The sequence below is a fragment of the Lactuca saligna genome, chromosome 4 (assembly GCF_052625555.1).
Source record: "Lactuca saligna cultivar CGN05327 chromosome 4, ASM5262555v1, whole genome shotgun sequence".
NCBI classification, from domain to species: Eukaryota; Viridiplantae; Streptophyta; class Magnoliopsida; order Asterales; family Asteraceae; genus Lactuca; species Lactuca saligna.
In genome coordinates, this window is record NC_136420.1 from 21,044,126 (window position 1) to 21,116,214 (window position 72,089).

The window sequence follows — 72,089 nt, forward strand, 5'->3', positions numbered from 1 at the left end:
AAACTGCTGCTGTGTTTGGAGGGAAAAGTTTAGCGACTCAAATATCTGAGAGATTTGTAAGTGAAAGTTATTGATTTTGTATTTTTGTTATTATAAATATTTTTTATATTTGAAATAAATGTTTGTGAATTTGATGCAGATTGCATTATCGGGTGGAGTTCTTTTCATTGTGTTTGGACTCCAATCATTGTTTTCAAGGGTGGAATCATGATTCCATTCCAGCTTCTAGGTAGAAAATAGTTATTTGTGGTTTTATTGTATATTTGTATATAATATTCTCCAATCCCAATATTGCTTTTTTGTTGTTTGCAGAAAAAATAGGAATGAAGCACAGTTGAATGAAGAAAAAAAATACTGGCTTTTTAACATTTTGATAAAGTTAAAGAATTTTAAAAAAATAGAAAAGGAGTTATTGTCCTTTTGTAGTTGAAAACTTGATGCATTTTGCCAACACAACACTTGTGGTGTTTTATCTATATCTTGTTTTTGCATACATTAAATACTTAGAAAGTGTTTGGTATGATGGAATCAAGAAAGAAATGGAATGGAATCTTTCATTCCATAGAATGAACGATTCCTAGAACCTAAAAGAATGTGATTCCTTAAAACTTTGTTCATTTTTAAGTTTTCTTTTTTCTTTATTCCATGGTGGAATAGAATGGAAATTTGAAATGACATTTTTTTTTTCATTAAGTATATAATTTTATCAAAATCACAAAAATTATTGTTTTTGTTATAGCTTATTTGAGGTTTAATAAGCTTATGTTATATTCAATTGTTATTTTTGTAGATAGAAGTTCGTTAATTAGAACTATATACATATTGTATTATAAAATATTAAAATGAAAATTCGTTTTATTTATACACGACATTTAAATGTGAATACAAAAGTAATAACTTATTTCATTATTTTGTTTGTTCCATCTCGTTGATTTGTCATTCAGTTTTATTGACCAAAACAACCTTGATCTAATTGCAACATATTAACAGGATTAAATATATTTTTGTTTCCATTTAATAATGTATCTAATCTTATAAATTAAACAATACAAATCAAAACCCTAACGATGATTTCAGTGGGAAAACAAGAGACAGAAAATTACACCCCTACATAGATGCCACCTAGAAAGAGTCGAATCCTAAAAATACATATCTCGAATGGGAAAAAGTTGAATATCTTTATAGATGAAACAAATATAATCCATATATATGTATTCAACCAGATAGAAATGTTACTGCTTTTAACTTAAATTTCGATTACAATATGATATTACCATTACACAAATACATCACGTTAACAAACTTTAATTACTACTAAATTGATTTACTGATAAAACTTGTAAGAGGCTGAATCGGCGATTATATTCCTGAATCCACCAATGGTTGACGCTAGCATTATGAACACTCCCACGAATATTCCCACCTGAAAATCCACCTCATAATAATATAATCCCAACGTCTTTTCATATATATATATATATTTATTATTTCATATTTATGTCAATTTTTTAAGATTGTAAATTCTTACCCAATTAACTATCCATTGGGTGGTGAACTTCTTGGGTTTCTTCAGTATCAGCCATATTATACTTGGAAGCTGCAAAAATTATAGTATAAAATAATTACTATAATTTTAATTTCATTACAATCGTGTATAATTAAAAATTAAATTAGGGAAAATGACTTACCATAATAATAATCTTAGTTGCTTTGTTCACAATTCAGTAACTTCTTTATTTTTATACATATTTAAATATTTAAATTGTTATATGTGTTCACGTATTGTCATTGTCACCGGTTATAGTAGGTGATAATAATAATATATGAACAAATTAACAAGTTAAATGGTTAAATATATACAAACAAAAGTTCTCTAAATGTGAACAAAACGAAAAGTTAGTTATTCTGATAAGTCATTTTCCTCACTTTTAATAATGGTTTTATTTTTCATTATTGTTTGTATTATTTTTTTCAAATGTTATTTTTAAAATATCTACAATTTCTTAAATTTTAATTAAATATTGATTAATTTTAAACTTTACTTTTTAATTAATAAATTTGTTTTTATTTTTGATATAAGATCCTACATACTTATTCATATTAAATTTATTAAATTTTATTAAGTATGTTTTTGTTTTGTGAAATACTTTATAAAGCCTCTTATAAAAAATTTCTTTTATTTTTAAGCATATACAATATTTTAAAAATAAATAGTATCTAATAATAAAATTAAATATGAATAAGTATGTAGGATCTTATAAAAAAAACAAAAAAAAATCTGTATAAATGTAAATGTTTAAAAATTATTTCAACTTTTTATTACTTTTTAATTAGAAGTTTATAAACTTTTAATTTTTTAATACAACGTTTTAAATTAGTATTTAACGAAAGTATTTTAAAATGTTATAAAAAAATATTAAATTATCATACAAAATCTGTGAAACATTTTAAAAATGTTGTAACAGAAAATTTAGAAATAAATGTATGAAAGTTATAAAAATTTATATGAAAATGTTTTAAAAAAACAAGTTAAAAAAACTTGTAAGAAAATTTTAATCATTATATAAATATTTGGTTTAAAAACACTTGTACTAAAATTATATACTAAAATTATATAAAAATATAAAAAAAGTTTTAAAAAGTATATGTAAACAAAATTTAAAACATTGTATTAGAAATTATAGGAACAAAATATTATAAAAATGGTGTAATAAATTTATAAAAATAATGTTCACATTTAGACAACTTTAGAAAATGATTTGCAATGGTAATTGCATTTTCTAATAAAATGAATATAAATCTTACGAAATAAGAAGTCGGAGCAAAACCAAATCCACCGAAAAATCCAAGAAGATCGCCGAAGAAAGGAAACGTCACCGCCATGAACAACGTGAAAGCTTCAAAATTTCCATTAATTTTATCAAATATTTCATCAAATATTTTTAATTATTTATATTACAAAATACGAAAAAAAAAAAAAATGCTTACCAACATAACAAGTACGAACAAAAAGTCTCAGTGCCACTCCAGAACGAACATTGAATTTCTTTGTTAATACTTTTTCTATTAAAGCAAATAATGGCATTGCAAATACCTGAAAATAATTTTTAATCATTAAAAAATAGATAAATAAATAAAATAATAAGTGTAAATTTCACTGTTTTAACGAACCTGATAACTGCCGAGAACATGGACGACAACCATCAAATTAGCAGCGGCGATGAGCCACGACGGTTTTTGCAGCGCAACCAGAACGTTATCGGTAACATCTTGACCAAACGCCCAATACCCAATAATCGCCACCGGAAAATAACAAACGGCGTTCACAAAATACGCTCCAATCGCGCCTTTCCACATCGCCACCCTCGACGGTTTCCCCGGCGTCGAAGGTATCGTCGCCTGGATTTCAAGCGCCACCGCATGCCCTGCATACGCAAACGAAATCTGACCCAACGCGTTAAAAACTCGAAATATCGAATCAGCGCCGCTTGTTTTCTTGTAATCGTAGCTCACGTCTGGTTGTCTTCCTTTACTCAGGCAACCCGCCCAAGCTATCGTCGAATAACTGTCACAATGAACAGATTAGGAGTCGAAATTCGTCAGATCTGATGGACAATTGTATCGGTGGAGTTGATTAGTAATTACCATAGTGACATAACGGCGGCGGCGAGTGAAACGCCGTACACAGAGTTGAAATTAGGGAGCTGAGAGAGGAGAAAATGTGTGGAGCCGAAGATGACGATCCAGTATGAATGTCTAAGCTGGGTGCAGTCGTCGCAGATCATTTCCATGAACTTTTGGAGGCAAGTTCCGCCGGTGACCATGTACACAATGTTCACTCCGACTTGTACTATCAGCTGTTGTGGTAGTACTATCCATGGCCCTAGCTTCGGGCCGAAAGCATGTCTGGCTAGATCGATGTATCGATCGAAACGAACTCCGGTGGTGGATTCATGGAGTTGGATCAAAAGCCAAAATGTGTGTAACGTCATGCACCATGAAATCACCATTACTGCCATACCTGGACCCCTGTTGATTGTTCAATATTCTGCAAATCAATATCTGTAAAAATTTGAAAAAAGTATGAATTCAAGAAGATGAATTAAGATGTGTTTTCACACCATCCTAGGTAAGCCATAGCGTAAGGTAAACTTAGAACTCCGGCACCGACCATGGCGGTGACTGTATGAAACGTCGAGTACCACCATTTCGCTTCACGTCGTGGCCCTTGTTCTTCTTCTTCCCACTCTCCCTCCAATGGAGCTTCCTGTAATTTGATTTCATTTTGAAGAATGAAGATACAAGGAATTCGATCAAAGTACAATGGGGCTGGTTAACTAACCTTGGGAAGCGGAGGAGAAGAGGCGGAAACCATCGGAGCAACGGCGGATGGCGGGGAATTCTGGGTGACGAGTGGAGGTAGGCAGGATTTATGGTTATGTCTTAATCTTTGAATTTCATCATGGTTTTGTAGTTGTGGTGGAGCTCTCACTCTAGAAAAAGGTTTATTGTTTATTAAGTGGAATAAAGGAAGTCATTCTCTTGCAAAAAGCAATGATGGTAAATTACGTATATTACTTTTGTAATAACTTATACTTATTAATGGAGTATTAGATAGATCATAAATGTTAATCTATCCATTTTGATGATTTGATATAATAAATCTAGATACAATGCATCTTTGCCATGATATTGTATCAGTTTGGGTTAGATTTTTTTTTTCTTTTTGTTAAAATCAAACCCTAGAAAGATGGTTTTTTGGTTTTAAAACTCAAATGGATTTACGTTTGAAATGTGCTGTTAATAAGACACTCTATCATCACTTTTATAAAAAGTCAACTTATAATCAATTTCTTTGGAAAACAATGCAATTTCAATCAATAAAAATATTTCAAAAATTAATTAGGATTGTCTAAATGGTAAAATGAGATGTCTTTTTAGCCAACCCCGTTTGAATGGGTTGGTTTTTTGATTTTTTCAGTTTGGGTTTATAGGTTTTCAGTTTGAACACGTGGATTTTTGGGTTCTAATTTTTTTTGGTTTTTGGGTTTAACCCCACTAAAAATATGTTGTTATTAATGATACCATATTCAATTTAAATATACTAAAATAATTTTAATTTTGTTTATCCCTATAGGATGATATTTTGTTTACTTATAGACTTTCATAAGGAAAAACCAAATCAACATATTTTTCATGTACTTTTATATGTTAATGTATTTCAAATCGGTGTAACACATTTCTATAAGTGATTATATACACTCACGTTCCAACTCTTTCCACAAAGACTCTTTTGTAGAGTAAACCGATGACTCTACATATATGTGTAGCCTCATCAAGCATTTGTCTCCGATGAGAATGTTAGTGTCTCTCATATCAGTGCTATATGATCATATAAATGTCTATATATATATATATATATATATATATATATATATATATATATATATATATATATATATATATATATATATATATATATATATATATATATATATTTTGAAGTCTTTTCTCCCTACATAAGAGTTTTTTTTGGAGAATAAATCAAGGACTACACCTCATGAATGAAACTTGAATAGTTGATAACAAATTTTGTTTGAATATTTACACTTTTCAATTTTGAACTTCAATAATATGCAAATGTTCTATAGAAAATTATAATATTTCATTAAATTATTGAATGGCATGATAGTCATAAAATTATTTGCAACAAATAAAGTATTCAAGTGGACTAGTGGAGTCATGTCCAGATATATGGGGAGATTAAACCACTTTTCATTAAGTAGTTTAAAAGAATTAAATTTGGAAGTATACTTAAAAAAAGCAGGAGAAATATTAACGTGATTATAACGCTGGCGTATATGGTATACCTCTAAAACGATACAAAAACTATGTTTCTGTTTTTTTTTTTTTTTTTGAAATAATGATATTATATTAATATATTGCTCTCAATTAAGGCTGTGTTTGGCGCGCCACAGTTAACTGATAAGCTAACTTATTTTTCGAGCTTTTTTATGTTGTCGTGTTTAGTAAGCCAAAAAGTAACTTGTAAACTAGCTTTTTGAAAAGCTACTTAGACTAGTTTTTTAGGAGCTTTTTTTAAAATTTTCCAAATACATCCCTTAATTAATTATAGAAACACATATTTTTACATGTCCTTTTATGTAATTTTATAGATTTCAGCTAGTTTTACCAAACGTTATTTTTTATCAGCTAACTTTTTATTTAACAGCTAACTTTTTAGCCATCAGCTAGCTTTTCAGCTAACAGTTAGCTTTTCAGCAAGTCCGCCAAACATAGCTTAAGTTTGGTGCTCTAACATGTAATTTTTGTTGGTCCTATGGTTGCTGAACGGTTGCGGCGATTAGACCGGACAATTCGTGTATGTATACCGTGTATATTTATTAGACAGGAATTTACACAACACAAATTTGAAAAAAACAAACATGACACGAATTTTAAAACGTGTTTTGGATATCAAACACAAACATGACATGCAATTAATCTGTGTGACATGTGGCATAACACGAATAGACACATTTTTAACTATGTTACATGAAAACACGGACAAACACAAGTTTACACATATCTAATTTGTGACAATATGTGTTTATACATATTTATGCATATTTATATGTGTCGCATGTCAACACAAATTAAATTCATGTCTATACATATTTAAGCATGTAAATACATGTTTGACACACGTAAGTCACGATACACGAATTTTAAAATTTGTGTCAACACGAATAAACATAAAATATGAATTTCTAAAACATGTAAATGGAAAACTCGTGTAGTGTATCAAATTGGGAGGTTTAGTATCAATGAGACATGTAAGGTTTCTCCCTATTTTTGCGAAGAATTTTTTGCAGATAATTAATATTTGTAAGAATGTTCAATTATACTCTTCATTTTTGAAGTTGAACATGTTTGTGATCCTATGAAGGATCTGAATGACTATCGAAGGGAATCCAAATATATTATCAACCGATGCAAAGCACACATGACAAAAATATCAAACACTTACTCCTATAAAAAAGTGTAAAGTCCAACAGGAAAAACATATAACAAACTAAAATGCAGGAAATGACACAAACATTTAACACATTTAATATTGATTATAAATTAAATATCCTTTTATTTTTTATTCCTATATATCATTCTATCTAATTAAATGGTAACATATATAATATTTAATGTTTGTTTAATAAAATTTTAGGATACTAATATAACACATGTCATCATTTAAATGTGTATGATGATTGATAGGAATAAAAGATACGAAAATATTTAATTTCTCTTAACATTATTACAACATTGTAGAAAAAAGTCTTCAAAGAAATCGAGAGAGGGACTAACCTACAATGATGAAGACCTCTTACTAAAAAAATCCATTTATAAAAAAGGCTACTTGGTGACCATTAGACCGGACAGTATGAGTGAGGGAAAGTGTGAGAGAAGTTTTCTCTCTCACTAACATCATCCCCTTGATTGAGGGAAGGGAGCTTAACATCATCCCTGTGAGGAGCCCATTCCATCACTCTCTCTCCTATTTCTATTGATAAATTTTTTTTTTAATATTTATTAAATTATATACCTACTAAAATTTATTGAAAAATATATCAAAACTTATGGTTTTTAATTCCTTACAAAATAAGTATAATATTTATAAATATATATATTTTTTAAAAATAAAAAAATAATGAGAAAAACTTTTCACCTATTCTTTTGGTTTTAAGTGAGGGAAATAATGATGCAAGCTACAAAAAATAAGAGAAACTCTCCATCCATACCGTTCGGTCTTACGGTCAAAAAATTAAAAAGAGTTGTTTATTCACAATACCATATCATTACTATTTGAAGTGGCTAGTGTCTACTTGTAGATATCCAATAATCTTCCAATGATTGCCGAAATTCTCGAATAGTACAGGAAACATATTGCTTATCACCAAAAATAAGAAAATGGTTGTACGACTTCGTTTCCCTGTATATTGATGCCTTGCTTATGTACTTTTTCTTTTATTTTTTGTTCGAAAATATTCAGGTGTTTATGGCAATATCTCAAGAGATCGAAGTTATAATACTTGACATGTAGGATATATATTGTTCTTTATCATTTGGTTGATTGAAGTCGTAGATGATATTTGTGTTTGAAGATGAGAATGTTTTGTGTACTTTCTTAATTCTTATGGTGATTCATACAACATATTAATGATTTCATTAACTTATATAATAAAATGTTTATTTGACATTCATTATGCAATTAGGTTTCAACCGATTAACTTTTATAATAAAATGTGTACTTTATACTAAAACAGAATATAATTGCATAATTCGCTTAATAAATTGCTTTCTTCCAAAAGATACATTTATCTTTTTTAATAAAACTTCCTACCAATTATAGACATAATGAGTAATGCCACAATATCATCTCCGATATTTGGGTTAATTAACTTTATGTTTCAATCCTATTTGGCCACTAGTCATTCTTTTTTCCTAAAGGCCTAAATATTAAAATGACTTATATAAAAATGAATTTGGTCACAAACCCATAAACCATAAATCATACCGTAACCAAACAAAAATCGAAGACCATTACCAAACCAATATCGCAAATCTGAGACCATAACCAAAATCACAAAAGATTACCAATTTTAGAGACCATAACCTAACCAAAATCGGAAATCAAAGAACACAACCAAAATCAGAGACCTTAAATTAACCAAAACCGCAAATCATAGACCATAATAAAAAGTTAAAAAACATAAACATAAATCGAAGCAAGATCGACTAAATCCAACCAATATTGGTGGTAGCATATATGTGATATTCACTCTTATGTAATTCATAGGGTGTTTGTCCCTTCATCTTGTTCAATTTTAACAATCAATTTCCGAATTTCTTGGTACCCATTGATTTTCGTATCTATGTAGCGTAAAACATAAAGGCGTTCTTCTTTTTTATTTGAAAGCGAGATTCAAATATGCCTTCTTATATACTTAATCGAACATTTTCTCACATGTATCCAAAATCTTACAAGTTAAACTAATACCCTATTTTTCTCGTTGAATCGAACCTTTTCCACTGTTTGGTGATAGTAGGTAGCATAGTAGATGAGGAATGATGGTAGCAGATGACATCACATGTTGGTTGTGGAGGTAAACGATGGAGAGAGTGATCGATGAATGACGCCAAGAGTTGGTATTGTATGAAGTAGTCACCGGGGAGCGGTGCGATGATGTTGGTGATTATAGTATCACCTCACATTTTGTGTAATCAAAACCACATGTGTGCTAAGAGGCTTATCATTTGTACTCTATATTAAATGTTTGGTGAATGCAAAGTGCATGCATATATAAGATCGAATTATTAGCTGGTACGACAGAAAGGCGGAGGTTAAGGGGGTCGCACACCATTAATTTTGAGATTTGCATAACTAATTTTGATGATTAACCCTAATATGTCATGTATATATACAGATCCTCTTTTGAGCCATATACATAATCCTTTTCTCAACTCTTCTTCTTTTAAATGAAACTTAAAACTCTCTACAATTTGGTTTGTGTTTGTGTACCTAGATACACAAGTGTCCTTTTTTTATTATCCTATATTAGATTTCATGTAACTTATACATAGGGTGAAAATATCAGTTCGAAAAATGAACATACACGATCCATAAGGAATCCGGTTTCGCCACCATCACCCTACCTTATATCCTCCCACATAAGTGACTCATACTTGAGAGGTTATGGGTTCAAGTCTCGTTGGAGATATATGTGATAATTTAGGAGTATATTAGTTTGTTGTTCCAAAAAAAACTATAATCATTTATAAAAAAAAATTATTGTAATTTTTTAAAATTAATTAAGCTATGTAAGAAGCTACATCACCCACTATTACATGAGAAACCGTTTTTTTTTTTCCTAAATCCAATATTCTTCTTAACAAATCATTTTTAATGTTTAGGGTCTTAAAATACCTTGAAAAAAATATATTAATGAAATAGGATGGAAACCTAAGATTATGGGACTCCTATAACATTAACCTTTAAAATCTTAATGGTATTTTCTTTTCTGAATGTGGCTTAGAAAGTCTTATAGTGCATCCGCATGCTCAATGTGTAGGGACCCAATTGTAAAAAGGTTGTAGTTGAAGTACTTGAATAGAAATATGAAGAAAGGGGTCGTTTGGTTGGTGGCATGTCTTGAAATGATTACATTTTTTAGTTTGTACTTTGTCATTTTGCACTATATGCTAATATCTAGATATATGAAAGACATAATCATATAAGAAACTAAATGTGATTGTGGACACTTTTGTGTGTATTACAAGTTATAAGCAAATTGATGATATTCATCACTAAGTTCTAAAAGTTGTGATGTCAACAAATATATATATATATATATATATATATATATATATATATATATATATATATATATATATATATATATATATATATATATATATATAAAGGTTGTTTGCTTGTTCCATACATGTTTTTTTTCTTCAAAATCTTCCCATGTTGTATAGGAATAGGAAGAGAGAGAAGTTTTAGAAACTTGTCATTGCTATGATAGAATAAACAAATAAAAGGTTTATTGAAAGTGATACAAGTTGGTGAGGGGAACTGTCATGTAACTTTAGTAGGAGGAAAAGGTGACCAATGGAGCTATTTCACTTTACTTTTTAACGTTAGAAAACAGATAAAACTTTGAATATACAATATGGTTAAATTGTAATCAAACTCAATTGCTACGAAACCGTGTGATTTTTTTTATTTTTCTGGATGATTGTATTATTTGTTGTCAAAAACCAAACCGCAAATAAAAAATATTGAAAAAATCGCATAAACCTAAACCGAAACGAAAACCAACAAATCGGTTTTTAGTTTTGAAAAAAACCAAAAAATTTATGTGTTGTGTATTTTCATGAATATATACTTTCATAAATCTCCGCATTTAATATTGTTTTAATTACTCTGAGGAGCTATGATAAACAAATTTTTAAAATCATATTGTCATTTCAACCACACAGGACACCACTACCTTTTACAAAGAAATATTTTTTGTATCGACTTAAAAGATTTATTTAGACATAATGCCTAAACTAATCGTCAAACACCTTATTCACATATTTCAACATTAACTCCCAACATATTTCAACATTTACTCTTCAAAACATTTTAGAAACATAATCTTTTTCCTGAGCACATACATACACCCAGTATAAATTAGTTTTTATCATTCAAGAGCAACAAACTATAGTTAATGTCATTAACAACGACAAGATAATCAACTTGAAATTCATGTTCGCAAAATACCAATTATTTTGTGAACAAAAACAAACAGTTACATCTTTATGGTGCTCTTTTAAAACAACGGTATTTACAAATTTCCAATATGAAAAAGTATGGAATGTTGACTAACTTCAATTACTTATAAAATTCGAAGGATCTAGATTTAATAGGAGTCTTATTTTCATAAACAAATCTAATAATAGGTTCAAATTAAATAGTAGGGAGTGTGGGACAAAAAACACAAACACAAACATAAAACATAGATGCAATTTATTTATATATATTTATATATGAGTTAGTTAATAAAGCTCCCACTGGACATGCTTTGTGGGCCTTGAGATGACACCTGTCCTTGAGACACCACCATTTGTGTCCTCCCTCCAGGACCTTGAACATACCCTTGATTCATCCCTGTCCCCACCATCTGCTGCTGTTGTGGTGGTGCCGCCTGCTGCTGTTGCTGCCCCTGTGCCGGAATCTGCTGCAGGTGTTGCTGCTGTTGCTGTTGCTGTTGCTGTTGCATTTGCGGGTGCTGTTGCGGTTGAAGCTGTTGTGGTTGTGGTTGTTGACCCGATATCTGTGGCTTAAACACCACCATGTCCTGACACCAAATAAAATTAATTATAAACAATTTTTTTTATTTTTAATTTTATGTAAATAAGGATAAAAATGACAATTTACTTACCCCAGGGAAAAGCATTCCAATTAGTCTACATGCTTTATCAGAAACAGAGAGTAAAAGCGTTTGTGAAGGCAGCTGAATCACTGCACAAAGCTTCTTTTCTTGCAGTTGACCGAGGAATCCATGTTGATTCATTGCCCGAAAAACTAGGAAATCTGCTTTTCCCACATATTGCCTGGAATTTAAATTTAAATATTTAATATGACAAAAAAAAAAAAAGAATTTTGGTCAAGCTTACTTGTTGTTCATGTGATCTTGAGATATAAGTCGCACTATTTGCATTGTTGGTGGCCAATTTGCTGCAAGCCTAAGAGAGAGAGATAAAAGGGTATTTTAGGTATTTCAATAATAGTCAGAGTCAAACATTTTTGATTAAATACTATGTGATGTTATGTCATGGGTGACTTACGATTCTGAAGCCGATGCACTCCGGTACCCCTACAATATTTTTAAAAAACAAAATTCGTAAGTTTTTTTTTTTTTTTTTTTTTTTGAGACAAATTAAATTAAATAATATAATTAAACTAACTTCTAATCTTGTAATAAATACAGGCTGGCCTTGTCTCTGACCCGATAAATTCCCCTGCATCATTTATCTCACACTTATATTATTCCAATTTCCATATAAAAGATTAATAATTATAATAATTAATTTATATTTATACCTCCCAGACTTTGACATATTTTGACTGTGCTGATTGCAATGCACCTGTTGATTGTTGTGTGAGACCAACATTAGCTGCTGTATTATTATTATTATTATTATTATTATTATTATTATTATTATTGTTATTATTATTATTATTATTATTGTTATTATTATTATTATTATTCAGACCACCAGATTGCATTCCTTGTACTTGTTGCTGAGTCATCACCGGAGTCGGCATCATTGATCCCATTCCAGTCATGGTTCCCGTTCCGGTTCCGGTTCCAGTTCCGGTTCCGGTTCCGCTACCTGATTGACCTACACCTACTACACCACTCATCATATTATTCTGACTCATTCCCATTCCACTCTGCACCATTTGCGACCCAGGAATGGTCCCTTGACTCATCCCCGGAACGGAATTACCCATTCCAACGCTTCCTTGAATCGGTTGTGAAATATTCGATGTAGCCGAAGCAAAAGAACCAGGGACAGTCGATGCCACCTGTGCGGTCACGGACCCCACCATCGATGGAATCCCTGATTGCGAAGATGAGATCACGGGAATTGTGGATGCCATTCCGCTTGATATCATGTTGGACATATGCACAGCCATGGGATTTGGTATTACCATGGATGTTCCTCCAGCAATGGCTGCTTGGTTGATGCTTCTTACTTGTGATAAGTTGTTGAGAATGTTATGATTTACAGTGACAGCTGGACGCATAGGTGGCTGTATATTACTCACAATTGGCTTCATATCTTGGATTCCATCATTACTTGATAACATTTCTTGTGAAACAGATAATGGTGATGACATTTGCATTGGTGGTGTAGGACGTGGGACAGCTGGCACGTGTTGGAATGATGGTGCAGGTATAGGTATCGGTACAGGTGGCATTGAAGTAACCGTTGTTGGCTCCTGAAATTTTTTTTCTAAAATTACCAAAATACCCTTTTCTGTTTTAAAAAAAAAAGGTTTTCAATGGAACTTACGACTTTCACAGTTGCAGGAGGAATGTTTCCTACAGGAACTGCTTGTCTATTCATCATGGGCCCATTTGCTGTATATAAAAACAAATAAATAAATAAATAAATAAATGTTTATATTAACTAAAAAGAAATGATATAAACATGAATTTGAAAGAAAACCTGGTGGAACTGAAGATGGAGGAGGGGCTGAAACAGGAGGAATTGAAGTTGAATCTACTTTTATAGGATTTTGAGAGGGCAAATTCGTAATTCCTGATCGACTTAAAGCAGCACGAGCCTCCAAGAATGTTTCTGAAATGAGTACAAGATAATGTGGATTTTTCACAATATCAATTGTAGGATCAGCTGAGGAAGGGTTCCTTTTTCCCTATAAAAATCAAATACAATTAATAATTTAAGGAATATATTATATAACAAAATAAGAAACTTATTAAAAAAAACAAAATGTAAGTCATTAATTACCGCATTATAGACTGCTTTGAGTTTCGGAAGCTGTTTAGGGCATATAACTGATAAAGAAACAGAACACTGCTACAAAAAAATACATAGAAGTGTAAAAACATGTAACATTAATTAAATATCTGTATATAAATTTATTTATTTTCAATAGTTTAATACCTGAGCAAATGCTTTAGCTATAGTTTCAGCATCTGATAAACGACTTTCTGATTGTGCTTCATTGTTATCAGTTGGTTCTATTTTTTGCATTGGGGGTCGATAAACTGGTGTTGGAAGTGGATAAGGATTACTTGCAGCTACAAGTATGCAATGTCTTTGAACACCTAAATTGTGTTGATTTTGGGATATGTTTTGGGGAGGAAACATCTGTTTGTTAAACAATGTAAAAAATTTAAATCCCCTTTGGTAAAAATAAAAGACATGAAGTAATCAGAAATTAATTATGTATAAATTTAAATACCATTAAAGCTTCACCAAGTCCTTCAGCAATTGCAGCATCACAAAAACCACCACCAGTGAAGTGAATGGCTGATAGCCATTCAAAGAAGTAATCAACATTTCTTGTCCACCCACTCCTTTGTACTAAGCAAGCTGATATTTAAAATCATAGAAACCTCAAAAACATAAAATTTGGGGAAAGATTTGTTTTTTTATAAAAGTTAATGAAATGAGAATAGTAATACAGATACGTTATACGCACAGCTAAAAGATCCGTGAGCATTGAATATTATAAGTGCCAGCTCGGTAATAGTCCCAGATGGTTTCTGTATGTTGAAAAAGTAAAAGATTTTTAAGTTAATAGGCACGAAAATAAATGATACATTCAATAAAAGGTTACATATATATATATATATATATATATATATATATATATATATATATATATATATATATATATATATATATATGCTATGTTGTTATACGTTGTTTTTGTAATGTTGAAATAGTAAGATTGCTTCTATTCAGAGGGTAAAGAATAAAAAATTGAGCAATATAGAAACTTAGTCATAGTATATGCCATGAAATCTTGTAAAGCAAAGGAATGATGATGGACATTGTGAAGTGATGCTTAGATTAACAAAGAGAGACTTACCAAAGACTCACTATCACAGAAGGACCTGCGTGAAAAAACAAACAATTAGAAGAGAGGTGTCAACGGAAAAACATACACAAGAACCCTAAAGACTACAAACAAAATACCCCCAATGTTCATCCATAGATATGATTATGATTGGTGATATATATTTAGAATTAATGAGATGTGTTTCAACTTCCATGAACATGACCCATAAACCTAATTACACTACGATTGAAAACAATTACTGTAGGTCAATTGGACAAACCAATTAAGAACTCGATAAATCATAACATCCTAGGTTTGGGCACTAGCCACAGAAAGGGGGTAAATCTACGAATATTACGTAATTTGAAATCCCTAAATCCAAAATACGACCATAAGAGTACCTGATAACTTTTTCGAGGTAATCGGAGACTATAGTGCGCCAGTAAGGACCTAGAGCGGCGGTACCTTCAACCACCAATATGAGCTGCTTTTTGTCCGCCATGTATATGTATAACAGCCAGACGCCCAGAGACTCGATCGATCAGCTTTTTGTTGTGGCACTATTAATCGTCTCAATCGAAGAAGATACACACGTATTAGAGCAATTTTCTCACACAATTATGGTGGACTTTTTCAAATTGAAACTTGTTTAAACCATGGATGCTGCTATTGTTCATAACCTGTGGGGGTCTTTGACCCTTTCGTCCCGGTATAGACGTTGAACATGGAATCAAAACTCTGTTGAATATAATTTCTAAGCTGCTCTGATCTTTTCTCCCCAATGCACGAAGGGGTTTGTGCCCTGGTATAACTTATACGAAGCGAAACTCCTCGAATGAAATTTGTCGCGTTAATAATTTCCAAGCTCTAATCTTTCTTTTCAATCCCACTTCAGCCTCATTTACTAGTTCTGTCGTCGCCAACATCTATTTATTTTATTTTTATTTTAAAAAAAATGATATTTATTTATGGGTTTAATGTTACAAACGCTCTTAAATTTGCAGGAAATTATCAGTTTTACCCTAGAGTCTTTTTTTTTTGGTGTCACATTTGGGTAGATTTTGTCATTTATGAGCTTTTATCCGATTTTACATTACTTAGTATTGTCAAATTGTTTGATGTTTTGAATTTGAAATTCTTTATATATATATATATATATATATATATATATATATATATATATATATATATATATATATATATATATATATATATATATATAATTGATTGAATTCCTTACGTTTGTTCTTTCTCGCTGAATTTTATATTGAAGTTCTAAAGTTTTTGGTTTTGTAGATATGCAACAGTTGAACTTGAAAAACATGAGATTTGTTAATATCTCTTAGAAACCAACATATATGTTACTATTTTTTTTTTTCTATATAGTAGTTTTTATTCTCTTTATTTTCTTTGAAATTGATTTAAATCGATTTATAGTTTATCTAATTATGAACGTGTAAGAAAGATGAAATTTTCACTGTGAATTTGCAATTAAGCATCGTACTTAGAAATATGTGTTTCTTATTTTACTTGATTGATATAACTACATAAATTTCATTAAATTATTAATATATATGAACCATGGGGGGCTTAGAGGGGGAGCAAAATTATAATAAAGATAAGGGTCCTTTTTTCTTGTTCGTCCTGGGCCTTTAAGAATATTTCATTTTTCAGGACCGGCCCTGATATGAACACTAAACGTATATATACGCATCCGTTGTGACACTCCATGAGGGTGATTTCCGATATTACTTTTGGAGGAATCTAGTTGACCTAAATAGTTTGCCAAATGGAGGATTAACTTATGTAAAGTCAACATACATTGTTATATTAGACATTAAAGTAATATAAATCAAAATAAGATGATAGTTTAATTAATTTGCTAGAGAGAATATTAAGAGGTTACATTTACTAAATATTTACTAAATAGTTGGAGTGACCACATAAAAAGCTCTTCATGTAAATGGTAAATACCTACTTAAAAGACCATTTATTACTAGGGAGGAGGGAATTGTGAGTGGGTTGGGGGAGGTACTTCCAAGACGTGAATCCCTCACCAACGGGTCAAGGTTGGTGGGGTGATATGCGGTAGGAGTAGCAAATCGGATCATCGTGTCGTTTTTTGTCTAACACGACACACCAATGTTTCTTTGTAACACGAAAACGACACGACATGATGTCGTGTTCTTTTCAACTAACATGAAACGAACTGATTAAAAAAAACAACAAACACGACACGACACGACAAGATAAAGATGACATAATATAACAATTCATTTATTTAATTAATATATAATCATACATAACACGACAAACACGAAAAACCCAACTGACAAATTCTAAATCTTGTCAATTTCGTGTCGAATTTTGAACACGAACATAACACAACACAACGTTGTGTTTTTTATATACTTGACATGAACACGAATTCAAATTTCAATTTCGTCTTAATTTTGTTTCGTATCATGTATTTTTATCGTGTCGTGTCATCAATTGTCATCCCTAATATGTGAGTTCTCTCTCTCTCTCTCTCTCTCTCTCTCTCTCTCATGCAATGGCTACCAGAATAAACTATTTTTATCCAAACATTTTCTTAACTTGTAATGATGTGGAACCGTAAATAAACTAATAAGTTATTTTAATAAGATTAGCCAAACACCTTAGTTTTATATGTTTTGTAAATTATTTTTATATGGTTTTTATTAGTTTGTGTTTATTTTAAAATTAAAAATTGAAAGGATTGAATGAGTTGGAAAAAATGTGTTTCCCTGTATTTTTGGTGTTGAAAAAAAAACAAAAAACAAAAAAGCCTGATATGACAATGGGTTAAATATGTTGGACTCCTCCCTTATTATTATATAAATATAGGGTAAATGGCATAAAAAACACTATTTTACACAGAAATTCGATTTTGACACCGTGTTATTTTTTGTGTCAATTTTGACACTGTGTTTTCCAATTCGTTACAATTCTAACCACTTGACTGGTTAACCAGGTTACATACTGACGTGGCATGATGATGTGTCAGTTTTGATGACATGACATGCTGACATTATATGATGACACTACGTTTTTTTGTTCCAAATCGAACATCATTTTTTCTAATTTTGTTCAATGTTGACAATTTATTATTTGAAACCGCATAAATATTTTTTAATACATTTAAACCGTATAAAAATGTTTTTTTTTTTCATTTAAAAACCATAGTTTTGTATAAATATATTTTTTTACACTCAAACCATATTTTTATATATAAATATATATATTAGTTATATAAAAATTGTATTTTATATTAAATATGCAACTTTAAAATGTGTTTGAAGGTTTGGAGGCGTGTAGTTGATCAAAACTCAGATATCAAGTTTGCAACCCATCAAATTTTTACATCTTATTAGAAGTTTATGTTTAGTTTGATTCTCATGATATAACTAATGCTTTGAATGTAAGAAAAAAAACATTTTGTATTTAAATAAAAATGTGTTTTAAACGAAAAAAATATGTTTATACGGTTTAAAATGTAATAAAAAATATATTTATACGGTTTCAAATGGAAAATAGACAAAATTAAACAAAATTTGATAAATGATGTTCGATTAGAACAAAAAAAAACATAGTGTCAAAATTGAAATAAAAAATTAAACTTAGTGTCAAAATCGAAAAAAAGTAAAAACTTAGTATTTTTTGTGGAAAAAAAATCAATTTTGACACGTCAGCATATCATGTCAGCACGCCACGTCATCAAAACTGACACGTCATCATGTAACCTGGTTAACCGGTCAAGTGGTCAGAATTGTAAAAATTGGAAAACACAGTGTCAAAATTGACACAAAAAATAACACGGTGTCAAAATCGAATTTCTGAGTAAAAATAGTGTTTTTTGTGCTATTTACCCATAAATATATCATAATATTAAATGAAAATTTTAATTAACATTAGTTATGTTTTTCTTTTGCAATAATGATCATTTTTCCAGTTTTAACGTTTATTACCCCTAAAACCTTTTTTGTCACATTTTTTCATTCCTCAACCATCTAATGTACATATATTATGAACAAATGCGCTCACATCTTTAAGGGGTTGTTTTATTTGGTGTTGATCGGGTCCGGTCAGACGTTTTGTCTGACTCGGTCCGGTCAGAGTGTTTGATATTTATCTGACCCATCAAGTAGCTCTGACTCGATCCACCCAAAAAATATAGATGACCAACTAATGAAGAAAAAAAGACGTCCTTTGCCCCCCATTCTACCCATCAACACTGCAGACAAAAATCAAAATCAAAGGGTTTCTGGCATAGGAAGATGAGGACACACCAAATTTATGGAAAAACTGTGAATGCTTGGACCCATCTAAAGGAAAAATACAATTGTTGACAAATCTAAAAATCGGAGAACACAATATTTCCGTCTTGAGATCCTAGGCTCAGGTTGATGTCATCGAGAGTTTCAATAATGGAGTAATTTAGATTCTGGTCTTCCTTGATGATAATACATACCAAGAATCTCCAAATCCCAAAATAAAAAATATTCGGATCTTCCTCAAAAATCAAACCTGTAAGGTTGGAACTCAATTCTTGATTTGTTCTTTGTTTGACTCGATGATATACACACCACGACGAGAGTACGGGTATGAGAGGAAGGGATATGATGAAGTATATTACTAGATTATGAGCAGATGAGTTTTATGGTTGAGGTTCCTTTGAAATAAGATGAGAAAAAATAGAGATAGAGATGTAGTTTTAGGTGGGATGGGACTTGAAGTTCACATATTTTTCTTTTCTTTTATAATTAAATTATTAATAAATAAATTTAAAAAATGGTAAAAGTGACAACTATAATAATTAATTGGTAAAAGCTAAATGAGAAATTAATCAAAATAGAAATATGAAAATTAATATGATAAAATAATATATCATAATTTAAAGGTAAACTTGTCATTTTTATCATTCATTCATTCAGCTCAGTCAGTCAGACATATAATCAAACAATATAATTTTAGTTAGATATAGATTCAGTCAGCTTTAGACCCGATCAGACTTCTAACTCAGTCATATCTGATTTAATCACTAACTATCAAACAACCCCTAACTTAACCATTGAGGCTTAACTATGGACACCCACACCACCAATGACGTCATAGAAATAAGTAGAAACATATACATTCCCATAATAAGAACCAAGGTTGATTTTCATTTTACTTTTAAATTATAGAAACTTTACAATTTATATTTTAATAGGAATTGAATATCCCCAAATGCAACTCGACTAACAAAATGAATATATATATATATATATATATATATATATATATATATATATAGAGAGAGAGAGAGAGAGAGAGAGAGAGAGAGAGCTAGGTTCAAATGTTTTTCTCAAGTATTGTGTGCCTAAATGCACCATTGAGAATCCAAGAAATAATAAACAATTAAATAAATCATTTAAGGGTATTTTGGACCTTTTATACTTTTAATTAAGGAAATCATTTAATTAAATCTTGCAATTAAGGAAATAGAATAAGTATATTTGACCTAGCCTCTCTCTTAAATCGTGTCTAATAAAACCTCCAGAATCCTCAAACCTTTTTCACTCCTAGTTCACCAAACGGAAGATGCGATTGAAAAATTCTTAAATGGCGGAAGATGCGAAGGAAGGCACTCAATGGTTCTTCGTTCCTCTCCCGTCGTCGGCAGCAAAGAAGATCAAGGGGAAGATCCCCCTGTGCTCATCTTCGTCGGATTAAGGAGGAGAAGCACGATTGGAATCAGAAATCGGGAAGCACTTCCATTGATTCACCGATTCGAAGGAGGAGGATGAGGAAAATATTGATTCCATGAAATTGTTTATCGCTAATCGAGTCATCTGTCATCAAAATCGATTCTAATCTTATTAATTGATTTTGTGTGTGAACTAAATCAATCTGTTGAATAGAAATTGGGGAAAAGCAACAGCAGCAGATGGCAGTGAAGAGGTTCTCGGTGCCTGTTGTGGAGTCTACAAAAGGAGGTGAAAACAAAGGTAACAGTGGATTTTAGGTCGTCAACGACACCACCAAGAAACTAAATTGGTATGCTCTTGTACTAATCATAACATGTTTTTTTAGTTGTATCTCGAGTTCTTGACCACCAAGAAATTGAATTGATAAGACTCTCACTAATTTTTTTTTAAGAAATTGAAGAAGCACACCAAGTGTTCGATAAAATGCATAGTTGAAATCTAGGTTTTTTTACTGGTTATGATCATGTTATTTGGTGTAAAAATAAACCATTTGTTAATTGTTAGTAAGAATTTCAATTGGAATTCAGATACTTGTGTAAATGAATTTCAATGTCTGCCACATTCTATTAGAATTGTTAATTGTTTATATGCATTATGATAGAATTTTGGTTAATTGTTTATATGTATTTTGATAGAATTTCAATGTCTGCAACATTCTATTAGAATGGTTGTATTGTGTACTTTAAAATTTATTGTATGTTTTTTTTAGTTACAGCTTAAATGAATCATTCTTGCAGAATGTTTTTTAGAATGATGTTAGTAACAATCATCAATTTGATGCCTATTATTCACAAAAGATTTTTAAAAGAATGTTATTTAAGTGCATTTTATAATGTTTTCTATCAGAATTTATTTATATAAATGTATTCTATTAGAATGTCTTTACGAATGTTTGTTAACTAGTATATTTGTTTAACGGGTAATACTAACGAGTAATGTATCTTATTCTTTCAGAATTGCATAGAGAAGGAATTCAATATTGATTATACAAGAAAAATATTTGGAATCGAGTTCAACAACAAGTATATATGCGAAGATCAAGTGGATTATACAGACCACTGAAGAAGATCAAGTGTATTTGTTCAATAATTGTATATTCAAGAATGCTATTTTTCAAGAATTTTATTCATCTTTGATGATATTCTTTTAGAATATGTATAACTATTTTAAATGTATAAGGATATTAGTCTGTATGAATATGAATGAATTTGTTTTTTATGTCTCAAATCAAATATTTGCATTGGAAATATATTCTGCAAGAATAAAATCGAAAATATATTTACTAGTTTATGGTTTGCATTCTATCATTCTAACAAAATAATATTCTATTAGAATAAAATTCTGAAAGAGCATCATTCTAACAAAAAATATTCTAACAGAATAAAATTGGTAAAAAATTGAAATTGAATTAATTAAAAAATTCAGATTTTTTTTTTTAAATTAGGATAATTAATCATCCCTAAAAATCCGAAAATTTCCTTTTATAAATGTAATTAATTGTCCAAAATACCCTTTTGGTTAAAATTGTGTGATTATATGCTACATGTTACCCCATTGTAATATCATACACTCTCAAATCATATCCATTGATTAATTTCATCAATTGGTCCAGATCTGTGCATTCTGACACACAATACTTAGTAAAAACAAAATAACCTAACCCTATATATATATATATATATATATATATATATATATATATATATATATATATATATATATATATATATATATATATATATATATATATATATATATTGCAAAATGAATGTGTGCTTTGAGTGTTGCAGACACCAAATTGAAAATCCAAATATTTCAACGGTCGAGTGACCAATTCTTAAAAAAAATTAAGACCTGTTTGGCAACCTGAAAATCAGTCGGGTCACAAAACACGGGTCCGGGCTTGGGCTAAAACTTGAATTGGCCCCAGATCTTAACCCAAGTACGACCCACTAACTTATTTTTTATAATTTTGACCAAACTTTTAATTTTTTTAGGCATTCCGTCTAAATCTTTTTTTTAGCAAATTGTTGAATCTGCTGTTGCTGTTGTGGTTGAAGCTGTTGCCGAGTGGATATCTGTAATTCCAAGTAAATTACTTACTACCCCAGGTAAAACCATTCCAATTAATCGACATGCTTTATCAGAAACAGAGAGTAAAAGCGTTTGTGAAGGCAGCCGAATCACTGCACAAAGCTTCTTTTCTTGCAGTTGACCTAGAAATCCGTGTTGATTCATTGCCCGAAAAACTAGGAAATCAGCCATTGCCCCGTATTGCCTACAATTCATGTGATCTTGAGATATAATTCGAACTATATGCATTGTTGGTGGCCAATTTGCTGCAAGCCTGAGAGAGAAAAGGGTATTTTAGGTATTTCAAAATTAGTCAAACATTTTGCTTAAAAGCTAGGGCAAATATAATAAAAGCCACAAATATAACTATGTAATGTTTCCTAATTACACGTGAAAAAGTAGTGAGTTTTATGGTATTTGCCATAAAACTATGTAATGAGTGGCTCACGTTTCAGAAGCCGATGCCTTCAGGTACCCCTATCATGTTTTTCAAAATTGAGATTCGTAAGTTTTTTTTTTTTTTTTTTTAAAAAGAATTAAATTAAATAATATTTAAACTTACTTCTATTCTGGTAATAAAAACAGGCTGGCCTCGTCGCAGACCGAATAAATTCCCCTGCATCATTTATCTCACACTTATATTATTCCAATTTCCAAATAAAAGATTAATAATAATAATAATTAATTAATTTATATTTATACCTCCCAGACTTTGACATATTTTGACTTTGTTGATTGCACTGCACCTGTTGTTTGTTGTGTGAGAGTGAGACCAACAGCAACATTAACTGCTGTATTATTGTTAATAATTAATAAACATGAATTTGCAAGAAACCTGGTGGAGCTGAAGTTGCATCTGATTTTAGAGGATTTTGAGAGGGCAAATTTGTAATTCCAGATCGACGACTTAAAGCAACAAGAGCCTCCAAGAATGTTTCTGAAATGAGTACAAGATAATGTGGATTTTTCACAATATCAATTGTAGGATCACCAGCTGAAGGGTTCCTTTTTCCCTATAAAAATCAAATACAATTATTAATTTAAGGAATATATTAAATAACAAAATAAGAAACTTATTAAAAAAAAACAAAATGTAAGTCATTAATTACCGCATTATAGACTGCTTTGAGTTTCGGAAGCTGTTTCGGGCATATAACCGACAAAGAAACGGAACACTACATGCAAAAAATACATATAAGTAAAAAAATATTTATCATTAATCAAATATCTGTATATAAATTTATTTATTAATATTTAATACCTGAACAAATGCTCTAGCTACTGTTTCAGCATCTGAAAAACAACTTTCTGATTGTGCTTCATTATTATCACTTGCTTCTGTTTTTTGCATAAGTGGATACGGATTACTTGCAGCCACAAGTATGCAATGTCTTTCAACACCCAAATTGTGTTGATTTTGAGGAGGAAACATCTGTTTCGTTAAAGAATGTAAAAAATTTAAATCCCCTTTGGTAAAAATAAAAGATATGAATTAAGTAATCATAAATTAATTATGTTTAAATTTAAATACTACCATTAAAGCTTCACCAAGTCCTTCAGCAGTTGCAGCATCACCAAAACCACCACCAGTGAAGTGAATGGCTGATAGCCATTCAAAGAAACAATCAGCATTTCTTATCCACCCACTCCTTTGTACTAAGCAAGCTGCCATTTAAATTCATATATTGAAACCTCAAAAACACAAAATTTAAGTAGAATGATTGATGACAATTTAGGGAAATTTTGGTTTTTTTATACACACAGCTAAAAGATCCATGAGCATTGAATACTACAAGAGCCAGCTCAGCAATAGTTCCAGATGGTTTCTGTAGGTTGAGAAAGTAAGTTAATAGAAGCAATATAGCGCCAAAAATAAATGATACATTCAACAAAAAGGTTACATATATGTATGGATTGAACTTACCAAAGACTCACTATCACAGAAGGATCTACATGAAAAAACAAACAATTAGATAAGAAAAAGTCAACAGAAAAACATATATGCACAAGAACCCTAAAGACCACAAACAAAATACCCCCAATGTTCAATCCATTCATATGATAATGAATTAATGATTGGTGATGTTATATATAGAATTAATGAAATGTGTTTCACTAGCCATGAAAAGGAGGAAACAACAAAATCTTTCCTAGACCTTCAATTACACGTAATTTGAAATCCCTAAATCCAAAATACGACCAGACGAATACCTGATAACTTTTTCGAGGTAATCGGAGACTATGGTGCGCCAGTAAGGAGCTAGAGCGGCGGTACCTTCAACCACCAATATGAGCTGCTTTTTGTCCGCCATGTATATGTATAATGCAAGATGCCCGGAGACTCGATCGATCAGCTCTTTGTTTGTGGCACTGTTGATCGTGTCGATCGAAGAAGATGAGCATGTGATGATGGAGTAATTTTCACACAATTATTGATGGTGGACTTTTTCAAATTGGAAACTTGTTTAAACCAGGGATGATGCTATTGTTCATAATCTGTGGGAGTCTTTGATCCTTTCGTCCCGGTATACATGTTGAAAATGGAATCAAAATTCTCTGTTGAATATAATTTGTAAGCTGCTCTGATATTTCTTCCCAGTGCGAGAAGGGGTTTTGTCGCGTTAATAATTTCCAAGTTGCCTGATCATTTTAATCCCACTTCAGTTTCATTTACTTGTTCTGTCGTCGCCAACGTCTATTTTTTTGTTTTATTCTTTTTTTTTGGTCAAAAAAATATTAAAAAATCAATAAAAAATAATGTATATATACTTATAAGGCGTGCAATTTTTATCAATGTTAAAAAGATATATCGTATGCGTCATTTTATCATTTTTGCCATATGTTACCTACAAGCGGGGTGTGTGTATATTTTTGTCTAACAACTTTTTTTTTTTTTTTTTTTTTTTTTTTTTTTTCTTCTAATTCATGCTTGAAGAGTTGCATGATATCCATTATGAAAAATACACATGCGTTTGTTGTGTAAAAGTCACACATGCCGTAATGTCAATAGGGTTTTAAAAGAATTGTTTGTGGAAGAGGGTTTCAAAGTCTTCCACAAAAGGTAATCATGGTTTAGTGGGTTCTATTTTCAATTCCTTTTGTTATTGTTAATTGATTATTTCTTATTTGTTAATTGATTGTCCTTTGTTGTATTTCTTTATTTCTTTATACAAGGTTGGGTTTGACGCTCCACAACTAGCTGATAAGCTCGTTTATTTTTCAAGTTTTTTTTAAGTTGTCATGTTTAACAAGTCAAAAGTAGCATATAAGCTAGCTTTTTAAAAAGCTACTTAGAATAGCTTTTCTAAAAATTTCTAAATATATCTATTAATTAATTATAGAAACAATGCCTTTTTATGTCATTTTATATCTTTCAGCTAGTTTTACCAAACATCATTTTTTAACATCTAACTTTTCAGCTATCAGCTAGCTTTTTATTTAACAACTAGTTTTTCAGCTATCAGCTAACTTTTCAGATAACATCTAGCTTTTCATCTAGTATGTCAAACATAGCCTAAATTGTAAACGTATGTATATATATATATATATATATATATATATATATATATATATATATATATATATATATATATTTGATTTGATCCCCACGTATTGGTATAGAGTTTCAATTACCACTTCATATATGGTATCAACAGTAACTTGTGACCATTTCTTTTCCACCTCTTTCCCCTCGATCTCTTTTTCTTCTCTTTTCTTTTCCGGCGACTACGTCATCATCCTCCACAAATCATACCCTCCCTATAAATACCCTCCTTAATATGATAACTATCAAGTTATCTCCTTCAAACTATCTTATGTGAAAAAACCAGATATTAACCCTCTTCGCTTATCAGAACCTTCTTCCTTACATTAACAATTCCTCAGTCGTCCCTTCTCCATAATATCTAACCGATGGCAAGTCCAACCATAATCCTCTCTATTCCTCCTGGACAATTGATGATCAATGAGCCATCATTATTCTTCACGTCTCCCTCTCTGGGGAGGCAGTTGCTGTGACAACCCGAAATTTTCATTATGTACAACATACCAAGTCAATAGAAAGTCAAACTCATTCCTGCTATCATTCAGCACAATTTAGAGTCCGTTTGAGAGTTCTGAGCCTTATACACTTAAGGAAGAAGTGTCGGGGTTTATCTGTTGAATTATAACACAAAGACCGAACCTTAAACACATTAACCATGAGTTCACGACCACCACATGGGAGTTTATGGCCGTAAACTCCATGTGGGCCGTAAACTCACCTTATATGGTGAAGATGAAAATCATTTGTTCATTTCTTTCATTTTCTTGGCCCAAATCCTCTCAAGTACCATCCCGATCTTCGTCCCCAATCTTCAAAACTCGTAAGTTTCTTACCCTAACGAGTTGATATCTTAGATGATCTAATAATCTTACATGATTTCATCCGTGAAATCATTCCATTTTGTAGATTTTCAAGATCCACCAAGAACACCAAGAACACACACTCGTGTTCTCGGCTAATATCGACCATTTGAGCTCGTAGATTGTAAGTACACTTGATCCAAATCATTGTACACCATGTTTACCATGTTTAGAGCTTAGAAAACATAAGAAATCAAGAGATTCATGGAGTTTACGGCCAAGACATGTTCTTGGGCCGTAAACCCCTTTTAAGGGTGCAAATGACACCCTAACACTTAAGTGAGTCTTGGTTACTAGCATAGAACAGTACCCCTTTGAGTTAAGGACTTCATTTCACGAAATGGTACTCCTTACCATGATTTTACGGCCGTAAAATCATGGGGGAGTGGTACCAGGGCCGTGAACACCATACTAGGTCATTTTAGGACCTTAAACCCACCCAAACACTTGGTTAAAGCGTTGTAACACTTAACCACTTAAGCCCTAAGAGTTTTAAGCCACTTTTGGTGACCAATTGAGAGTTTACTCCCCTGGGCCGTAAACTCCAACACACATGGGCTTTGGACCATAAACTCCCGTATGAGGCTTTGCACTCCTTTGTTACAACCCGATAGCCTCCTAACACTTGACCAAAGTGTTTTCCTTGCAATAGGATGTTCATACATGTTTAATTAGTGTTATAATAACTAATTTTTTATATACATATGTCTTCATATGTAATTAGGATCATTGTGTGTGTCTAAGTCTTCACTTGACACCAAGCACTTGTCCGACACTCCCTTTCGATCCGCTCACTGCAGGTGAGTTCATACCCCTTGAATTAACCTTTTAAATGTTTTCAAATGTTTATAAATGCTTTATGGGGGGGGGGATACAAGTTGAATCATGTTTAGTTATTATATCAATCACATGTGATTAATAATTAACATGCAAACGGCTTTACTTTACGTTAACTGTTTTACCAATCAGATTTCTTCAAAAGTTTATCTTAAACATTTTGAAGTGTTTAAAACACTTTATTAAACTATTTATTAAACAATGTATGTTTCATTTCAAACCCTGTTACATTTGTGGTTCAAACAAAGGTTCCTTTATACTTAAATTGTTTTTATCAAACAAATACTTTCAAACAGTTTTATAAATTGACATCAAGTCGATCTTTTATTAAGGAATTAATCTTTTTCAAAGGTTTTACAAAACTCCTTATATCCTTTTATATTGTCAGTTGCATGCCTGCATATGTATAGTTATATAAATAATGTTTAAAGGACTTCGGAAGGCTAACCCGCTTTATTTCCTTTTCCCCGTTGGGATGTGGTCTGATAGGGTATCGGGTATCATTCCAAATATTTTTTAACTATCAGTTATATATCAAGTATACATATAGAGACATGAGAGTTGTCCTCAGTCAGTTCAATACCTTTGGGTAGCAAAGGCATTACTTCAGGTATACGTGTACATGGTTAGTAACTATTATAGGTATAGTTAGGAGATACCACTTACCATTCCAAGTATAAGGAATCACACAAGAGTCAGTTCATTCGTGAGTCTATACTAGTACATTACATTCTTACATGAGTGTGTTTACATAGATACGCTTACATGAGTACATTTACATAGATACGCTTACATCAGTACGTTTACATGAATACTTTTACATAGATATTATATGATGGGTTACTATTACATATTATATGTGTAGATACTGTTATATATATTTCTCCTTCTTATCTTTATCTTGTGATTCAATCACATAATCGACGAGATAGATTGGACTTTATATCCTAGTACCAAAGGATACTTTGTGGGACTAACCATTCCTATCACCGCTGTTAGCTACAGAGGATAATGAACATCTACGGATGCATATGGTTGATACCATTACAGGTATACTTTGAGGGATTAACTATTCCTACACCCAGCTGTTAGCAACAGAGGTAAATGTACATTTACGGATGTCTTAAGTTAACACTGTTAATTATCCTAGTGCAAAAGGATATTACTTAAGTTATTATGTTATTTTCTTCATTTACTTTGTGACACATTCACATGAACGACGAGGTAGGATATATTTAATATAGATAACTATTTTCCTTATTACCTTTATATTGTGACTCATACACGTAAACGATGAGGTATACTATAGTTTTATACTAATAGTTAAACAGGGAAAACCCATCACATTTACAGAGATACTTACTATCAAAACAGTCGGGTCTTGGTAGAAGACTACTTTCAAAACAGTCGGGTCTTGGTAGAAGACTACTTTCAAAACAGTAGGGTCTTGGTAGAAGAATTCTTTTATAGGGATCATATGGATTTCTAGGGTTATTCAAACGCTTTCCATTACTTACAAACATTTACATACTTATACGAGTTTTCTTTCAAAACAATGTCAAGACTTTCATTAAAAGTTTTACACATCAAAGACACATTAATACTTATGAATTCACCAGCTTTTTGGTTGATACTTGCTTTCAAAATAACTTGTATTCTCAGATCACACATAGACAGGTACGACGACCAGGTTTGTGAAGACGGAGCAGTCCAGACTCGTCTTATTCTGATTATTCATTTTATTGTTGTATATTATGAAAGAACGCACTTGTAATCAAAATTATACTATTAATGCAATGGATGATGTTGTTGCTTGTTTACTACTTTACATTGTTGTGATACATTACATGACGTCCTCCGCCCCTGAACATTTCCGCCGTTCTCGGTTTTGGGGTGTGACAGATTGGTATCAGAGCATTGTTTATAGTGAATATAGTATATCAACCCATAAAAGATATACTAACTATAAATACATTCGGATTAAAACACTCTGTCTAACAGTTTATACTTTTAAATAATAAAATATTTAACAAAGTATATGTGCCTGCATTCATACTAAAATCTGTGTTACAATGACAAGAACAAAAGTATTACGATTGTTGAATATCACAGGTAAGCTCGGGGATGTATTGTCAGTCTTGGGAGTGGCATAGCCTGATCAACTATGTTGTTCCGAGGAGTGATTAGCACATGCCCAAGAATGGTTGTGATGTGTCAACAAGTCTAAAAACTTACCAACACCACTACAATGAGAACATTATAACAAAACCTAAGTCTAAAATACCATAGGAGTGTTTTGTGTTACTATAATTACTTACTTGAGAACTAAAAGGATCTTCATTACTAAGTTGATAGTTGCTAAGTGGATACACTAAGTCTATATGTAACTAGGATGTTATAGACTTAGAATATGTGAAATTTTGCTTTACCCCTATTCCTTGTGAATTTGGAGTTAAGGTCACTTATTCGAAGGCCTATCCTGTGTTGATTACATATGACTGGTATGCACTTTACAAATAGCGACATAACTAATGAAGAATTTCTAATAATTATCTAGATAGTTCGTCTAATAATTATTTCCTTACCCTAATTCTCGCATAGATAACATGGTTGGACTCCATCCCCACGACAACCCGTACCTTCCGAACGAAGTCATTGCTGGATGGTTTGGAGAAGAACCAGAGAATGATCATCCAATCCCTTTGAATGATCATCAAATCCCTTTGAATGATCACCATGATGAAGACCTTTCGGATGGTGCTAACTCCGAACCCGAAGTTGAGAACCTACCCCCGGTAGCTCCCATTCCAAATCCTAACCCTCGTCCGGCTTTTCATGGCCCGACACCCCCTTGGGTTGAATGTTTGGAAGCATGGAGCGAAGATCAAGATCAACCTATGCCGTTTAATGGAGATCGAAGCTTCTACAACGTAAATGAAGGGAGCACAACAGACAGAGTTCTACCAATCCTGATCTGTAGAGTTGCCCGAAACAAAATTCAAGGTAGGACCGCTCTACATCGTATTGAAGAAGTTGACACCAATGGAGGAATGCATATCCTTCGCACCAACCACCTTGAACATGCTCGTGAGAGATCTGAGAGAGACCACGAAATCCTGCTGCAAGCCCTGGCTGAATCACAAGCCGAAGTCATAGAACCCCGAGTACGCCAGCGGGTGTACGAAAGACACCTGCTTGATGTGGAACGCCAACTGGCTGAACTGAGAGTTCACCATAGGGATGACCATCACTAGTAGGAGATACTTTACTTCCCTTTTTGTTTTAAAAAGAGATAATGACTTGAAAGTGTAACGAACTTTCGATTTTGTTCACATTTAGTTACTAAACTTTTTTTCGTTATCTATTTGCCACTAAATTGTTGAAACTGTTCACATTTTACTTTTATTGTAACATCCCAAAATACAACTCAAATATATATATATATATATATATATATATATATATATATATATATATATATATATATAATAAAATCATATGCTGAACGTCATATCATAAATCCATACGTCAGATATCTCAAACCATAATAAAATATCGTGATACAACTGTATCAAATCAAACTAAGTATCAAAACAATCTCCCAGGACAAAAACTGAAGCTGTGGTGTGTGCGATGCCATCATCCCGAGCTCTTCCCTTTACATGCGAAAGTACCTGAAACCAAAACTGAAACTGTAAGCACGAAGCTTAGTGAGCTCCCCCAAATTACCACATACCATACAAACATAAAACAACTACTGGGCCTTGCCCACTGAATCGGACCGAAGTCCGGAAACTGCATCGGACCGAAGTCCGGAACTAACCAGGGCCTTGCCCTCTACATCAGACCGAAGTCCGGAACTACTGAGGCCTTACCTCCTGCATCGGACCGAAATCCGGAACTAACTGCATCGGACCGAAGTCCGGAACTGACTGCATCGGACAGAAGTCCGGAACTACTGAACATAGCATAGCATAAACATATCAACTAACACAACAACACATATTGCATACTGCTTCGGGCCATAACCCGGAACACATAACACGCAAACCTATCTGAGCCACGAAGGCATCAAACATACTAACTACTGCATCGGACCGAGGTCCGGAAACTACTGCTAGCTAAACGGGCCGGCATTGTGGCCTTAGACCCGTTCCTACTGGAAGGAAACTCACCTCGTGAACTGGCTGCTGAGTGTATGGCTCTGGAAGCTATCTGCTGCTGCTCCGATTTCTTCTCGGCTACAATTCCACAAACACACTCAATCAAATACTAATAACTGCATTGGGTAAAATGACTCTTTTACCCCTGGCTAAAGTCAACTCTCCCGGTCAAAGTCAACTTACAGTTGACCTGACTCGCCGAGTTGGGCTGCCAACTCGCCGAGTCCCTACTCTCACTTCTCAACCATGTTCGCTGCTACTCGTCGAGTATGGCATCAACTCAACGAGTTCCCTTTTGATTCTAGAACTCAGGCTATCTGCATCCGACTCGCCGAGTTGTATGAACAACTCGACGAGTTGTTCTTGAATCTATGAAGATTGCCTTAGACTCGCCGAGTTGTATGAACAACTCGTCGAGTCCCTCCATTACTGAGTCTGACCTCCGGCTCACTGAGTCCATTCTACTACTCACTGGTCCCCACTCGGAATCACTCAAAAAGGGAAAAATCGGGGACTCACGGCTCGACTCGCCGAGTCCGAAGAACGACTCGCCGAGTTGCATGCATGCAGTTACTAAAAAACTCGATTCTGCTTGAATCCAGCACATAAAAATTGTAGATCTGGGCTTCTTATGATCGATTAACACGTAAAGATTCTATCTTTACGTGCCCATAAGCATCCATGAAGATTAAAAGGCTCAAAAGGCATAAAAAGGCTAGATCTAGGGTTCTCATGCAAAGCAACTTCGAAAAAGGAAATAGATCAGGGCTCTAAAACTCTTAAATGAACAGATCTAGGGATATCTCGACCCAACAAGGCATCCATACAACTATAAAGCTTGGAAAATACATTAAACTAGCCTTAGAGGTGTTCTAATGGAGGTCTTAAGCACAAAACAGAATAATTCTGAGACACACCTGAATGAACTCTGACTTTGGCCTTGGATCTTTGCTCTACACTTCCTCTTTTTGGTCCTTTCTTCTTCTTCTTCTTCAATCCTTCAAGAAACCACACAAAACACTTTAATCATACAAGGAATGGTTTAGGGTTTCTCACAAGCTCTCTCTAAGGGTGAAGGAGGCGAGTTGGGGAACATAACATTGCTTAAATAGTGAGCAAACCCGGGGATTTAGGGTTTCTTCCTGGCAGGCGGACTCGCCAAGTCCCGAATATGAACTCGTTGAGTCGCCGACCTACACGTGCTCGAAATCCCGTCTCCACTCGACGAGTCGGGCTATAGACTCGCCGAGTCCCTCTTGAAAACTTCTAAATAAATAACATGGAAACAACATACCAGAGACGGGTCATTACAATTCTCCCCCACTTGACTCAGACTTCGTCCTAGAAGTCTGCTACGGCTAAATCTGCAAATAACTCCGGGTAGTGCTCTCTCATCTCATCCTCAACCTCCCACGTCCACTCAGACCCCTTCCGGTGCTGCCACTGCACCTTCACTAGCTGAATTACCTTGTTCCTCAAGGTCTTTGTCTTCCGGTCCAGAATCGCGACCGGCCTCTCAATATAATTCAGGCTGCTATCAACCTGAATATCTTCTAAAGGAACAACTGCTGACTCATCCATCAAACACTTCCTCAACTGAGACACATGGAAAATATTGTGGATCTGGCTAAGCTCTGTCAGAAGATCCAACCGATAAGCAACCCGACCCACTCGGGCCAAATCCAACACTCTGAGATTATTCAACTCTGATCACATGTGACGTGACGTATTCACCTAACGGCTAACTTCCATCACCAAGAGTTCTACAAAACACAAAGTAAGCAGCATTCAGACACAGGAAACTACTCAAGCAAATCTATTCTCATAACGAGAAACTGTACTAGCATACAATGCTAAGCTCATACTATCAGGCATAACCTAAACAGGCTATCCTACTATTGTCTACTCAATACTAGCATGCAAATCTTGTAAAGCTGAAACACATATGGCAGGCACATAAGGCATCCTCCTAGATCCTTAGTCCTATTCTAGCATGCTATTCTACTGAAACTAAAACTGACAATCATAACATAACTTGTATGGGTAATTTGGGAGTACTTACTTGAGCTCGGCTGATCGCATGCACCACACCCTTATCTCGTTTAAAAATTCTTTTCTTTCTAAGTGCTTTTCAAAATCTCTTCTGAAAATATATATATATATATATATATATATATATATATATATATATATATATATATATATATATATATACATATATATATATATATATTAAAATCTTTTTATCTTTCCCTTAGTTTGAGTTCAGACACACCCGGAAGTGTATCCGAATCCCTCAAACCAAGGCTCTGATACCAACTTGTAACATCCCAAAATACAGCTCAAATTTCTTTTTATATATATAATAAAATCATATGCTGAACGTCATATCATAAATCCATGCTTCAAATATCTCAAACCATAATAAAATATCGTGATACAACTATATCAAATCAAACTAAGTATCAAAACAATCTCCCAGGACAAAAACTAAAGCTGTGGTGTGTGCGATGCCATCATCCCGAGCTCTTCCCTTTACATGCGGAAGTACCTGAAACCAAAACTGAAACTGTAAGCACGAAGCTTAGTGAGCTCCCCCAAATTACCACATACCATACAAGCATAAAACAACTACTGGGCCTTGCCCACTGAATCGGACCGAAGTTCGGAAACTGCATCGGACCGAAGTCCGGAACTACTGAGGCCTTGCCTCCTGCATCGGACCGAAATCCGGAACTAACTGCATCGGACCGGAGTCCGGAACTGACTGCATCGGACAGAAGTCCGGAACTACTGAACATAGCATAGCATAAACATATCAACTAACACAACAACACATATTGCATACTGCTTCGGGCCATAACCCGGAACACATAACACGCAAAACTGTCTGAGCCACGAAGGCGTCAAACATACTAACTACTGCATCGGACCGAGGTCCGGAAACTACTGCTAGCTAAACGGGCCGGCATTGTGGCCTTAGACCTGTTCCTACTGGAAGGAAACTCACCTCGTGAACTGGCTGCTGAGTGTATGGCTCTGGAAGCTATCTGCTGCTGCTCCGATTTCTGCTCGGCTACAATTCCACAAACACACTCAATCAAATACTAATAACTGCATTGGGGTAAAATGACTCTTTTACCCCTGGCTAAAGTCAACTCTCCCGGTCAAAGTCAACTTACAGTTGACCTGACTCGCCGAGTTGGGCTGCCAACTCGCCGAGTCCCTACTCTCACTTCTCAACCATGTTCGCTGCTACTCGTCGAGTATGGCATCAACTCAACGAGTTCCCTTTTGATTCTAGAACTCAGGCTATCTGCATCCGACTCGCCGAGTTGTATGAACAACTCGACGAGTTGTTCTTGAATCTATGAAGATTGCCTTAGACTCGCCGAGTTGTATGAACAACTCGTCGAGTCCCTCCATTACTGAGTCTGACCTCCGGCTCACTGAGTCCATTCTACTACTCACTGGTCCCCATTCGGAATCACTCAAAAGGGGAAAAATCGGGGACTCGCAGCTCGACTCGCCGAGTTCGAAGAACGACTCGCCGAGTCGCATGCATGCAGTTACTAAAAAACTTGATTCTGCTTGAATCTAGCGCATAAAACTTGTAGATCTGGGCTTCTTATGCTCGATTAACACGTAAAGATTCTATCTTTACGTGCCCATAAGCATCCACTTGCATGTGGTAAAGTAGCCTTGCGACATGAGAGATAGATAGATAGATAGATAGATAGATAGATAGATAGATAGATAGATAGATAGGTATATATATATATATATATATATATATATATATATATATATAGATATATAGATAGATAGATAGATAGAGAGAGAGAGAGAGATTGATTTTTTTATTTCGGTTTCAATTTTTTGTTTTTTTAATATATTTTTCGGGGTTTTATTTTGGTTTTTTTTTTATTTTATAGATTTTTTCATCAACAAATGTTTCTAGAATTTAACAAAAATAAATAATTTGCTAAAACATAATACAAGATGAAGTTTGTTCACATGTGTCATTAAATTTTTTTAGAGGGAAACGAAATTTCGAATTTGTTCACATTTCGTCACTAAACTTTTTTTCATTATTTATTTGCCACTGAACTATTGAAACTGTTCACATTTTACCCTTATGACCGGTAACAACCGATCATAAGGGTAAAATGTGAACAGTTTCAATAGTTCAGTGGCAAATAGATAACAAAAAAAAGTTTAACCGGTCATAAGGGTAAATGTGAACAGTTTCGATAGTTCAGTGGCAAATAGATAACAAAAAAAAAGTTTAGTAACTAAATGTGAACAAAGTCGAAAGTTCGTTACCCTTTCAAGTCATTATCCCAGTTAAAAAAGGAACATTTATTTACATTTTTTTAAACATAAGGGCAGTATGAATATTTACTCAAATTTTGAGAGCTTATAATATACATGAATGTTAATACTATATTGGTAGACAACTTGTATTCTATTTAGGAATCTTTTTTCTCCTCTGCCTTCAGCCCCAAGTCAGGAAGTAACATCCCAAAAATTAGAGTAAAAAATTCATTTTTCCAAAACAACATCAAGACAATACCTGTTTACAAAAATATTATTTCAAAAAGTATAATTCATAAATCAAAGTATCCGAGAATCCAGTAACATAAAATCCAAAGGATATGCACGATCACGCGTTCGCCTTGCCACAATCATCTGAAGTACCTGAAACAATAAACTAAAACTGTAAACAAGAAGCTTTGTGAGTTTCCCCAAAATACCACCATATATATATATATATATATATATATATATATATATATATATATATATATATCAACATGCATACTGGGTCCACAACTAAAGATTGGATTGCCCTCGAACTCATAACATGAGTCTGGCTTGACTTCCGGTTCACAACCCATGTCTGGCTTGCTCTCAAGCCTACAACATAAGTGTGTCTTGCCTTACTGTCCCACAACTTATGTATGGCTTACTCCTAAGCCCACAACATAAGTCTAGATTGCCTTACCGGCCCACAACTTATGTCTGGCTTGCTCCCAGGGTAGTTGGCTTCCGCACAGAGTAGAAAGTCCTCAACCCAACCATACCATGTTGACATATACATAACATATAACATCTTATCCATCAAACAGATAATCATATAACCAGTCAGACAAATAGGCAAATCTACAGATCACTACCGCATAGCAACATCCTATATACTAGGACGCAGATCTAACATATCACTACAACAAAGTAACATCCTTTATACTAGGATACATAACCCAGTAGACTGGCATTGGTGCCTTTGACCCACGAATACAATGAGAAAAACTTACCTCTCAGTTTGAACAGATATCTGGATAAGACACTACTCCGAATATCATCTCCACCAATAACCTAAACAACAATGGTGACAAATCTCAACTATAACTCAAAATACCCAAAATACCCTTAGGTCCAAGTTGGTCAAATCCTGGTCAAACTCAAAGGTCAACACAGCTAGTCGCCACATCGTGGCCATCCTTGGCCACACCATGGTCAAGATACGATAAAACAAGCATGCAGCCCAGTTAACATGTTGTGGTAGCCATATGCCACACCATAAAGACCCGTCAAAATGACTTAATTACTTGAGTTGATTTCCCATCCATTCCAGGAGCTCCCAAGCTCAAACTAGGTTCAATTTATAACCTACATGGATAAATTTTCCAACTTTATCCTTTAGGACTTGCCCATAAGTCAAGATCTAAAGCCCCCAGTCCTTATTAGAAGCTTAAAGCACATACTATTCATTAAGCACTTAATCCTTAGAGTTACTTCTCCAAAGTTTCTAGAAGGGTTCCATACACCTAGACCATAAAAATCATAGTTTTAGGGGCATGAATGACCAATGCATGTCGTTTCCATTTTTAGGCCAAAACAAGGGCAAAAAGGGCCAAGATACCATACATGGCCTCAAAACTCAAATCTACTTTAGATCCAAGGAGTCAAATGCTCCAAATGGCTCGGAGATTCATAAACTTAAAACCTTTATGAGATTTCATCCTCTAAAACCCACAAAGCATGAAGAAGTGGGACTAAAATGGAAGATCTAACAACCTAGCAAGGAAAAGATTGAGTCTTGAACACTCACCCAAGTCCAGAAGAGAAGCTAGAAAATGAATTAGTTGCTTGCAAGATGGTATTCCTCACCAAAAGCTTCCTTTTCCTTCAAGCATGCCGACAAAGTATGAATAATAAACTTTCAAGAGTAATGGAGGCTAGATTTAGGATTTCAGTGCTTGAGAGGGTGATAGAGGCTGAATGACTTCGAAACCCTAGCCATAATGTACTTGAAATAGGTCTCAAAGCTCATCAGATTAGGGTTTCTTCAAAAACATTTTCCACGCCGTGGCACCTTATGGCCACATCGTGGCGAGTCATTTAAACCCGCAGTCAAACGAATTCTTCCACAGTGTGGTGGGTCTCTACAACGTTGTGGCCACCCACAATAGTGTTGGATTAGTGTCTATGTCCATAACTATGTTTGGTATGTACTTGACCCGGTTGTAGCATGGTCCTTTTGGGTTGCCTTCACCGGAGCAACTTGATTGGATAATCAATGGAGAAGGAGGATATTATGGTTTATTAATATACAATATGAATAATATATAAAAAGAGAAATCATATTGATTAATTAATATTGGTCAATAATTAATTAAGAAATCAATTCTATCTTCAAAAGATATTAATTAAACTTAGGGGACTGGAATTGCAATTATAAGATAATTTGATTTTGGGTCGTAGATCTTCTGGATGAAGGGGTGGATGAAATTAGGGTGGAAGCCCACCTTGAAATCATCCAAGGCCTTATTCCAGAAAGTTCCATTGGACTGCTTAAGGCCTAAGCTATCCAGTTAGGGTTTTGAATGAAACCCTAGCAGCTTCAGAAATCAGCTACCAGAAACCCTAAGAAGTCTTAGAGCTGATTTTGAGCCTCTCATCCCCTCTCTTCAAGTTCATCTAACTTGCTTTGGTGTTTAGGATCCATTAGAGGCATCACATTTGAGGTTCTAGGTTCTCATTAGCTAAAGATCTTCAATCTACAATCAAGGTAATCATCTAAACTTGTTTTATTTGATATTTTCGGATTTTGTATGCTAGATCTAGGGTTTGTAAGCTTTGGATGATTTTCATGTTCAATAGAGAAACCTAGATCCAAAGCTTTAGGGTTTGCATGTGCACTATAGGATTGTTGTTTTGCTCAAAACCCATCAAATAGAAATTAACCTACAAAACGACTCATTCCTGGAACGAGTGTTACATAGGAAGTGTGTTGTTTGTGGTAATATCTCTACGACACAATCCATACCAAATGTGTGTGTATCACACACCTTTACTGATAAACTGAAGGACTGAAGGACAAAATAAGCCAAACAGAACTGAGGAAAAGTCCTTAAAGATCAAACATGTATAGATAGAGAAGATCCCGATACTATCTCCATGTTGTCTCCATGCTTCATTAACATTTAAACAATTTATTATTGTAAAATTTTCAAAGTACAAATTTGTGATAAGAGTAAATGAAAGTGATATGCCATAATAAACATATAGTTGAAAGTATGTTGCTATTTGTTACATTTGACCCATATCTTTACTCAAAATTTGAGCAAAATGATTATTCATTTGTATATGGAGGATTAAGTTTAATGTTATAAATCTTAAGTTAGGATGATTCTTCAACTTATAAATGCATCAAGTTTAATGTTGTGGAAGAGTAATGGAGGATTGTGTAGTCTTGGGGGCCATTTGGTAATATTTGCTGTAACACTTGGTTTTGGATTTGCTTCGTTGCTCGGGGTTGCGGCCCAACCATCAGTTTTCATAAGGCTTAGATCTTTGGGAAGGGAAGGATTTGGCCTAATTCGAATGTGGGTGTCATAGTATAAGTGATCCAAGTGTTCGATTGTGCCTTCGTAGGCCAAGGGTATAATCGTAATTGGATATCTTGATCTTTTATGGATTTTAGGTTTTTTTTGGGGATGTTTTATGTTTTGGGTGTGTTATTAGGAGCGTAGGGCTTATCGCCACCTTTTCGTAGATATAAGGTTCATTGGAAACGGACCTAGCATGAGAGAGTTATGGTATTTTGAAGTTATTAGCATATTTGACCCTTGATGAAAAAGCTTGCATTACAATCCCATGCATGCAAAGGTGGCATGCAGGTGTTTGGATGTGTACGCCCAACGTAAGTTGGGGTATGCATGTTTGATGCTTATATATGGTCTATGCATGTTCTTGTTAGTTTTTAATGGATTAAGATGGTTATTGGGTCCCACTGAGTCTTGTAAAAGCATAAAGGTGCTGACTTTATGCATTAAGTGATGGGTTTTGGCCATATGAACATTCCTATGTGCACATGAAAACCCTAATGCTTGGATCTAGGTTTCTTTAATTAAACATGCAATGAATCCAAGACTTCTAATGGCTAATAAGGTATAAGAACAATACAAAATCAGAGTTAGAAGTTTACCTTGAAACACTTGTTTGATCTTCTTGTTCTTGGAGCTCTAGAGTCACAAATGTCACTCCTCTAATGGCTTACAAACACCAACTAGCAAGGAGGATGATTTGAGAAAGAGGAGAGAGGATAAAATCGGCCAGGGTTCTTCCAAAGACACAGGTGTCGATTTCTCCACCCCAAGAGGTCTATTTATACGTGTAAGGCTCCTAGGGTTTCACCCTTAAACCCTAATTGGATAACTTAAGCCCTAAGCAATCCCAATCCTTTCCATGATAATCCTTGGACGATTTTATGGCTATCCTTAGCCCTAGAAATCGTCCACCCCTTATCCTTAAAGGATATATAGCCCAAAGTGTAACTATCAAACAATTGCCAGTTTATACCCTCTTATTTAATTAATCTCTTTAAGTCACCAAATTAATTCCTAATTAATTTATGACTTATATTAATCAAATAATAATATTATTATTCCTTATATTATTCTCATAATATATTAATAATATTTTTTCTCTCATAATAAATCACCTTGTCAAGTTGCTATGGTGAAGGCAATCCAAAAGGACCATGCACAATCGGGTCAAATACTTGCCTAATATAGTTGCAACCTTAGACACTATTCCAACAGTCTCCCACTTGGATAAGTCTAGTAACTATATACACAAGTACAATCCGGTTTGCAATCGTAGCTCTCAAAGATGCTGTCAAACTCTGATCTAATCAATCTTGTCCTTTAGATAAGGGATTGTATAGTCCTCTGTTAGATATCATGCTGACAATTCTATGGAACCAATTGTCTAGCATTTGGTTTCTCGATCTCAAATTTATTTGACATAGAACTTAATCGAACACATCAATTCAGTTCTAACCGGGCCCAACACATAAGTCAAATCAAATCATCGAGCGGCCGAGATATCGCTTTTACCCTCTTAGGATAAAAGTTACAGATAAACTTCGACTTATATGCATTTAGTTATTCATTAATCAACTATACACAACAATGCGTTTTATAACACTGAGTTACTGATGTGTTTTCGCATTATCAGTGTACAATCAATTAACAAATAACAAACCATATATCTAGGTTTTAAGACCATATGATATTATCGTCTTGCGATCACCTTTTATATCACATTCCATAAGGTGATTCCAGCAAGCGCGGGTTTGTTCCAATGCTCAAAACCAGTTCATAAGCACTCATGAACGTTGCAACAATCTTTTGCTATGTCTAATACCATTTAGACAATCTACACACCAATTCATGACAATCTTCATTCATATCTACTTCCGACATATGAACGATTGTGGACAATTTGAATAATTCGATTATTCCTAATAAACTCAATTATTCTGGAAGTCAAAACATGCAAAGTGAAACAATAGTTAAACAATTAACATAAGACAGTAACATTACTCATAAATAAAACTCCTTTATTTAATCATCAAATGTTAATTACATTTATCTATTACACGTTTCTAACACCATCTAATCTATGCTAATATCATCCTTCAGCCCAATACTCCTAGCATGCTGCAAGTGCTTAACCCTACTCAGTCCCTTCGTAAGCGGATCTGCTGGGTTATCTTCTATTGATATCCTCTTCACCACGAGTTGTCCTTCTTCTACATGATGTCTAATAAAATGATATTTTCTATCGATATGTTGAGATCTAATATGATCCCTCGGTTCATTGGTCAAGGAAACCGCTCCTTCATTATCACAGAAAATCTCCATGGGCCCCTTTATGGCAGGTACAACTCCAAGGTCACCGATGAAGTTCTTCAACCATATTGCCTCCTTCGATGCTTCGCTCGCTACAATGTACTCTAATTCGCACATTGAATCAGCTACGGTTTCCTGCTTGGAACTCTTCCAAGTTACTGCTCCTCCATTCAGGGTAAAGACCCAGCCCGACTGCGAATGGTAGTTGTCCCTGTCGGTTTGACAGCTGGCGTCACTATACCCTCACACCTTCAAGTCATCACTCCCTCCGAGGACTAAAAACCATTCCTTGGTCCTCCGAAGGTACTTAAGGATATTTTTCACCGCAATCCAATGGGCTCTGCCAGGGTTCCCTTGATATCTACTAACCATACTCAAAGCAAAGGCTACATTAAGGCGAGTACAAGTCATAGCATACATGATTGAGCCAACTACGGAAGCGTATGGTACTCGGCTCATTTCTGCTATCTCGGCTTCGGTACTCAGACTTTGAGTCTTACTCAACTTGGCATTATATTGTATCGGTAATTCTCCCTTCTTTGAGTTCTCCATACTAAAACGTTTTAGTATCTTATCTAAGTAAGTGTTCTGACTAAGTCCTATTAGTCTCTTACTTCGTTCTCTTACTATCCTTATTCCTAAAATATAGGAAGCCTCTCCGAGGTCCTTCATAGCGAAGCACTTCCCAAGCCAGGACTTAACCTCATGCAGAGTCGGGACGTCGTTTCCTATGAGTAGTATGTCATCGACATATAAAACGAGAAAGCTAACTATGCTCCCACTGGCTTTGACATATACACACGATTCATCTTTGCTTCGTACAAATCCAAACCCTTTGACTTTCTCATCGAAGCAAAGATTCCATCTGCGAGACGGTTGCTTAAGTCCATAAATGGACTTCTCAAGCTTACACACTCTATTTGGATGCTTTGGATCTACAAAACCCTATGGCTGAGCCATGTAAACATCGTCGGCCAACTTCCCATTAAGGAAAGCGGTTTTGACATCCATTTGCCAAATCTCATAATCATGAAATGCGGCAATATCTAGCATCACTCTAATAGATTTTATCTTTGAAACTGGTGAGAAGGTCTCATCATAGTCAACTCCGGGAATTTGAGTAAAGCCCTTCGCAACCAATCGCGCCTTATATGTGTGTACATTTCCATCCACGTCGGTCTTCTTCGTGAAGATCCATTTGCACCCGACGGTCTTACGTCCGGGCACGTTGTCAATAAAATTCCAAACTTGGTAGTCATACATGGATTGGATCTCGCTGTCCATTGCCTCTTTCCATTTTGCAGACTTCGGGCCTGCCATGGCTTCCTTATAGCTATTAGGTTCATCAAGGTTTATTAGTGTACTATCACTAATATACATGTCCCCTTCATTAGTAATATGAAAACCATATAACTGGGGTTGAACTCTAACTCTTTCGGAACGTCTAAGAGGTAATGATATGTCAATCGGTTCAACCGGAGTTTCCTCCTCGGGTTGAGTGCTAGCGGTAGAGGTTCCTTCATCTATCGGCTCTTGAATCTCTTCAAGCTCGATTTGCCTCCCACTATCTCCTTGGCCTATGAGTTCTCGTTCTCGGAAAACTCCTCTCCTCGCAACAAACACAACATTATCCTTCGGTCTATAGAAGAGATATCCAAAGGATTTCTGCGGGTAGCCGATGAAAATACATCGCTCACTACAAGGTTCGAGCTTGTCGTGAGTATCTCATCTTACGAAATCCTCGCAACCCCAAACCTTGATATGTGCTAATGAGGGAGCTTTCCCTATCCACATCTCGTGAGGTGTTTTGGCAACCTTCTTAGTAGGGACTCGGTTAAGGATATGGGCTGCAGTCTCTAAGGCATACCCCCAGAATGAGATAGATAGCGAAGCACGACTCATCATAAAGCGGACCATGTCCAACAAGGTTCGATTACGCCTTTATGCCACACCATTCAATTGTGGTGTCCTAGGTGGCGTCAATTGTCAAACTATTCCACACTCTTTTAGATAGTCGTGAAATTCAAGACTTAGGTACTCTCCTCCTCGATCGGATCGAAGCATCTTGATTTTCCTGCCCAATTGATTCTCCATTTCATTCTTGAACTCTTTGAACTTTTCAATTGTTTCTGACTTTTTCTTGATTAAATAGATATACCCATATCTACTATAGTTATCAGTAAAAGTCACGTAGAAGCGGTTTCCATCCTTCGTGGTAGATCTAAACGGTCTACACACATCAGTATGTATGAGGTCCAATAGACCCTCACCCCTTTCGCACGTACCAGCTAAGGGTGACTTAGTCATCTTTCCAAGTAAACAAGACTCGCATGTGTCATCTTCCCTAAGGTCGAATGACTCCAATACTCCATCCTATTGGAGTTGGGCTATGAGTTTCTTGTTGACATGTCCAAGACAAAAATGCCACAAGGATGCCTTATCCATACTATTGGAAGAATCCATGCATAAAACATCATTTCCTAAGTTATCAACAATCATAACAGTTTCATAAATTCCATTACACGGTATTGCTTCAAAATAAAAGACACCATTTAGATAAGCCAAAATAGAACCATTCTCATTATCAAAAGAAAATATAAAACCTTGTCTAAACAAACCATGAAATGAAATGATGTTTTTAGCCATTTCTAGCAAATAGCAACAATTGTTCAAATCTAAAAATAAACCATTCCTAAGCACTAGAGAATACACTCCAATCTCGGTCACAGGCGATGATCTTCTGTTCCCCATGATTAGATTTATTCTTCCATGCTCCACATCCTTATTTCTTCTTAGTCCCTACAATTCAGAACAAATGTGGTAACCACACCTGGTATCGAGGACCCAAGAAATATCATTAGATGAATCATTAGATTTAATTGTGTATATACCTGCGAAAGACGGCTTGATCTTTCCTTCCTTGATAGCTTGCAGGTGCTCTGGGCAGCTTCTCTTCCAATGCCCTATTTTGTGGCAATGGTGGTACTCTGCCTCCTTTGGGTTAGAAGTAGGCTTAGCGGGATCAACTTTTGTCCCACTAGAAGAGGAACCATCTCGAGACTTTCCCTTGCAGTGGCTCTTAGACGGAGCCTTCCTCTTCTTGCCTCTTCCTTGCCCAATAGCCAAAACAGGAGCAGCAGGTGGATTGGGAGTAGGTGCAACGGACTTGTCCTTGAGATTGCTCTCAGCAAATCTAAGGAGACCTTGGAGCTTGCTTAGGGTGACCTCTTCTTTGTTCATGTGGTAGGTCATCCTAAATTGGTTGTAACACGAAGGCAATGAGTGAAGCACCATGTCGATTACTAAGTCTTCCCCAAATTCAACATTTAACTTGCGAAGACGATCGACATACCTTTGCATCTTTTGCAGGTGCACGGTTAGAGATTCTCCATGACCCATTTTGGCGGAAATCATGTTAGTGAAAATCTCGTAACGCTCTTGTCTCGCATTTTGATGGTAGCTCTCCAACAAGTCTAGGTGCATTTCGTACGGATACATGTCCTCGTAGGACTTTTGGAATTCGAAGTTTATAGTGGCTATCATGATGCAATGAACCTTCGTTGCATCACGCTCATGAGTTTCAAAGGCGGTGATTTTAGTTGGAGTAGCGATTTCAGGATTGATCTTCTTGAGCTTCTCATCGAGGACATACTCCTTGTCCTTGTAGCGAGCGATCATGCGAATGTATCTTATCCATTCGCTAAAGTTTGTTCCATAGAAAGTCACCTTTTGGAAAAGACTCATCAATGTGAATGAGCTAGCAGCAACGTTGTTCGCGTTCGACATCTAGAAAGGACAAAGATAGATTAGAATTTGGATCCCTAATTATCACCCAATAATAAAATTAGGGCTAGGATCCAACAACAACGTTTACATATTAGAAAAGGGATGCCGTAATCTAACATGCAAACAATTTGAAGGTAAGTGAATGACGATTCACTAATTCTCCACCACAAAACATAACTTTAAGTTCTAAATGTATTGAGAATTCCTAGGTTTGGATGAGATTCATTAAACTTTTCAATGGCATGTTTAAATCTCGATATGCCCCTCTCGTTTGTGACTGGGATACCGAGGATCACAAAGTGGGTGTGAATTACCATGCAAATTCACATGGTGCCTTCATTGTAACGATCACCTATTCGGTGTACCGGTAAACCACACACGCTCCATCGAACTATGATAAACAATGAATCACCCTTTTCCACCTTTTCTTAGAACCAATTAGTGTGCCGGTAAGCCACACACGCAGCACTAACTTCTTAGCAAGGGTGCAAAGTGTAATTTCATGGGATTGCATCAATTCACTTTTCCTAAAGTAACTAGATTGGGAAATTTTAAGAAAAACATGTAGTTACTTTGTATTTCATATTATACTTTTAATGAGAAGATGAGGTTGCCCTATCCTACCCGTTCGGCTAACGACCCTCCATCGATCAAGCAAGCGGTATGTGTGAGTGTACACCCATTAAGCGCTATTTTATAGGCCGCAACCTTATACCGATCTTATAGACCGGCTTCGTGAATGAGGTCTACTAACAGTAAGACTAGCATTTTAATTATACATATATATAGATATTAATCTTGTAATATTATATTAGTATAGGGTTGAATTTTAAACTTTTAAAATTCTAGGGTTTGAAATTTAAATTGTCTAAATTAAACTTTTAATCACAAAACATAAATTTCAAAACTTGAGGGCAAGTTTTAAACTTTTCAAAACATAAAGGATCAAATAACAAACAATCTAAATTAACAATTAATCACATAATTATCTATATTTGATTTATTTATGATTTCTTGCAAAACATTTTACCAATTTAATCAAAAATAATTAATAATTATCACATAAGGAAATTAAATATCTTATTAATTGATAAACATCTTCACTTAGATCAAGCATATAGTCATATATATCAAAAAATCGGATTTAGGTTGATCTAATATGATAAAGGCAAGTTTCCATAAGATAAATATCAAAAAATCCCGATTTTCGCTCTTCCTGACGCTCGGACTCGCCGAGTGCCCAACGGGACTCGCCGAGTCAAGGCAACTCGCCGAGTTCAACACTCAGATCCACAAAATTCGAATTTTGCAAGCAAGAAACAAACAACCATGCATCAATTTAATAGAAACCAATCTAGGCTCTGATACCACTGATGGGTTTTGGCCATATGAACATTCCTATGTGCACATGCAAACCCTAATGCTTGGATCTAGGTTTCTCTAATTAAACATGCATTGAATCCAAGACTTCTAATGGATAATAAGGTATAAGAACAATACAAAATCAGAGTTAGAAGTTTACCTTGAAACACTTGTTTGATCTTCTTGTTCTTGGAGCTCTAGAGTCACAAATGTCACTCCTCTAATGGCTTACAAACACCAACTAGCAAGGAGGATGATTTGAGAAAGATGAGAGAGGACAAAATCAGCCAGGGTTCTTCCAAAGACATAGGTGCCAATTTCTCCACCCCAAGAGGTCTATTTATACGTGTAAGGCTCCTAGGGTTTCAACCTTAAACCCTAATTGGATAACTTAAGCCCTAAGCAATCCCAATCCTTTCCATGATTAGACTTGGACGATTTTATGGCTATCCTTAGCCCTAGAAATCATGCACCCCTTATCCTTAAAGGATATATAGCCCAAAGTGTAACTATCAAACAATTGACAATTTATACCCTCTTATTTAATTAATCTCTTTAAGTCACCAAATTAATTCCTAATTAATTTATGACTTATATTAATCAAATAATAATATTATTATTCCTTATATTATTCTCATAATATATTAATAATATTTGTTCTCTCATAATAAATCACCTTGTCAAGTTGCTATGGTGAAGGCAATCCAAAAGGACCATGCACAATCGGGTCAAATACTTGCCAAATATAGTTGCAGCCTTAGACACTATTCCAACATTAAGAGCTTAGTTGGAAGGTATTATGAGGTTTTTATGGAAGGATTTAACGGATTAAGTCATGAAAGAAGTTTTAGAGAAATAGCGGGTATGCCTCGCGTACTATAGACTTCGGGAGTACGCTCAACGTACCAGTGTGTACGCCCACCGTAAATGGCCTAGTGCCATTTTAGGCTTGAATGTCATCTTTGGGCCTTGGATTTGGGTCTTGGGCCTTAAAAGTTAGACTTCTGGACCAAGGAATTGTTTTTGGATTTGGACACCTTCTTGGACTAGGTTATAGGATTTCTTTATTAGGCCTTGTGGACCTAATGGATTTGGGTCTTTTGGGCCCAATGACCTTGAGTCTCTTGGTGTCTTTAGGCTTTCTGAAATTTGCTATTGACCAAGGAATTGTTGGGATTTTGGTTAAGGACCATATGGGGGTTGGGCCTAATTTGGAAAATTAGGCTATTAGTGGGCTTTTATGAATTTTGTAGTTTTGGGCCTTTTTGGTTTTGGCCTTGGGCTTCAGTTTTGGTAAGTGGTAAAATGGTCTTTTTACCAGAAGTATGGATTATGGATCTTGGTTTAGGAACCCAATTGCTAATTGGGTGTTATTTTAGTGCTGATAGCTCGGGAAGTCGTCAGAGCAACAACTAGGGATTTCTTTCAGTGAGCTTTTGCATTCAAGGTGAGTTTCCCTTCATGAAAGTTACGGGTCGAAGGCACCAAGGTTGGCCCCTTATTTATTGCATGATATGATGGTTTTTTTGTGTGATAATTATCATCATTTATGTATTGCTTGATGATTATGTGATTTATGTATGATATTATGTGGTAGTGGTAGGGGCGAAATAGACCCCGTAACCGGTTAAAATAAACCGTAGGATAGGTCGGGCACCCATATATGTCTGGAAGGGTAGGTCGGGCACCCATATATGCCTGACAAGGGTAGGCTGGGCACCCATATATGCCTAAAAAGGGTAGGTCCAACACCCAGATATGCTCGGCAGGGTAGGTCGGGCACCAAGATATGTCTGACAGTATGTTTGTGTTATATGTGGTATTTAGGGAACTCACTAAGCTTCGAGCTTATAGTTTGCAGTTTGGTTTCAGGTACTTCTAGCTCAGAAGCGGATTGATCGACTAGATTGCAACGCATACACCCATGTTTTCTGCAATATGTGATTTTGGGATTCAACTATGATAATTGTGTTACTTAGAAATGTTTTTAAATGTTTAGATCAAGTTACATCTATGTTTTGATTATAATAAAAATGAAATTTTTATCCTTTATTTTTGGGATGTTACAAGTTGGTATCAGAGCCTTGGTTTGAGGGATTCGGGCATACTCTCGGATGTGCCTGAACTCAAACTGAGGGTTTGGTGATTTTTTTTTATAAAATGAACATTTAATTAAAAAGGAATTTCTAACCAAAAAAAAGGGATGTGATGCATACAATCGGTAGAGCTCAAGTAAGTGGTTCCCAAAATACCAATACATGTTTATTATGTTATATGATTTGATTAGTGCTTTGTGAGACTCTTAGTAATATGAATTGACTGCTAAGTGAATATGCTAAGTCGCATATGGCGCATGCTGGATAATCTCTGAGTGAGGGTCTTGGCCCTAATGCGCAACTCTCGTTTGAGTCCAACTATTGTAGATTGAGTCCTTTACTAGGATTATCTGATCTCTGTTTCATGTGACTATATTCATGAGGTAGCTAGTTGACATTAATGGGAATCCTTCAGCAGCTGAGGGAAGGGTGAAGTCGGTAACCTAGGATAGCCTAGGATATGTTTTAGTGGGTTTTGATGCATTGGTTTGACAATGTCACTTAGAGGATTCATGATGATTGCTTAGGAAAGTATGGATAGGTGTCGAAGGTAGTATTGGGCCCGTACTACTGAAAGCACAAGATCCATACTTGAATAAGGGAGAGTCTTGGAGAATCTAAGAAGCTTGTGGGAGGTGGATTCTTAGGCATGTTTTGATCTTTGGCATGTTGTATTTCAGTTTGTAGATGAGCACTCAAGGGGGTGGTTCTGGTTTTGGTTCGGGTTCCGGCTCAGGTGCAGGTACTGAGCCGATTAGCAAGCAGATGCGGGAGTTCATCTCTTCGGAGATTACCTGTGGTATTTTCGAGCAAACTCCTTCGATATTTGGTTCAGTCAAGGATGAGATTTTGGAGCTATTGGATAGTCATCTCGGGACCTTTCGGACCGAGATTGTAGCGGGGCAGTTAGAAGCTATTTGGTTCAGTCAAGGATGAGATTTTGGAGCTATTGGATACCCCTAGGAACCTTCAGGAAGTAGGGTCCTATTGTTAGTATTTTTCATTTGGGATCGGAGGTGAGTGGTGCACCATGTCTTCAGGAGGGTTAACCACATGATTGGATTGTCGCGGAGGTTTTGCGAGCTCTACGCGAGGAGTTACTTGACATCATTGGGCGTGTCACTGATAAAGTGGTATCCATGTTCTAGGGGTGGACCTCAGTTATTCAGGTGTTTGATGGGGTGGTCAGGGTAACCCGAGAGCAGGAGATTGGTTTAGATAGGAAGCTAGGAAAGAGGAAGCGGACTTCTGGTCAGAATTAATGATCAGAGAAGTTGGACGTTGTCATAGCAGGTGTTAGATACCCGAGGGGTCGAGATGGTTACATGAAGGATGAAGAGGCACAGGAGGAAGTGCACAACAGGTCTAAGTGTGGCAGGTGTGGAGAGAAGGGTCACCTCCTCCAAGAATGCACATTGGAGGTAGAGTTGTGCCATCATTGTCATCGGCCTGGTCATATCCAGGAGAATTGCCCCTGCTTGGTGATTGGGGCAACACAGGTTCCATCGCGGGTACTTCAGCAGAAAGAAGGAGCCAGAGTTTCTTCAGGTGAAATTACGAGTATCTTACATTTGCTTCCTTTTTGGTCCTTATCGGTATTTATGTTATTTGGAATCTTGCATCGGTGTGGGTAAGCGTTATCTTTGGTTTAATTCTCAGTTTATGTTTAGGTTATATTTTCAAGAATCGTTATATGCCAATTGCATGCCATGAATTAGTAGTGGGTCAGTAAGGGGTCGTATCTTGTAAAGCGGGTTTCAATGTGTTCGGTTGTTATTATGGTTCTTGGTCGAGATCGGTTTAGGGGTATTCTATGGAAGGTCTATGGTCAGCTCCATTGGGGTAGTTCTCTAGTATCGTTGTATAATAGTAGTTTCATCATCTGTTATGATATGATGAGCAATTACATATGGGAGGACTTTTGGGTTCAAGCACTACTATTGCTAGGAGAGGAGCGGTAGCAGGAAGATAGCGGTGTCCGTTGCATGAGTTGTTTGGTCATTGGATATTGCAAGGGGATTGTATTTTCACATGGGTCGTGTTCAGTTAGAGTTTAGTGGTTCTATGAGAATGGAAGTTGGGATGAAGATTCATCAGTCAGGGTAAGGGTTATTGATGCAGCGCAAAAAACAACACAAAGATAAACAAGAATGAACCTGTTGATTCTAAAAGAATAGCCAGGACAATCTCTTCAAAACCACGTTGATTCTACGAATACCGTGGGATTGGCTTCAAATCTGGATTAACACACAGAATTTGGGAGAAAATCGAAAGTTCATAAAATTGATGATCGACTGTCCAAATTACATCAAAAACAGTTAAATAAGAAGCAGAAATTAAAATGAAACCCTAAAAGTCCATGGGCCAAATACAAACCCAAAAACAAAACCCAAAAATTAAGGAAAAATAACAAAATTGTTCATAACTCCATTTAGAAAGCGATTTCTGGACTCAAAAATGGGTAAGTCCCTTTTGGGGACTTATCTAGACGTGCTCCTTACTCTAAGCTTTGATTTGACTAGTCGTAGGCCCGAAACGGAGATTCGTAGCCAAAGTTATGGCTATTTCCGTGAAGCCCCTTTAGTCACACGATCGTGGGCCTCTAGGAACGCAAGGGCCCGATCCTCCACACTAGGGCTCGCATCATCCCCTCCTGGGTAGACAAAATTCGACCTCGAATGTGCACCATGGTCATCATCAGAAGAATCCCCATAATAAGGAAGCAACTGCTTTACATTGAAAACATCGGAACAATGAATGTGACTTGGCAACTGTAGACGGTAAGCATTGGAATTAATCTTCTCCACAATCTCCACCGGTCCAATCTTCTTAGCTGACAGCTTGTTGTACTCACCAACCGAAAAACGATCTTTTGTCAAAACAGCCCAAACAAAGTCACCTACTTAAAAATCAACTTGTCTGCGTTTTTTATCTGCATCTTGCTTGTACTTGGAGTTAGCTCGGACCAAGTTGTCATGAACAGCCTTATGAACATCGTGCAGTCCTCCAACAAAATCCTGCACTTTCTTTGGAACAACCCTAGAAACAGGCAGTGACATCAAATCAAGTGGTCCCCGTGGCTGAACAGAATAGACTACCTGGAATGGACTATATCCAGTACTTCGGTTGATAGCATGATTATGAGAAAACTCAGCTTGACAAAGCTTTTGATCGCAGGTCTTCATATGATCACCCACTAAACACCGCAAAATATTACCAAGGGATCGATTGACAACCTCTGTTTGGCCATCCATTTGAGGATGATATGCACTACTAAAATTGAGCTGAGTGTTCACCATTTTCCATAGGCTGCGCCAAAAATGACTCAAAAACCTAATGTCTCGATCTGAAACAATAGAAGACGGCAATCCATGCAAACGGTAGACATCTCGAAAGAATAACTGGGCCACATTAACTGCATCCGTCGTCTTTTTGCAAGGAATAAAGTGCACCATCTTAGAAAAACGATCAACAACCACAAATATTGAATCATTTCCCCGTTGAGTACGTGGTAAACCCAACACAAAATCCATGCTGATGTCTACCCAAGGTTGTGATGGAATAGGCAAAGGCATATAGAGTCCTGCATTGGTAGATGTGCCCTTTGACACCTGACAGATTCGACATCGTTTAACATATCTATCCACCTCCTTGCGCATTGTAGGCCAAAAATAAGATGATTGTACCAACTGTAAAGTGCGATCTCGGCCGACATGCCCTTCACCATGCAGCTCCCTAATTATTTGAAGGCGAAGACTAGAATCAGGGATGCACAATTGATTGCCTTTGAAAAGAAACCCTTCATGCAGTAGAAAATCAGACATCTGTCCAGATTGTGTACCCTGCAGAACAACAGAAAAACAAGGATCAACTGTTAGCTGCTCCATGAGGACATCCATCACCGGCACACCAACCCTCATGGAAACTAGCAAATTACTCCTTCGACTCAATGCATCAGCCACCCGATTTGACATCCCAGACTTGTGTTTCACCACGAAAGTGAATTTTTCCAAGAACGACATCCACCTCCCATGTTTGTGTGACACCTTATCTTGACTGCGAATATGTCTTAATGAATCATGATCTGTGAACAAAACAAATTCCTTATGAAATAGATAATGGCGCCAATGCTTCACAACTTGGACCACTGCATAGAACTCAACATCATAAGTGCTATAACGCAGCTTTGGCCCCGTCAACTTCTCACTAAAATAGGCAACCGGTCGTCCTCCTTGACTTAGAACTACTCCAATCCCAACCTTGGAAGCATCTGTGTGTAATTCAAACACTTGAGAAAAGTCTGGCAATACAAGAATCGGTGATGTAGTAAGCTTCTCTTTTACTAATTGGAAAGATGATTCTGCTGCTTCGGACCAAGTAAAGGTCTTCCCTTTCATACAATCAGTCACCGGTGCCATAATAGAACTAAAGTTTGGAATAAATCTCCTATAGAATGAAGCAAGGCCATGAAAGCTTCGAACTTCAGTGATGGTAGTTGGACTTGGCCATTGTCTGACAGCTTCTACTTTAGACTCGTCCACCTGTATTCCTTCCCCGGAAACAACGTACCCCAAGAACAAGACTTTAGGAACCATAAACACACATTTCTTCATAGCTGCATACAAACTATCCCGTCAAAGCACGGTCAAAACCTGCCTCACATGGTTGACATGCTCACCAAAAGTATCACTGTAAATAAGTATGTCATCAAAATAAACGACTACAAATTTACCAATAAAGGGCCTGAACAACTGGTTCATCACACGCATAAATGTACTAGAAGCGTTTGATAAACCGAAAGGCATCACAAACCACTCATACAATCCTTCACGAGTCTTGAAGGCAGTCTTCCACTCATCCCCATGCCTAAGTCGAATATGATAGTACCGCTCTTCAAGTCCAGTTTCGTAAAGATAAAGGCACCGCTAATCTGATCAAGTAGGTCATCAAGTCGAGGAATTGGAAATCTGTACCTCACCGTGATCTTATTGATGGCACGACTATCAACACACATACGCCAAGTACCATCCTTTTTAGGAGTCAACAAAGCAGGAACAGCACACGGGCTCATGCTCTCCCGAACATGACCTTTTGAAATCAAGTCCTCCACCTATCGTCGCAACTCCTCATGCTCTCCGAGACTCATTCTGCAATGTGGCTTATTAGGCAACTGAGCTCCTGGTTGTAGATCAATATGATGTTGGATGTCACGTAAAGGTGGCAAACCATCAAGTAATTCATTAGGGAAAACATCAGCGAATTCCTTGAGCAGAGGAACCATAGCCTCAGGAATTTCAACCTCCTTAGCAACTTCCTTCCCGAGCAATACAAAAATTTCACCTTTCGCCTCCAACTCGTCTTCAAACTGATTAAGGGTTAGTAGAGTACCCGAAGGTCTCGGAACTGGCTCTTTTGGCTTATTAGGAACCAATGTTATCTTCACACCACCAAACAAGAAACTGTAAGTATTAGTCCGCCCGTTATGATCTATGTTACGATCATACTCCCAAGGTCTGCCCAACAACAAATGACAAGCATCCATAGAAACCACATCACACCACACATCATCTTTATACGTGGTACCAACAGAAAATTGAACAAGGGCTCGTTTAGATACAGTGACCTCGCCACCCTTCTTAAGCCACTGTAGCTTGTAAGGCTTAGGGCGATTTTCTGTTTTCAAAGCCAACTTTTGAACTGCTTCTTCAGATATAAGGTTATCACAACTTCCTGAATCAATAACAAAAGTACAAACCTGTCCCAAAATAGTACATGTCGACTGAAAGATGTTGTGTTTGAGCCAATCATCACCAACAACTTTTGGTGTAAAACAAGACCGCCTTACCACCAAATTTACCCCCACATCTCCAGTCACAACTTCCTCTTCGCATTGATGCTCTTCGTCATACACAGGGGGATCTTCGTAATTTTCACCGACATCATCATTTTGCTAGTCATCTTGCTCAGCAAACAAATGACGTTTTCTAACCTTCTTGCACTCTGATTGTCGGTGACCCGTCTCCCCACAACTAAAACACTTCAAGATGCTACTAACAGTTGTCCTAGGATTTGGTCCAACACTGTTAGATGTCGGTCTTTGTTTATTAGCCACAACACGGGGTACCATACCACCCGTCTCGGAACTTCCTCCAATATTGGCAGTTGAAGACGAACCGCCCACCCGACGACTTTGTTTCTCAAAAGCCAACGCCCGTTGGTGCGCTTCAGAAATAGATACCGGGTCAAACATATTTACAGAGTCCATGATTTGGGCCCGTAGACCCCCAATATATCGAGCAACGAGTTGTTCCTCCGTCTCCTGGATATCGTTTCGGGCAATCAATTGGTAGAACTCAGTTGTGTAATCATCAACTGATTTGGCACCCTGCTTCAGATTTTGCAACCGTTGGTACATCAACCTTTTAAAATTATGGGGTAGGAAGTTGGATCGTAAACACTTCTTCATCTTCCTCCAAGTCACGACCTTTGACTTTCCAAGCCTGTCTCGTGTCAGTTTCAGTTGTTGCCACTATGTAGATGCCCTACCACGTAGCCTGGTAGAAATCAATGACACTCTTTTGTTTTCAGGGACTTCTTTGAACTCAAAAACTTCCTCGATAGTAGCCAACCAGTTAATGAACCCCTCCGGATTCAAACTGACCCCGTCGAATTCCGGGATATTAATTCTCATTCCGGCCTCCCAACGCCTATTGTCACCTCTATGATCACGCCTTGGCCTCCTTTCTAGATCGTCTTCAGAATATGAACCGTCACTGCCGCCGAACGGGTTCCCAAATTCACCATCTTCCACTTGAGAATGTGTTCGAGACCTTTGCCCTCCTCGATTCATCAGTTCGACCATCCTATCAGTCAGTTGGTCAACCATTTTATCCATCCTCTCCTCCATTCGTGCCATAATACGTTCTTCTAGTTCTTGCTCATGAACATTAGCGGGCGTCCTGTTTCTCCTCGGAGGCATTTTGAACCAGGAATTCGGCTTTGATACCAACTGATGCAGCGCAAAAAACAACACAATGATAAACAAGAATGAACCTGTTGATTCTAAAAGAATAGCCAGGACAATCTCTTCAAAACCACGTTGATTCTACGAATACCGTGGGATTGGCTTCAAATCTGGATTAACACACAGAATTTGGGAGAAAATCGAAAGTTCATAAAATTGATGATCGACTGTCCAAATTACATCAAAAACAGTTAAATAAGAAGCAGAAATTAAAATGAAACCCTAAAAGTCCATGGGCCAAATACAAACCCAAAAACAAAACCCAAAAATTAAGGAAAAATAACAAAATTGTTCATAACTCCATTTAGAAAGCGATTTCTGGACTCAAAAATGGGTAAGTCCCGTTTGGGGACTTATCTAGATGTGCTCCTTGCTCCAAGCTTCGATTTGACTAGTCGTAGGCCCGAAACGGAGATTTGTAGCCAAAGTTATGGCTATTTCCGTGAAGCCCCTTTAGTCACACGATCGTGGGCCTCTAGGAACGCAAGGGCCCGATCCTCCACACTAGGGCCCGCATCAGTTATGGATTCTATTCGCCAACATGAGAACTCAAGGATTTCGTATAGTATCATGGAAGGTGATTTGGAGTATCGGGCCGGTTAAGATTTCAAGAGTACTCTTCAGGATTTCAGAGGATGGGCGATCAGAAGGTCTAGCTGGTAATGGATCACTAGCTTTGGTAAGCGCAGGTTGTCAGCGGTTCGACCATTGGAGGGTAAGAAGGATTTGAAATCCTTCAATTCTCGTGTACTATAAGGACTTAGTCGAGTCAAAGTGGGGGAGAATCACTTAAGTATTCATGTTAGAAGCACGTGTGAAACTAGGATGATTTTCGCATCCCCATCGAGGAGGAAGGCGACCCAAGTGGCTGTTTAGATTGAGGATTGTGTGAGTTAGGAGTTTGGGAAACTTCCCAACATTGGGTTCGCATCTCTTAGTGTTTTATATCAAGCGTTAGGGGGGGGGGGACCTAGGTTGGGGGTTCCAGTCATGACTCGAGTTCAGCTCGGGTGTTGGGTCGACTGCGTGCTCGACTCTGGACATGTTCGAATTGATAGATTAGTGGTAAGGAATTGGGTGGAAGTCGTGGAAAGGTGGAAGTGTTGTAAGACTACAAGGTTGCCATTCACTAGTTAGCAGTTAGGTGGAAGTGTTGTAAGACTGTAGGGTGGCTTGTAGCATTCACTAGTTAGCAGTTAGTATGGAAGTGTTGTAAGACTAAGGGGTGGCCCACAACATTCACTAGTTAGTAGTTACTGTGGAAGTGTTGTAAGACTGCGGGGTGACCTGTAACATTCACTAGTTAGAAGTTAGTGTGGAAGTGTTGTAATAATGCAAGGTGACCCATAACATTCATCGGTCCCTGTTCAACGGTGAGATTGTGTCAAATCTACGATTTGCTCACGGATTTCTTCAAATAGTTTAGGCCAAGGTGAGTCTGTTCGTAAGGCTATGGGAGTGCCACAACATGTTTGGAATCAGGATTTGGTAGGTTGTGGGAGACCGGATATGAGATAAGACTACATCTGGTCCTGTAGCGTTCAATTTAGCATCAGTTTACTGTTGTGATGGTTCAGGTAATAATTGTCGGTCGAAGTTTTCTGCTAGAAGTCGCATGAGGCAACTGTGAGGGTGTTCCTTGGCTCAGAAACCGGGCAGGAATCCAGTATTCCAGATAGTTAGCAGATAAGTTGGCACCAGAGAGGTCGCAGTTATGTTTGGAAAGCAGTTGGGAGGCAGCATGATGCTTCGGGTCGAAGTAGTGATTTGAGGATTCATGTGTGCCTTAAAAATAATGATGCACAAACAATGACACATGGTGATTTACGATACGCAAAAGCGTGCGCCCTAAAAATAATGTCATCTCTTCTAAAATTTGAAGGATAAAGTACACACTTTTGTGCATGCTCTAACATTAATGTCCAACAAAAAAAACACGGAGGGCACTTATTTAAACTGGGCGTCGTCTAGAAATGTCGTTTTATATTTTTTTATTGAAAGGCGCGTTCTCTTCTTTTGCAGCTGGGGGGAAACGAAAATCCCAAAAGTTTGAAAGGCACATTGTTATCCTATACCGTATTTCATCATTCTTTTTTTTCTCTCTCTCTTTGTCTCTCTCTCTCTATTTGTCTCACTGTAATACCCAAAAAAACCCTAGTATCATCACAAATCCTCTTTTCTCCCACAACAAAATCGCAATATCACCAAATCTTTGATCCAGTCTTTTGAATAGATCGAACCTGCAGGGGTTCTCGATTTCTCTATGTTGATGTGTGGTGACACGAACAAAAAAAGAGTGTAGTGCCTATACCTTTCAATTTCATTTTTTGGTTGCTTCAAATCGACTCTTGCTTTGTCTCTCACAGGGGTTTCTTTATGCATTCCCTTCACCTCTGTTGATGTCGTTTTCCAAGTCCAGTATGGATAATCAGCATCACCGGTAAGTGGATGCTTGCGTGCTTAACTCCTCTGAACCCTACATCAGCCTCACGTGATAATGTGATTCATGAAACGGCGTCGTTTGCTGATGAAAGTTGCCTTATTGATTGCTTCCGGTTAGCCTGACATCACAATGAGGCGGAAGACTTGGTTGTGGGTTTTCCTTGTGGCCGGTGGAGTTTCTCCCAATGATGCTTTTCACTCTTACATCTCCTTTAATCAACACCTCTTCTTCTTTGTTGCTTACTCACCCTAAATCAGGTAATATCGACACCTACCTAGCGGTGGGGTTTCCTTCTTTACAGTGGTGGAGTGTTTCCCCAAAGCTACTTGGTTTGAATAGCCGATGAAACGTGCCCTTTCCACCTCTACTTCCATTTTCCGACTCACCCTCTGTTAATACTGTCTATTAATAGCTTCAGTCGCCAACTCCCGATGTGGGTTTCAATATATTGTAAGGATGTTGGTGCTTCATAGTTGATATCCCTTGTTTATTAGGTATTGTAGGGACTGGTCTTGGAGAGGAATGAAAATCAGCGATTCATGGTTCAAACATTTGTCGAAGTCATAGTAACAGACTATATATATCTGATGTCATATCGGTTCTTTGTTGGACCAATGTATTTTATCTTGTTCACTAGACAAAAGGATAAAAGTTTTTATGCTTTCACTTTGTAAGATGGTATATATGCTATCTGTTCTTGCAATTACAGCAAAACGTATTTCACTTTGTGATTCTACTTGGTGCAAAAGTATAAGACTATGCCTAATCCACTAATTGATTCCGTTGTTCTCTAGAAATTTGGTTAGGGTTTACTAACTCATATGTTGTTTAACTGTTTTGATTCAGTTAATCTTTATATTCTATTTGATTATGGGTTATTGTTAATAACCAAACAGTATCCGGAGGGGTAAGAAGCATCAGGGGAGGTAGTAGGTAACCAGAAAAAAGCGACTTCAAACTGTTACGCTTCTGCTCTTATTATTATACTCATTAAACATTCATGATAAAAGAGTTATTTAACATTTCTTCTTCTTGTTGTTATCCAGGGGTGCATTGGTAATTACAACACCTTATGCTAGTGGCTTTGACCACTTCTTCATAGTAGACGAAGTTCAGTTTAAATTTAACAGGTGTCTTAGGGCTCTACACGAAACAGTGAGCATTTTCTTTTATGTTTTATGTATATAAAGTTTGTTTCTATTTTCTTTTGCCTGAATTAAGGTTCGTATACATATAATATAGGTCAGGGATCTTTCATCTTTTGGAATTGGACATTCTCTAGGATCCGTCATCCACCTTTTGATTGGTTATTTTTCTTTTTCCCTTTTTCTTTTTCTTGAACCAGTGACAAATTGACAATCACGTAAGTTAGTATTGATCAGGTTCCAGGTATGCTATACATACGTGTGGTAATGTATATATGGCTTTCAACAATAAGGTACTTACTTACTTGTTATTATCCATTTCTCTTTAATTATTGCATTTAGTATATCATAATATCATTGGTCTTTCAGGATGCCAGCATGGCTATCCTATTGCTCTCACATGTTCTTTTACCAATGGCTCAAAGCATTGGACCAATCCTCTCACAGATTGCATCATCACCAACTATCCGTTTTGGGGTGACAATTAAGAAACAATTTTTTTTAAATATAAAATGAGTGATTCCATTTGTACAAGCTAAAATGACTTTAAAAAACTTGGAGAACCTTAACCCTCGAATTAGGACACAAGTTATACCATTGATTGAGCAACTTCCTCCTTTGTACATGGAGTTGGCTAATGGAAGAGACAATTTCTCTCTAAAACCAGAAAAAACTTGAAGACTGGTATCTATTATTAATTATGTAAATGTAAATGTAAATCCTTTTGTTGAAAGTTGAAACAATATGAATTTGTTGTGTAGATAAAATCATACTATGGAATCTCAAGGAATCTTTTAATTAAATTCAAAGATGATACGATTAATCCACCCTACCTTAGGTGCTTAGCTCAGAGTCTGCCATTTGTTCAATGCTGTATATGTCAATTCGTTCACTCCCTGGTGATCATGGACTTCCTTTACAACAGGTTTGGCTGTTGTTGTTTCTGTTTGACTTATTGACTTAATAATATATCTTGTGTTGTAATTTGTAAACCTATTTACATTGATCAGGCTTAGCCAGATGTCTCACTGGGATTGGTGGATGTTGTAAACAAGGGTGGAGAGCTATTTGCAAATTTAACTGCACCATGTGAAGCAGTTGCTAAAGAAGTAGGTAATTCACTAGGTGTAGACTCTCCAACTCTTCATGCAAATAATTCAAAAAAGTTGGATTTGCTTGCTGATACAATTATTGCTTGGATGATTACAAACACTGGTGTAAATCTTTTGAAGAAATAGGATTAGAATCCCACCAAAAGCTAAGATGGGAGTATAATATGCTCAATATTTGTAAGCTTGGTAAATGAATAGACTCGTGAACACTATCAAGCTATGCAGTTAATATCAGCGGTTTCTAGTTGATTTCCAGGTGGGATATCAGTTATCGATACCTTTCAAAATATCAGTGTCAAATATCGGTCCAAAATATCGGAACCGCAAAAATCGGTGATATTTACCGATATTTAACCGATATTTCTAGGAGGGATATCGGTTAATAAATTTTACTTACTTCCGTTAGTGTTAAATCATTGTCTTAAGTCTTATGATCTTAACTTATCTGATCATGTTGTTATGTTAAGTACTTAATTGTTAGTTTTAAATCATAGACTCATGTTTTTAAGTCTTAACTGATCCTATTGTTGTGTTAATTATTAAATACTAAAGTGTTAACTTGCTAGTTTCTACTGGTTTGATCATCTTGTTACGTTAAATACTAAATTCTTAATTGGTGATGATGATGATGATGATGATGATGATGAAGATGATGATATTAGAGTTGATGTGGAAGATCTTTATAAAATAATTGGAAGCCTTGGTTGATTTTCTTGGAGGAAAATTCAATGGCTTACGTATGATGATGCTTGAAACATTGACACTTTTGAGTTTTGACTTTTGATATATTACTATTATATATGTCTTACATTTATATATATATATATATATATATATATATATATATATATATATATATATATATATTATGCAAGATATAAAAATACCGATATCCCACTGATATCTCACCACGATAACCTATATCTCAAATATCGGCCCTTGATCGGTATTTGATTTTGGACTGCTATAGCTGCCAAGCTATCAAGTGCATGGAAATGCATAGAAATTGATGGTAAAACACATGCGAACATCACCAAATGTTGTAAAATACAAGTGGTAAAACACTATCAAGTTCATTTGTTAATAAGCTTTTAATTTCCATCTCTTCTTGTGTCATACATTATCACCAAGATACTTCGGGATCACAAATCTCACTTACCAACTTTATCTTTCAGATACCAAAGCAGGGAACACGACAGATTTTGGATACTTCGGGATCACAAATCTCACTTCTCAACATTACCACCATACTACAATCCTATTGTTGCATCTGGTCCTGCCCCTCGCCCTTATATGTGGGGACCTCCATAGGTATAACATGCAAACAATTATCTCCATTCATTCAGATTTATCAGGTTGACCTTTCTGTTGACTTTTTTGTACTTGCAAAATCACAAAATCAGCATATGATGCCACCATATGCTGCTTTCTATCCACATGGAGGTGTTTATGCACATCCTATAGTTCATCTTGTAAGTCTTCATGACCTTTCTAAGATCATCTTGTAAGTCTTTTATGAAGGTGGAAACGATATTGATGGGAACTCACACAGGTGGAAACCATAGCTCGTTTATAAAACAGTGGGGAGATTGAAGGAACGGGTGAAGGAATTGATGGGAATATAACTGAGGTAAGAAACCTCTATGTCATCAGTTGAAGTTGAAAAGGCTGAGCCACAAACGATGGCTAAAACTAAGGTAAACCGAAATAGAGCTCTATTTTTAACTTTGTTTTACTAACTTTCTATTTTTATAACATCCTGTATCTTATAAAAGTTTAATCTTTATCAGGTTTGTTGATCAGTTGAGTAGCTGGCAAATACCAACAGATGTGACTGAGCAAAGAAAAAAGAAAGAGAGGTATGGTGTGGAAGATGGGATTTCATCGATTGAAATCATGTTTTACAATAGTCTTCCAACCATTCTTGGCGTTTCTTATAATAGTTATTGGAGAATTCTCAAGTTCAATCTCATTATTATATGCAAATGTCAGGATCTCCTTATGTGTGTATATTTAGTGTTTTGAGAAGCCTTATTGACATTATTTGGTAAATAAGAAAAAAGTTAATTACTAAGACCCTGGTTCTTTTCTCCCCATTAAGTGTTATCTTGGATGAAGTGCTATATGATAAATGATGCTAAAAACATATTTGAAAAGTGAATAAGGGAAACTTGTTAAAAGTTAGGACTTGATAAGGATAGTTAAATTCACATATTTTGTAAGGATAGTTAAATTCACATGTTTTGAATCATTTAGACAACATGTTTCTCTCTTACATTATTTTTATTTCATTACTCTATACGGTGGAGATGATGCTCTTGACCAAGCTACAAAGGAAGGGGGAGATAGAGATACATTAACTGTTATGGCGCCTATTGCTAAAAAAGAAAAGAGAAATAAAGCTTATGATGTGGACATGATATCTGAAACAAGAAGGTGTCCCTTAATAGCAATGTAGTATTAGGTCATATAGTTCGGGAAAACCTCTTAATAACAATGTACAATCGGATCCCCTTTATACGAATGTATTACAATATTTTGACATGATATTATGCATGAAATTGATTGTTTTGGTATATATTTGTTTCCATATTATTGCATTACGCGTAAATAAGTATCATAAAGACGCGTCGTAAATGTATATCGTAAATGGTTGCTGAAGTTTATGACACACAAATGCGTGTCATCTTCATTTATGACAGGGGCTTTAATGATAAGCAATGCGCGTCATAAACGTGCGTCGTAAGGTCACGACACGCAAATGCGCGTTGTCTTCCTTTATGATAGGGGCTTCCTTGATACGCATTTCGCGTCATCTATAGACGACGAGCAAAAGCGTGTCGTCTCTTGTTATGACAGGGCCTTCCTTGACACGCATTTGCGCGTCGTCTAAGCATTTTACGACACGCTTTGCGCGTCGTAAAAGGCTTTTTTTTTCTTTATGTATTGTATATGAAGTTGTATAGTACTACTATAATTTTATTTTGGTTCTGTTAAAAGGAAATTTTAGTTATTTTTGCTTGCTATGTTGTTTGAGTAGGATGAAGTATTTGTAAAACCCATGTTATATTTGTGATGAAGTATAGTTAATGTAATTAAAAATAAGTTTGTAATGAATTCGTTATTAAGGAAAATAATTTACATAGATTATATATACTTTAACATGCCCGGTTAATGTAATTAAAAATAAATTTTAGATGAATTCGTTGTTAATTATTCATTATAATACTATGTTTTCAATAAATTATACACAACTTGATTAGCACAACTGGCTTAACTGCGCCCTTTTCTAGCATAAGCTTAACTTTGAGTCTGCTTGCCAGCAATATCTATTCATTTTTACATTTTTTAGCCGTTATTTTATGCCACATATTACCAATTCAAAAACATTTCATTCAAACCATATCTTACAAACTCCAACGATCATAATAATAATTCATCCATAGTATAACAAAATTAATCAAGCATACACCATCCCAATAAATGTCGTCACAATTAGCTAAGCATTTTGTTCCATAGCAAAACAAGCAAACGAAATCATATTCCATAGCATAGTTTCCTAGCAAATACCTACGAATGGTACTTCCATAGCAATTCAACTATGGAATTGGTTTCCGTCACAAACTCTGTTGCATATTAACCACGATGATGAATTCCATAGCAGCAGTACAACGTAAAATGATTTGGTAACAAATGTTGTTGGAAAATTGCTACGAATTTTTGTTCCATAAAACTATCGGTAGCATAATACCAACGGATATGGAGTCGGTAGCATTTTCCCAAGCAACTCCCACTCTCGCTACCAGAAATAAAATATGTAGACAATGTGGTAGCAACATTGCTATGGAACGACATTCCATAGCACGATCCATTGTAGATTAACAACGAAAATACGTTCCATAGCAACCTTCCCTAGCAAAATTGTGTTTTTCTTGTAGTGAATAGGAATGACAATCCCACACCTAAACTATCAGCTAGAGTTAGACCGGCAGGTCTGGGGTGACAAATGTCATAACATTTCTGACGTCTGAAGAACGTCGTTATAGGATGACTGGGTCATAGCATGGTTGTCACTAACTCACATGGGGTATTAACAATACATATGGTTTACGGGGTTTAACAATCACATAAAGTAGTTTTATTTATGTAATACTACAATATCCTATTTTCAAGTACACACATTCACACATATCGTCTTAGCGTAGCTAAGACTACATTTCGTCCAGAATTGGTAGATTCCATCCATAATGCTTCGTGTATACATCAGATTTATATAAAATTTAAACACGATCGACTTGGAATTGGTGGGTCCGCCTTAGATCATGTTCTTTGTTTGGTTGTGGCTTAGGGCAGACACATTACATTCGACGGTTTATTTAACCTTAATTTTATATAAATTGTATACACTAGGGGATTATAGAATGAAGCTATGTGTTTTTTCTATGAGTACACCATTTTATAACATAGAAGCTTATGTTTCTCGAGGAACATTTATCCAGGTGCATACATACATAAGGGTTGCGTACAAATACAAGTACAATACACTACTTTTCTAGTACAGTGCAAGTTACATTTCTAAAAGGACCATTATCGTTAACTGCGTGATTACCTAGTGAATATGTTAGGGTTATACACAATGAAGATCTGGTAGGCAGTGGAATGTGTGAGTTTCGCCTTAGATCTTGTTCCTTTTTTGGTTATGCGCTTAGGGTAGAACCACACATTCGACTATCCGTTCGATCTGGATTATATATATATATATATATATATATATATATATATATATATATATATATATATATATATATATGTATATATATATGTATATAACTTATATTCACTAAATGTTTGTAGAAGGAACTGGTATGGGTCACCTTACTTACCTTTCATTTACTAAGAAAATATTGGATTTTCTGGAGGAACACACTAACGTTTTCAAGGAACAAAGAACATACTTCCTAATACAAAAATGCTTATGAAGTCACCAACTCAAATGTTGGTACACTTTCAAAACCACTTGTATTCTTAGGAAACCAGTAGACATGTACACGTACAAGCTTCGAGAAGACGGAGCATAACAACTTATAGTCTTTGTTTTTGCTATTTACTTTTGGAGTCAATCATTTGTGATTCAAATACAATGTAAACACTATATTATTAATACAATGGTTGTTGTTGCTTTGATTGCTATTATTCATCTGTTGTGATACTGTACATGACGTCCTCGGCCCCCGAACATTTCCGCCTTCTCGGTTTGGGGGTGTGACACTCCGGCACCTCCTAATCAATATGCTGGAAACCTTCCAAAGTGTAACAAGTGCAATTTCCATCACACCGAAGTTTATCGGGAAATGCACTACAAAAACTACAACAGGAAGGGGCACACCACCGATTTCTGTAAGGCACCGGCACAACCAATCACCCAAGTGCCCAGCGTTGGAATAAGCCAGGCTTGTTACAGGTTTGGTGAAATAGGACACTTCAAGAGAGATTTCCCTAAGGCAAAGAATGTTGGCGGTGTGGGAAGAGTATTGAAAATAGGTCACGAAGAAGCAATAGCAGATCCTACCATGGTTACCGGTACATTTCTCCTCAACAATTCATACGCATGCATTCTTTTCGATATTGGTGCGGAGAAAAGTTTCGTGAGCCATAAATTTAAACATCTACTTAAACAAAATCCCCAATCACTAAAAGACACATTCACCATAGAAATGGAAAATGGAATGACAGACAGCACAAACTACATATACATAGGATGTACCCTCGCTCTAAACACAACTATTCCTTCCGAATCGACCTTATGCCAGTCTCAATAAAAAGCTTCGATATTATCATCGGAATGGATTGGTTAATTCCTCACCGTGATAATATCCTATGTTACGAAAAATCCATTCATCTTAATATGCCAAGTAGCGAAACCCTTGTCATTTATGGCGACAAACCCGACACGAACCTTCAAATCATTTCTTGCGTCAAGGCCCATAAGTATCTTCGCAATGAATACTGTGCCTTCTTAGCTCACGTGGTAGATAAGAAACAAGAAGTGAAATATATGAAGGATATCCCCGAAGTTTGTAATTTCCCCGACATATTCCCCGAAGATCTCCCAGGGGTACCACCAGAACGCCAAGTCGAGTTCAGAATTGACATTATTCCCGGAGCTACCCCTGTAGCCAAATCCCCATACCATTTAGCACCGATAGAAATGCAGGAACTATCCATTCAACTAAACGAACTACTAAGCAAAGGATTCATCAGACCAAGCCTCTCGCCTTGGGGAGCACCGGTCTTGTTTGTGAAGAAGAAGGATGGATCATTCCGTATGTGCATAGACTATCGGGAATTAAAGAAGCTCACTATCAAAAACCGATACCCTTTACCTCGAATCGATGATCTCTTAGATCAACTGCAAGGAGCAAGTTTATTCTCAAATATCGACCTAAGATCATGATACCATCAGCTACGAGTTCAGGAGGATATTCCTAAGACCGCATTTAGAACTTGCTACGGTCACTATGAATTTGTAGTGATGTCGTTCAATTTAACGAATGCACCCACAATGTTCATGAACTTGATGAACTGTGTGTGTTGAACTTAGACAAATTTGTAATAGTTTTCATCGATGACATATTTTTCTACTCCCAAAGCAAGGAAGAACACAACCAACACTTACGAAAAGTCTTGGAAACATTAAGGGCGGAGAAGTTGTATGCGAAGTTTTCGAAATGCGAATTCTGGATTTGAAAGGTAGATTTCCTAGGTTACTTGGTCAACAAGGAAGGGATACACGTGGAACCCTCTAAAATCAAAGCTATCGAAATCTGGGCAACCCCTAAAACCCCAACCGAGATTCGTCAATTTCTAGGCCTCGTTGGTTACTACAGAAGGTTCATTCAAAACTTCTCTAAGATCGCAAAACCACTCACCACCTTGACTCAAAAGGGTGTAAGCTAAAATTGTACAATGCCTGCCTTAACAAACTTTATTGGTGGCCAAAAATGAAAGCTAAAATTGTTACCTATAAGGGCAAGTGCCTGCCTTGCACTATAGTCAATGTAGAATACCAGAAGCCTTCAAGTTTACTACAACAACCAGAAATACCCAAATGGAAGCGGGAGCGGATAACTATGGATTTCATAACCAAGTTGCCCAAGACAACTACCTATCGAGTATTAATTATATATAACCTTGATGTATAACCTAAGGTATTATAGAGTTAACCACCTAAGGTCCTTTAAGTTTATAATGGTTTAATAAAATGGATTAAACCCTTTACTGGTAAGTTTCTAGTTTTGTATAACAAATGTTCTAATTGAAAAGTGTTTTTTTGTACTATAAAATGGTGTATTGAATTTGTATACTATGACCTGGACCATACCTGGTACCCCTTATGATTACTTGGTGTATACAGAACATATATGTAGTTAAGATCGGATAGATAGTAAGTTGGGTGAATCTTCTCTAAGCCCACAACCAAACAAGGAACATGAAATGAAGCGGAAAGCACACATCATACTACCTATCAGATCCGATTAATATATATCCCTGATGTACACTAAGAAATCATAAAGTTAGCATTATAGGACCCCTTTTCTACTGAATGTACTAGACTCAACTGATCTGTTTGTCGTTTGTAAAATGTAAGTTTTTCCTAGTTTATAACTATCTTATTTCGAAAATAGTTTGAATTAGCTTTCAAGTGGAACTGTCACAATATGAAAGTAATGGGAAAATGTAAGTACACAGTTGTGTTTTTGAATTGACATCCTAACACACTGATTACCTTAAAACATGTATGTTTTATTAAGATCATAATGTGATGGATAGTACCCATACTATACGCTCTCCCTGCAAGAGATTCTGGGGACCAAACACGACTTCCACAAACAGATTGCTAGGCTGCGTAAATTCACATTAAATTTATATGATCATGTATACCTAATTTACTATCACCTATTGTTTAGAACAATGAGTTAGTGATTATTGGTATATTTAGATCCTGTAGTTGTTGTCATGCTATAGCATCTTAGTATGTTTGTTCTGTTATAGTATCTTAGTATGTTCTTTCTATTATCATGTATAGTGTATAGTATGTCTCTCTGATGAATTGTATCTACCTCCATGTTTCTCTTTATAGTATGCTCTAGTATCTAGTATGAATGAACCTCTAAACTATACCCCTTATAGTTTACTAGAATCTTTACTTGAATTGTTACTGAAAAAACTCATTTTAATACTAAGTTATGCTTGTACTTTAAAAACAAAGTTTTGTTAAACTATAAAGTAACATAACTTTAAAATAGTATTTAAAATATTTTGATCACTTATAAAAGAATTATGAAATCTTTTGAAAGATGTTTCTAACAAACATTTACAAAATTATCATTGTGTTCAACTTGTATTCCCCCTTAAAAGCATTTAAAACAGTTAAAAGATTCATTATAGGGGTATGAACTCACCTTATGTGGGTGATTCAAACGAATATGAGCATAAGGATGAGAAGTTCCACTAATGAAGTCCCGAGACTTAACGAGTCCTAAATGACATATAATGGCATATATGGACATAAATATAGTTTTTAGAAGCAACCAAATGAAAGGAACCACCTCACGGGACTAGGAAACATTTTGATCAAGTGTTGGAATCACATGTGATTCACTAAAAGGGAGTATACAGACACTTTGAGGAGTATGCGGCCATGGGTGTTCAGCCAAGGAGTGTGCGACTGCACACTCATGGTAATGAGGGCACAACAACATTTTCAAAGGGTAGGAACGCTTGTGGGACGATTGCTTAACAAGTGGAGAAGCTGTAAACGCATTTTGAAGGCCCTTTAAGGGTGTTTTGAGGGGTGTACGACCATACATGGGTTTGCGGCCGCACACACAATATGATCATGAGTTCTGGGCATTTTTAAGGAATTAAACTAGTGTTCAAAACAAGATTCAAGCATTGGGAAAGAGTACTTACGATCCGGAGGCTTAAGAAGGCTCAACATCACCAAGAACAAGTGTGTGTTCTTGGTGAGATTTGAAGATCTAGCCAAAATATGATTTCCAATGGATGAAATCAGAGGGTGTTACTAGGCTAAAAGGATTAACAACAAATCAAGGGAAGAACACTTACAATTTTGAAGATATATGATGAAAATCGGATGTTAGTTGAGAGAGAAGTCAAGTTTTTGGCTTTGGACCCCATGAAAAAGCAACACCCTTCCGGGTCAACTTAGTGAGCGGTACTGCGATCTTGGAGAAATCCCTGATAAATCTCCGATAATAACCAGCCAACCCTAGAAAACTCCTGATCTCGGAGGGTGACCTTGGCACTTCCCAACTCATAACTACCTCCACTTTGGCCGGATCAACCAATATCCCATCCTGGTTAACAAGATGTCCAAGGAACTGGACCTCCCTCAAATGCTCCTCATGCTGATCCCTAGATCTCGAATATACCAAAATGTCATCAATAAATACGATCACCGACCAATCCAACATCGGCCTGCATACCCGGTTTATCAGATCCATAAACACTGCTGGAGCATTGGTGAGCCCAAAAGGCATCACCACAAACTCATAATGCCCATAACGCATCCTAAACGCTATCTTCTGGACGTCCTCATCTCGTACCGTCACCTAATGGTATCCAGACCTCAAATCGATCTTGGAGAACCAAGATGCTCCCTACAACTGGTCGAACAAATCGTCGATCCTCGGCAACGGGTAACGGTTCTTGACCGTTAGCTTGTTTAACTCTCGGTAATCAATACACATCCAATGTGAACCATCCTTCTTCTTTACAAACAGAATGGGCGCTCCCCACGGCGAGCTACTCGGCCGAATAAACCCTTTCCCCAGAAGCTCCTGGAGCTGCAAGGATAGCTCTTGCATCTCTGGAGGTGCGAGACGATAAGGCACCTTAGCAATAGGCGCAACCCCCAGGACCAAATCAATACCGAACTCTACTTGCCTCACAGGAGGCATCCCCGGCAACTCCTCTGGAAAAACATCTGGAAACTTACGCACTATAGGAATCTCCTCCACCGACCTCGGCCTCCCGGAATCAATCCGCATATCTGACACGTACGCCACAAAAGCCTTACAGCCCTGCTGTAAACACTGCCTCACCCTAGCGGCCGAACAAAATGCTGATCCAGAACGGGTACCCTCGCCGTACACTGTAAGAACTCCCCTACTAGGTTCTCGTATGGTCACTAGCTGTCGCTCACAGTCGATAACCGCACCAAACTTGCTCAACCAGTCCATGCCCACGATGACACAAACATCCCCCATGGCAATAGGAACCAAATCAATCGGGAACTCAACACCGAAAATCTCGAGTACGCACCCACGGATCACCTCCGTGGCATATATCGCCTTCTCGTCAGCTATAGAAACTCTTAGAGGCCGACTCAGTGCCTCGCGACTAATACTGATGTGCTGACTAAAAGCCAAAGATACAATGGACCGACTCGCACCCGAGTCAAATAATACCAAGGCAGGTACAGAATTCACAAGAAA

At 36.0% G+C, this 72,089-nt stretch overlaps 4 protein-coding genes and 1 pseudogene across 7 annotated transcripts in view; 2 read left to right on the forward strand and 3 right to left on the reverse strand.

Annotated features, from left to right (window-relative positions):
• Positions 1-229, forward strand: part of LOC145041371 (GDT1-like protein 5) — a 2,098-nt gene extending 1,869 nt beyond the window's left edge. The window contains exons 11-12 of the mRNA XM_078989397.1: positions 1-56; positions 140-229. The exon at positions 1-56 is cut by the window's left edge and continues 17 nt beyond it. Coding sequence (XP_078845523.1) covers positions 1-56; positions 140-211 — 128 coding nt within the window. The 3' untranslated portion in view covers positions 212-229. The remainder of the gene's footprint in view (positions 57-139) is intronic.
• A 981-nt stretch (positions 230-1,210) lies between these two features.
• Positions 1,211-4,493, reverse strand: LOC145041372 (Transmembrane amino acid transporter family protein). Its single transcript, XM_078989398.1, has 8 exons — positions 4,343-4,493; positions 4,122-4,267; positions 3,646-4,029; positions 3,172-3,565; positions 2,989-3,094; positions 2,806-2,897; positions 1,529-1,597; positions 1,211-1,423 (listed from the first exon to the last, which is right to left on the reverse strand). Exons 1-8 carry the CDS (start codon positions 4,373-4,375, stop codon positions 1,325-1,327), a joined length of 1,323 nt encoding a protein of 440 aa, XP_078845524.1. The 5' UTR covers positions 4,376-4,493; the 3' UTR covers positions 1,211-1,324.
• A 6,967-nt stretch (positions 4,494-11,460) lies between these two features.
• LOC145041373 (mediator of RNA polymerase II transcription subunit 25-like) lies at positions 11,461-16,058 on the reverse strand. 4 transcript variants are annotated; one of them, XM_078989403.1, is made up of 15 exons: positions 15,550-16,058; positions 15,179-15,203; positions 14,786-14,849; positions 14,546-14,676; positions 14,245-14,451; positions 14,089-14,157; positions 13,786-13,993; positions 13,630-13,697; positions 12,826-13,555; positions 12,650-12,693; positions 12,514-12,567; positions 12,394-12,422; positions 12,223-12,291; positions 11,988-12,159; positions 11,461-11,903 (listed from the first exon to the last, which is right to left on the reverse strand). In XM_078989403.1, the coding sequence occupies exons 1-15, from the start codon at positions 15,648-15,650 to the stop codon at positions 11,598-11,600; spliced, it is 2,277 nt and encodes a 758-aa protein (XP_078845529.1). In that variant the 5' UTR covers positions 15,651-16,058; the 3' UTR covers positions 11,461-11,597. The 4 variants fall into 4 exon arrangements, with proteins under 4 accessions (XP_078845529.1, XP_078845528.1, XP_078845527.1 ...); XM_078989402.1 differs by having other exon boundaries at positions 12,823-13,555; XM_078989401.1 differs by having other exon boundaries at positions 12,650-13,555; positions 14,089-14,154.
• Positions 16,059-22,717: 6,659 nt separating this feature from the next.
• LOC145041374 (mediator of RNA polymerase II transcription subunit 25-like) lies at positions 22,718-25,672 on the reverse strand. The gene is made up of 11 exons (XM_078989404.1): positions 25,204-25,672; positions 24,917-24,941; positions 24,755-24,818; positions 24,527-24,657; positions 24,254-24,424; positions 24,102-24,167; positions 23,828-24,005; positions 23,695-23,738; positions 23,555-23,608; positions 23,441-23,469; positions 22,718-23,266 (listed from the first exon to the last, which is right to left on the reverse strand). The coding sequence occupies exons 1-11, from the start codon at positions 25,302-25,304 to the stop codon at positions 22,939-22,941; spliced, it is 1,191 nt and encodes a 396-aa protein (XP_078845530.1). The 5' UTR covers positions 25,305-25,672; the 3' UTR covers positions 22,718-22,938.
• A 34,315-nt stretch (positions 25,673-59,987) lies between these two features.
• Positions 59,988-61,695, forward strand: LOC145039361 (uncharacterized; annotated as a pseudogene).
• The last annotated feature ends 10,394 nt before the right edge of the window (positions 61,696-72,089 follow it).

What these genes read in the sequence shown, in the direction of transcription:
- LOC145041374 (XM_078989404.1), bottom strand. Translation starts at nt 25,304, where the DNA reads ATGGCGGACAAAAAGCAGCTCATATTGGTGGTTGAAGGTACCGCCGCT. An exon ending in AATATGTCAAAGTCTGGGAG is followed by an intron (nt 23,609 to 23,694) that starts GTATAAATATAA and finishes TAAATGATGCAG; the next exon opens with GGGAATTTATTCGGTCTGCG. An exon ending in AAGGCATCGGCTTCTGAAAC is followed by an intron (nt 23,267 to 23,440) that starts GTGAGCCACTCA and finishes TTTCTCTCTCAG; the next exon opens with GCTTGCAGCAAATTGGCCAC.
- LOC145041372 (XM_078989398.1), bottom strand. Translation starts at nt 4,375, where the DNA reads ATGGTTTCCGCCTCTTCTCCTCCGCTTCCCAAG. An exon ending in GCCGCCGTTATGTCACTATG is followed by an intron (nt 3,566 to 3,645) that starts GTAATTACTAAT and finishes TCATTGTGACAG; the next exon opens with TTATTCGACGATAGCTTGGG. An exon ending in CCCAATGGATAGTTAATTGG is followed by an intron (nt 1,424 to 1,528) that starts GTAAGAATTTAC and finishes GTGGATTTTCAG; the next exon opens with GTGGGAATATTCGTGGGAGT.
- LOC145041373 (XM_078989400.1), bottom strand. Translation starts at nt 15,650, where the DNA reads ATGGCGGACAAAAAGCAGCTCATATTGGTGGTTGAAGGTACCGCCGCT. An exon ending in AATATGTCAAAGTCTGGGAG is followed by an intron (nt 12,568 to 12,649) that starts GTATAAATATAA and finishes TAAATGATGCAG; the next exon opens with GGGAATTTATCGGGTCAGAG. An exon ending in TTGGAATGCTTTTCCCTGGG is followed by an intron (nt 11,904 to 11,987) that starts GTAAGTAAATTG and finishes ATTTGGTGTCAG; the next exon opens with GACATGGTGGTGTTTAAGCC.